We start from the raw sequence: 72,089 nt of genomic DNA, 5'->3' as shown, positions 1-72,089 counted from the left end.
CAGATACCAGACATGTGCATGTCTTTGACCAGTTTTTGAATTTATGCCTTTTATATTTAGGTCATGGTACCAACCCCATTTCGACCCCCAAGTTTGCTAATGTAGCCTGACATGATCAATGCCTACTAATCCATATTTTACTACTAAAAGGTGATCCACATTGTGGTGAAGTTGGTAATTATATTATGCCTTACTCACTGGTTCAATTGCCTTAAAGGCATTTAGTTTAAAGGTAAGTTGGGACTTTATCACAGGAAGCATATATAATCAATTTTCTGTGTGCCCCTCTGCTACCTCCACATTCAGGTAAGCAATAACTTTATGGGGGGGTATAATCACATACATAAGGTAAATGAGGTATACATGATATGGTACATAGGTGGGGTTTTAATACATGTTATTTTTAAAAACAATTATTTTAATATTTTATATAAATATATTATATAAATATATTGCAGAAGGTCTTGATGGTAAGGTATGTCTTTGTTGATGACACCAAGACTTGCAACCGCGTTGGTGTTCCTCGAAGGATAAGCCAAATGGCAAATGATTTAGGTAAACTTAAAAAAAGTCAGAGCTGTGGCAATTGACGTTTAATGTGGATAAGTGCAAGTTAATGTACCCGGGGAATAAAAAAACCCAAGGGCACAGTATAGAAAATGTTGATATGTCCCAACATTTGATACTTTTGGTAATTATTTCAGAGGACTTAATGGTAGGCAGACAATGCAGTAGAGCAGCAGGAATGCCAGCAGAATGCTTGGTTGTATAGGGAGAGGTATTAGCAGTAGGAAGAGGGAAGTGCTCATGCCGTTGTACAGATCACTGGTGAGACCGCACTTGGAGTATTGTGTACAGAACTGGAGACCGTATCTCCAGAAGCATATAGAAATGTTGGAGAAAGTTCAGAGAAGGGCTACTAAGATGGTTCATGGATTGCAGGATAAAACATTCCAGGAAAGGTTAAACGATCTTAACCTATATAGCCTGGAATAAAGATGTTTTAATGGTTTAATAAATGTCTCTTATTCTGTACTCCAAATATGGCAGCTTGTGAAATTGCGTGCATTTTTTAAATTAGAGCTCGACCAAAATCTTCACATCAAAACAGCACATGAGTAATTGTCCTCCTACCCTTTCTGACAGCACTTCAAACTGCCTCTGGTCCATCCTCCAAACTGCTATGTGGATCCAGAAGGGAAATTGGGTGAGATTAGACTCACACATCACTGAAATATTTTGATGTCTTGGCAAGACAGATATATCTGGGGTATGGATGGTGAATAAATCATATTAAACGTAATTATTTCTTTTACATATACTTTTGACCTAACAGTATGTCTTCCATGATGACATAAATATATGGGCAAATATTTGGTTGTCCCTAAAGAAAAAAATTAAGGTCAAAGGCAAAATAAATAAGACATTTTAATGTGACATATACAGTTTAAAAAATATATTTTTCACATAAATATATTCTATTATATATTCTATAAATATATTCCATCCATGAAATATAAGTAGATTAACACACAGCAAAACAGATTAAACAAATAAACATAAGACACACAACTGTGCACCTAATGCAAATTTTCTTTTTCTACAAGCAAAGGATTTCTTGTAATGTTCTCTGAATCCCTGGTCCTAACATCCATCTCCAAATTCTTGAAGCAGTCTGGTAGAAAACGATGTCGGTGCTTCAAAAGCATTACGGAATATATTTAACAGTTATTTATACATAATACTTGGTCCTTTTCACCTTACTACACCAACACAGAAAGCTCCTGGATTCTGGTTGGATTACAGCATGTTAACCTTGACCTCTTTGATCCAAAAATGTTTCTTGCATGTGCACATCTCCTATTCTTCAAAGGCAGCCACAGTCTTTTTCTACTTTGAACCAGAAGCCATATCATTTGTTCATTTTTTTAGAGGCTTATTTTTTTTCTCAACTTTTATTTTTCATGCAAATAAATTTATTGTACGGTCAGGGTCAGAGTGAACAAAAAGCCACACTATTTTCACATAGATATACTGATGTTCAGTCAAAAATCTATATGTGTCAGACGTTCAGAGAAAAAAGACAAAGGCAGTGAGTTAATTACCCATCATTTAGGGCTGCTGAGAAGAACAGATGGCAGCAACCAATATGTTAATGGCAAGGGGCAGCGATTATTTGAACTGTTTCTGATTTAATGTGGAAGTCAAAGGCAATTGTTTATTATATATATATATATAGATCATACATACATACAAACCCATGTGATAACATAAATACGTGTCAATCCGCTAGTACATTTGGAGATCCACAGAGATCTTCGAATTCTTATCGCTTATATCAAAATATTATTTCTAAACTGGAAGGTTAAAAGGTGCAACTGTTGTTTATCACTACTGTAATTATATTATATCAAGGGGAACAATATACTAAAATAGAAAATAAGGGATGCAGGCAACATTAAATTATAGAATTTATATAGAATGGATGGTAGACAACATTATTAAGTCCAAAATGAAATATCAGAAAATATAATTAAAAAAGATTTTATTTTATACATGTCAAATATTCATCCAAAACAACATTTTATTGTGTATAGTAAATAAGAAATAACATTGTAGGAAATGTGATGCTTCACTGAGGACACACATCAAGCTGCCAGTTGCCTCAAACAGGTATAATATATTTCAAGGTCAGAAACATTTGTTTTTCAGTGCGAAAAAGCCTGGCATAGCCAAATGCTGATGTTTTCCTGTAGGAATGCAAGGTAATGTATTTTCTTTAACATGAATAATTAACAGATACACGAGAGAAAGAAATGCTTTGGTATTTAAGAAAAAATCTAAAATGTCCACGGTATTAAAAAAAAATAACAATACGAAACAATAGCATTGTATATGTGGAGGAATCACACATATGAGGTTTTTCAGTTCGTATGGTGCAGATAAGAACTTTTAAGCTGGTCTTTCAAATCTTACGTTACAGTGCAAATGCACAACCATTAATTGCCAGCATGCATGAAACATGGCTTACTTTGCAGAGTCTAAGTCACTTGACTGCTTAGGCCCTAAACCACCTAAAGCACAAACCAAAGAAACACATGGAATATGACCCACCAGAAGAAGATAGAACAGCAGTATTGTGGGTTAGTAGTAGTACCATTTTACACAAATGCCAGCAAATACCCAAGGTTGAACAAACTACTAGCTACTGACTAGGTGCTCCTTAAGTCATTTTGGGTACCATCAGCCTCTGTCAAAACATTTCTTCAAGGAAAAGTTCAATCGTACAGAAAGGAGAAGGACCTGACCAGGAATTCCCACAGTGTGACTGCAGAAAATATAATACAAAGAAAGCAAAAGGAAGCAATATAGAATAGAAACAAAAAAAGATGCAAGTCTCACCCTTTATTTACACTAAGTACTATTTCCCTCCTGTACCACTAATTAGAGGCCCTAAAATTATCTGGTTACCTGGCGAGGTGCAGTCCTGCCGCCTACACATGAATTCAATGCCAGCTATGCTTCCTTATTGGTCCAGCTGGTATGTTTCTCCCCTGCTAGCCTTGGTTATTTAGACTACTACATACTACTTAAAGGGAACCACTTAATCATTTATATGCTCGAAGGACAATGCACAGAAAAACAGTATTTTTCAGCAGATAACAACCATTCAGCCCACCTGGTCGACTCATTTTTCTTGATTGAAAGACTCAGACCTTAATCAGTTTTTGGTCTTGTCTTACATTCAGATAGCTTTATGCCTATCTCATACATCTCAATATATTAGCCTCTACCACGTCTGATGGGAGGCTGCTCTGTATATCAAACACCCTCTCAGTAAACTAAAACATTCTCACATTACATCTAAGCCTCTGACCATCTAGTTTTAAATTATGACTCCATTGGTCGGATATGCCGATGATCTTCTGTTCACCATCACCCGCCCACGTCTGTCCTTGCCGGTCATCTTAAAGGAGATTTCTGAATGCGGGATGCTTTCTAATTTTAAAGTAAACATGGCTAAGTCAGAGATCCTCAATGTTAACTTACCCTTCACGGATGGTGGCCTGTTGGCAGCTTTCTTCCATTTTGCTTAGTGCCCTTCCAAGCTGAAATATTTAGGCATTTGGTTGACGGGCAACTTCTCCCGCCTTTTTGGTTTTAACTTCGCCCCATGTTGGCGTCGATTCAATCTAACCTGCTGAAGTGGTCGAGACTTAAGGTCTCCTGGTTGGGTAGGGTTAACAACATTAAGATGAACATGCCTCGTCTTTTATATCTGTTCCAAACCTTGCCAATCCTAGTCCCGCCCTCTTTCTTTTCCTCCGTCTGTTCCACCTTCCTGCCCGCGAACGTATTACAGGGCTTGTCACTGGCTGCGTATTGTGGAGTGGGCCTGTTCTGTCTTCTTACACGTTCACTCAGTGTGCAGTCTGACATTCAGTATAAACCATTCCTGTCTTCCAAATAAGAGGACTGTTCTTTGTAGTTTAACTTGTTTATTGGTGAACAGGTTGTTGAGTATATATGGCAAAACAGGATTACACACATGTAATGTGATGTGGTAATGTGATGTGGTAAAACTATAAGGATACAAATAACATGTATAAGTACAAGGCACATGAAATGCATGTATAATGACATTACATAACAGTTAAGTACATGGCAAAATGGCTGCCTATACATAGAATGACATGACTAGCTAACAGTCTAACAGTTAACTTTCCTGAGTAATAATACAAATAACTGAACAGCTCTGAATACTATAATGTCCCTGAAACAGAAGTAAATGTCTCACCAGATATGCTATTACACAGATGGTGGAGTTTTGGAAGGAGACATACAGAGACAGCTCTGATGATGAGTCCTGGTGACTGAAGACTGTAAAATGGAGGCTCCTCCCTCCCAGAATGCCTTGCAATCACCCACAATGCATTATTCTTTAACTAGAAAAACAAGGTGTAATACCACTTAACACCGCTAGATGGAGCTATAATTTACTAAAGAAGTCTAAGGTGGCAAAAAGGTGAACTGTAAAGATTCTCAAACCCTGCTGGGCAGAACACTCCCCGTCTGGCGTCAACTGACGCCACTACTAGGTATCTCAGGTGAAAACAATAAAACAAGTTCCGCTACCGGGCTGAGGAATAGCTTGCACTCGCCAAGCCTGCATACTTTGACCTCAGCCTTGCGTACATTCCTATCCTTGCTTGGGAATGTGTTGGTGATGAGTCCCAGTGGCCACTCATTCCGGTGCGACTGGCTGTCTTTCATGAGCACCACATCCCCAGGTCTGATGTTCGGCTTGCTAGTTTGCCACTTCCTTCTCGACTGTAGGGTAGAGATATACTGCTTCCTCCACCTGTCCCAGAAGGCATTAGAAAGACTTTGCACCTGCCTCCATTGTCGTCTGTAGAGGTCTTTATCGTTGAATTCTCCAAGAGGAGCACTCGGACTGCTGGTCTTCTGCGTGAGGCAGTCTATTTCTTCAGCATAACATTCACGTTGTATAGTGCAAATTATTATGTTCTTGGACTTTTCCAAATTAGGAGCGGTAAAGGCATGTTTGCAGTGGTGCCAACCTTTGCAGGGCTTCTGGCTCTCAGATAATGTTGACTTATAAGATTGAGCGATATGAACTAGACAGGCTATAGCACGAACAAGCGACATCCAGGTGGAGAACCTGACGAAACGATGAGATTTGAGTTGGTGATCCGAAGTCACCGTACATAGAACAGATACTTCAGGTCGGATTTCTTCGTCGGCATCTGAGTCTACCAATCCAAACGAGTCAGGTTCAATGTTGCAAGACGTTGAACGGTACGGGAATGCAGGACCCATAAACCATGTTGTGTCTTTAAGGTGACTTGCTGCGACAGATCTAGTCGCATGGTCCGCAGGATTATGGTGTGTGGACACATAGTGCCACTGTTTAGGACAAGTGGATCTCCTGATCCTTAGCACCCGATTGCTGATATAGACATAAAAGCGTCTCGTTTCGTTACAAATATATCCTAGGACTACCTTACTGTCCGTGTAAAATTCGACTTCCCCGATTTCCAGGTTCATTCCTGTTGTTATAAGTTCGGCCAACTCCACTGCAAGCACAGCACCACAGAGTTCCAGTCTGGGTATCGTATGCTCGCGGAGTGGCGCCAGTTTAGTCCGGCTCATAACAAAACCCACATGGCATTGTTCTTTGACATCTATGGTCTTCAAGTATGCTACGGCTGCAATCGTCTTGACTGAAGCGTCGCAGAAGATATAAAGTCTTTGCTTCTTGACTTCAGTTGATGGCACGGAAGCATACGGTTGTGCCACACGAAGGCTGGACAAAGCTTCGAGAAACTTCCTCCATCCTGTCCACAGGTCTTTTTTCTCCATGGGAAGCGGATCATCCCAATCAGCCGTCTCTGTGGTGAAGTCTCTTAACAACATTTTACCTTGAATGGTAACAGGCGTTACGAATCCCAGAGGATCATATAAGATGTTTATGGTAGACAGGACTCCTCTGCGTGTGAAGGCTTTTTCTTCCTTGCTGATTTGGAAGGTGAATGTGTCTGCCTTTAAATCCCAGAGCAAACCGAGGCTTTGCTGCATCAGAAGGGAGTCTGTGCTAAGATCCAAGTCTTTTAGATCACTTGAGTAGTCTTGGGTTTTAAACAGTAAAGGTGCGACCCAGCTTTTTGACTTGTCTTTTACTATTCCTCGATCCATGATATCCAAGAACAGCCTGTCTTCTATGGACATTGCGACCCTGTGGTCTTCTCTTGTCCTGTGGAAGACTGTGCACCCTAAGTGATCTTGCTCACCATCGCAGGCGTGGTCTTCACAGGAGGGATCCACGAAAGGACAAGGCACGGGAGCGCTATGTGGCAATTCTTTTATCAGGAAACTACTCTGACATGGCTGGAATAGAGAAGGACGTCTATTTTCAAGTGTGTTGGTGAGCATACTGTTGACTGAGGTCGGCTTGTGCACTCCTCCTAGACAGACGTCTCCTATGATGACCCATCCTAGGTCAAGTCTCTGGGCATATGGAGCGTTTTGGGGGCCGTTAATCTGTCCTCTAGCCTTGTGAACTCGTAATATGTCTCTTCCAAGGAGTAAGACTATTGGGGCTTCTGGGTCCAGTTCCGGTATCAAGTGAGCTATACGCCTCAGGTGGGGGTGGTATGCTGCCACTTCTGGTGTAGGTATCTCAGACCGGTTGTCAGGAATGTGATTGCACTCCAGTATGGTTGGCAGGGACAAGCAGGTATGACCATCTATGGACTCTACCCTGTACCCAGTTGCTTTCCTCCCCGCCGTCTCAACGGTACCTGCACATGTCTTTAAGGAGTAGGGAGAACCAGGCCCTACGATGTTGAAGATGTCGAAGAAGGTGGATTTAGCTAAAGACCTATTGCTTTGATCATCTAAGATTGCATATACCTTGATCGCCGTATCTCGGTGACCGACCGGATAAACTCTGACAAGGCAGATTTTTGAGCAGGACTTCCCTCCTGCAAGTCCTTTACAGATCTCTGTACACTGAGAAGTGACTGCTGGGGTGTCTATGTCAGTGTCTATCTGCTTTCTGTCATGCCCCTCTCCTTGGGATGATGTTTGAGAGGGTGGTCCAGGGTGTAAAGCCGTGTTGTGTTCTGTGCTACCGCATTCTGTGCATGTCACACTGACCTTACAGTTCCTGGCGTAGTGCGATGTTGTACTGCAGCATCTGAAGCAGATGTTGTTTTCTTTGAGGAATTCTTTGCGGTCCTCTAAGGACTTCTCTCTGAAGGCTCTGCATTTTAGTAGAGAATGTGGTTTCTTGTGCAGGGGGCATTGTCTGGTAAGATCTTCGAGTTTGTTCCCTTGAGAGGATTTAAACGACCTGTAAGGAGAACCTGTGGAGGCAACATTAGTTTTGTGGACTGCCACTGGTGTTTTATGAGATTTGACACCAGGGGTAGTGGGACATGACAATGTAAAGTCAAAACTGGGATCATTTCTGATCCTTGCTTGTTGAGCAACAAAGTCTACAAACACCCTGAAGGGGGGAAATGGTACATTATGAACCTGTTTATAATGAGAACCATGCGTGATCCATTTCTCCTGTAGGTTATAAGGGAGTTTTAGAACAATCGGATTAACACCTCGGGCGGTGTCCAGGAATGCTAGCCCTGGCAGATCTCCTTCTGCTTGAGCAACCTGTACCTCTATTAGTAAGTCACTGAGTTCCCTGAGCTTTTGGTAACCCTTACCCACTATTCTGGGAAAATTATCGACTCTCTTATATAAAGCATTTTCTATAGCTTCTATTGACCCATAACACTCATCAAGTCTTTCCCACACCATCTTTAGGCCTTTGCTTGGATAATTTATGTTAATGTCTCTGATTCTTCTGGCGTGTTCAGCAGACTCATTTCCAAGCCATTTTACCAAGAGATCTAACTCCTCACTGCAGGAAAGATCTAAGTCCCTAATGGCGTTCTGGAAGGAGGCTCGCCATGCCCTGTAGTTCTCGGGGCGATCTGTGAACTTTACAAGTCCCTTGGTAACCAGCTCCCGTTTAGCAAAGAACTTAGCGAAGTCCATGGCAGCCCGGTTAGCGTCAATACTACCCGGTGTGCTGTTGTTATGCTGAGTGTGTGGTGTATCACCATACCTTTTAGAGATTTCTGGCTTAGGGAAGTCTGTATAATACCGTTCTGACGCGAAGGGTGTCCCTTGAAGTCGAAGCGAAGGACGTTGCTTTTGTTCTTTAGGGCGGTAGTTGTGGTCAGCATCGCTTTGTCGCATATCGTCCTGCTCGAGGTACTGTGGTTCAAGGTAGGATCTTTGGCACTCTGTATAAGCTGGTTGATGTACTGGATCATAGTTGTCATCTGTCTTGGGATGCTGATGGACATATTCTGAGACGCGCTGTGCTGGATCTTGTTGATCTAGGTCTGGCCCGAGTACTTGTCTGTGTTTCTCAGATTCAGCGAACTCCATGGCTTCTAGGAACTCTGCTTTGGCTATTGCGGCTGCCGCTTCTTTCTCCGCTGCGAGTTTTTCCAGTGACGCCTGCAGACACGCTGTCTCTTTCTTTAGTTGCATCTCTTGTGCAGCAAAGGAAGACCTTACTTTTGCAGCCTCAGCTTCTGCACGGGCGAGAGCAGCCATTTCTTTTATTGATGACTTGCTAGAGCGGCTTGCTCGTGACCTTGTCCCGTATGTTGATGCCTTGCTAGTGGACATGGTGTGCCTGTTTGCTGGCTGCTTAATGTCTCTGTGCAGACTCAGTCTAGGTAGGACTAGGAACGGACTTCAACGTGGTTTGGATCATGTCGCGCTTGCTGGGGGCTGCACTCTCGCTTCTTGTGACTGTATGGCCGCCGCTGCAATCCTGTACATAGGACTACGTTGCTGATGGCGGCTCCGTACAGTCAGATCCACTATCGCTGGTGACTAGCAATCTGTTTTACTGTTCTGTCTTCTTACACGTTCACTCAGTGTGCAGTCTGACATTCAGTATAAACCATTCCTGTCTTCCAAATAAGAGGACTGTTCTTTGTAGTTTAACTTGTTTATTGGTGAACAGGTTGTTGAGTATATATGGCAAAACAGGATTACACACATGTAATGTGATGTGGTAATGTGATGTGGTAAAACTATAAGGATACAAATAACATGTATAAGTACAAGGCACATGAAATGCATGTATAATGACATTACATAACAGTTAAGTACATGGCAAAATGGCTGCCTATACATAGAATGACATGACTAGCTAACAGTCTAACAGTTAACTTTCCTGAGTAATAATACAAATAACTGAACAGCTCTGAATACTATAATGTCCCTGAAACAGAAGTAAATGTCTCACCAGATATGCTATTACACAGATGGTGGAGTTTTGGAAGGAGACATACAGAGACAGCTCTGATGATGAGTCCTGGTGACTGAAGACTGTAAAATGGAGGCTCCTCCCTCCCAGAATGCCTTGCAATCACCCACAATGCATTATTCTTTAACTAGAAAAACAAGGTGTAATACCACTTAACACCGCTAGATGGAGCTATAATTTACTAAAGAAGTCTAAGGTGGCAAAAAGGTGAACTGTAAAGATTCTCAAACCCTGCTGGGCAGAACAGGGCCAGTTCCTTACCTCACAAGCAATGGGTGGGAGTGGAGAGTGCCTTGCTTGGTCTCCTGATCTCCTCCCTTCCTTTGCTTGCTGTGGCTATGGCTCTGTGTCTGGCCTCATCTCACCCCTTTTTGCGTGCTATGTTGCAGGTCTGGCACTCCTTGATCTGTACCACGCAGCTTTCTACTGTTCCATTACCCACTTGCGTGACCTCTCCACTTTCGAGTCTCTGTGTGTAATGGACGCTCCCCTGACTCACAGCATCTCTAAATTGTATAGCCTTCTCCTGGCCGCCCTGATCCCTACGCCTCCGACGTTCATGGGGAAGTGGGAGATGGCTCTGCAGGTCGCCCTTACGGAGGAATAGTGGGGCAAGATATGCGTCTTAACTCATCGTTGTTCTCTCAGCGCTAAAGACCAGGAAATGTCATATAAACTATTGGCCCATTGGTATCGACCCCCGTCGGTACTGTCGCGCTACTGGCCTAAGACGAACGAGTGCAGGAGGTGTGGGGAATCACCGGGTTCTCTCCTTCATCGATGTTGGCATTGCCCTGTATAATTTCCTGGTACAAAAAATCAGTTGTCAGGCACCCGGTAATGGCAGCGAAGGCCCTCATACCTCTGCAATGGGGTGAGCCCTCCCCCCCCTTATTTAGGGAATGGTTCCTACGGGTGGAAAACAAGCATACATTGGAGGAGTTGGCCTCAAACGCAGTTGAGCGATATCAACAAACTTGGTACCATTGGCTAGTTTATGCCTTTGGCTCCCACGCCCATGCCCTTCTGTCTCAAGCGTCTGCTGATTAGCTTGTGATTACTATCCCACGTGCCCTTCTTTACAGTACTCTGCTCTGACCTGGACCCCATCCCCCCTTTCGTTTGTCTCGTTATGTGCCCTCCTCCCATCATGCACCGTTTTGTGTCCCTCGTGGCCTGCAATCGATATCCTTGGCCTGCCCCAATCTGCCCATTCACTTAAGTGGCCGAACAAATGGAGTCAGATAGCTACTGTATACATCCAACCCCTCACTTTGCAATGGTGTATATGTCAATTGCCATTCTGTTGCACTGGAGATGGTTGTTGAGTGGTGGGTGGGGGTGAGATCACCTGGATATGTATTAAGCCTGGTGCCGCACTTCCGTTGCTGTGTTTTGATTGGTCTCCCCCCTTTTGTTTTCCTTTATTTCCCTCATTTCTGTACCCATTAAATTTGAAAACTCAATAAACATTGATTTACCCTAAATTATGACTCCATGTTCTAACCTTCCCTCCTGTACTTTGTTAAATCCCTACCACATGTCCCCATTCCTCCAAGCTATACAAACTAAGACCCCTTAGTACATTATTGTAGAAATAAACTGTATAGCCCTCTGACCTATATATAGATTGATTACAAAAGCTTTTCTTTTTAGTAAAACAGTAAATGCACACACTAGTGTCTTTTTATATTTTTAATTCACATTGGAATCCATTTTGCTCGGACCCCTGTGCATCTTACGACATGCGAAGCAGTGCATACCTTATTTTTTTTTTATTATGATTAGAGGATGAGATTTTTAAAACAGTTTCTAAATTACATTACTCATTTAAACAAAATGTGGTATAATGTACATACGGTTTCTTTTAATAGGTTTCACATTTGTATATAAGTATACATTTTTTATATAATACATTTGGATTTTTATGTCACGTATATATTTACATATAATTCATATTTTTATTTTATGTTGTTATTTTTGTTTCATTTTTCATGTGCTTATAAGATTGTTTGTATAAGCCAAATCAACCCACTGGGTGACACGAAGCTACATATTTTATAACATTGTTGTCCAAGATAATTAGCTGATCTCTGTATCATACCCATTGACGTCAAGGTGACCTCATGCCACCTACACATGAATTCAGTGCCAGCTATGAAAACATGGCATTTACGTACATGCTATATTGTTAACATTTGGCATGTTGAAAAGTCAGTGGAAAGCGGTCCTTTCTAAAAAAAAAAAAAAAAAAAACCTCTTATAAACTTACGTCAGTGCTAATCATAAAGAAAATCATATTCATAAAAGCAACTACTTTAAAGTTTTTATTTGATGTCAGTGGTTAATTTGTTCTATGTAGAACTTAGCCAAGTTCATACTTTGTATGCTTTACTTTTTTCGCATAATTTTAATCTCTCTGATGTTATGTTTGGAGCTGAGCTTTATGGTCTTCCATGCCCATTTTCTGAACCAGTGGACCAAGGTATGACAACTGATATCTACTCCCAGGCTTAAAGCATGCATTCATTTTGGTATCAAATACATTGAATGCACATTACATTATCATACGACTTATCTGCTCTTAAACATAAATTCTCTGACTGATACATAGTTATACCCAGCTAAAGCAAATGACTAATGAAAGCCTTTTCAAAGAAGAACCATTGAAAACTGAAGCCAAAAAAGGGTAAAAACACAATACTAAATCTAAAACATAGAAACTCTTTCAAGTTAATGAAAGAGAATACATATATACTATACTATATACATGTTTATACTATAATATATATATATATATATATATATATATATATATATATATATATATATTTAGCATTTTAGAAAATGTGTTTTTAAAGTTTTAAAATACCTCAAACCTTGTTATTTCCTGTCCACCCATTGTACAGCGCTACGGAATTTGATGGCACTATATAAAACAATAAATAATAATAATAATGAAGACTTGATATGTTCAATTTTTGTTACACAGCCATCACTAAAATAATTACATTTTTCCTATTGAATAGCTATATAATGGAATATATTTCACCAACCTCCCAGACATACAACTCATCATCACATTACATATGTGCTATTTGTTTTAAAGTTGTACAAATTCTTAAACATATGTAAAATGTACAGTAGGACAACACATCAAAGCATTCACCTATAGAAATAGTTATACAAAACCCCTGCATTCATGTTCACTATATAATCAAATAGTACTCTGCAGGAAACTACTTAGAAGAATCAGATTTATTGTTTAAGTGGAATACTTTGCAGACATTCCATTTATTTGCATACTGGATAGGGAAGAAAGGAATGGCATGTTGAAGGACAACACTCAGGGGAGGGCTGGCAGCCTAAGGCCTGGGGGGCAAGTCAAGTGAAGTGGCTCCGCCCCCTCGCACTCACCTTTCACCCATCACTATGCGGCCATCAGACTGCTGGAAAACTTATCTAAACGGCCGCTGGGTGCTGATGCCACCGGCCGGAGCTACTTTAATCCTTTTTTTTATTCATTTAATATGCCGGATCGGCTTGCCATATTAAAAATAAATAAATAAAGTATTAAAGTAGCGCCGGCCGGCAGCATCAGCACCCAGCGGCCGTTTAGATTCGATTTCCAACAATCTGATGGCCGCATAGTGATGGGAGCAGCGTGAGGGGTGAAAGGTGAGTGTGAGGGGGCGGAGCTTTCACCCCTCACACTGCTCCCATCACTTGGCGGCCATCGCATACGGCCGCTGGGTGCTGATGCTGCCGGCCGGCGCTGCTTTAATACAATTTTTTTTTCATTAAATAGCCAATCCGGCTTGCCATATTAAATTTTAAAAAAAAGTATTAAAGTAGCGCCGGCCGGCGGCATCAGCACCCAGCGGCCGTTTAGATTAGATTTCGGGCGGCCTGGGGATAGGATTCCATGTAAGATGTTCTTACACTGAAGCAACCCTTGTAGTAATCACACTGAGTTGCTTTGTTGGGGAAAAAAAACATTTTAAGTAGAATGAACTCTGTGTTTCTCTGATATTTTTGTAATCTTTTAAATTGTTTGTAGAAGGCAAGCAGAATACTAACAAATACCCCCCCCAAAAAAAAAATTAAATAAAGAAATTGCTGTGTAAACACAATTAGGGCTGCAACAACTAATCGATAAAATCGATAATAATCGATAATGAAAATCGTTGCCAACGAATTTCATTATCGATTAGTTGAATCGATTTTTATCGATTATAAAATGAGGGTTTTTTCAGAGCAAACGCTCTGAAAAATACCCCTCATTATATAATCCATTTGAGTGACTCACAGCAGCAGCTCCTACTTACCAGTCCCTCCCTGTAATCACTGTGACAACTGGCCCCGCCCCATTCCTTCTCCCAGAAGGCCAGAACCACATGGCTGTGACACTCATCTAACTGTAAGTATAAAATTAATATTTGGGCTGCTGAAAGTTAGGGGAGGTGGGGGTTAATTTAGGGGCAGTTATGGTTAATGGGGTGTTTAGGGTTAATTTAGGAGCAGTTATGGTTAATGGGGTGTTTAGGGGCAGCTATGGTTAATGGGGTGTTTAGGGTTAATTTAGTGGCAGCTATGGTTGATGGGGTGTTTAGGGTTAATTTAGGGGCAGTTATGGTTAATAGGGTGTTTAGGGTTAATTTAGGGGCAGCTATGGTTAATGGGGTGTTTAGGGTTAATATAGGAGCACCTGTGGTTAATGGGGTGTTTGGGGTTAGTTTGAGGCAGTTGTGGTTAATGGGGTGTTTAGGGTTAATTTAGGGGCTGTTGTGGTTGATGGGGTTTTTAAGGTTAATTTAGGGGTAGTTATGGTTAATGGGGTGTTTAGGGTTAATTTAATGATGAGGACTGAGGGTTAATTTAATAAAGTTAACTTAAGGTGCAGTTAGAGGTAAAGGGGGGGCAGACTAAGGGGAATCTAAATCCTGGGGCAGTGAAGATTAACCAAGTACTTATTTATAAAAGTATGGTGTCAGTGTGATGCGAACGGGTCTGTGACTCTATGAGGGGACTATGAGATATCTGGGGGGTATAAGGCATATCTGGGGAGGATGGAGTGACATATCTGGGGGTATAAGGCATATACGGTATATAAGGCATATGTGGGGAGGGCAGCATGGCATGTCTGGGAGGCAGTGTGGCATGTCTGGGGAGCATAGAGTGGTGTATCAGGGGGTATTAGGCGTATCAGGCACAGTGGCATATGTGGGGGTAGAGTGTAGTGGTATATGTGGGAGGCAGCGTGGCATATGTGGGAGGCAGCGTGGAGTGGTATATGTGGGAGGCAGCGTGGAGTGGTATATGTGGGAGGCAGCGTGGTATATGTGGGAGGCAGCGTGGAGTGGTATATGTGGGAGGCAGCGTGGTATATGTGGGAGGCAGCGTGGAGTGGTATATGTGGGAGGCAGCGTGGAGTGGCATATGTGGGAGGCAGCGTGGCAAGCCTGGGGTCAAATGTGCATAAATTGGGGGAGCTGGTTGGGAAATAAAGACAAGAAATGCATTTTATCAAAGTTTTTTTTATTCTGCTGTTTGTATTTAACATCATTTGTTTATTAAATTATTTTAAATAAATGAAAAATGTACATTCATTTTTTTATCCGATTAATCGATTAATCGAAAAAATAATCGGCCAACTAATCGATTATGGAAATAATCGTTAGTTGCAGCCCTAAACACAATATACTGCATTGAAGTTAAACCGAAAGGCATGACTGACCTAAAATGTCCAGTCCTGGTTTGAAACTCCATCAGTATTACATTTTCTCATCTTTAGAATAAAACAGTTTCTTGAATAGATTTTATATTTAGCCTTATTACATTTGATATGTTTAAATTTGTTATAATTTGATGATTGGCACAAGAAAAGTTGAGCATCATTGATCCAAAATGTAACCTAAGAGTAAACATTAGCAATATGCATGTCTATGGTTTAAAGTTGAGAGTGTTACATTTAAAACAATTTAAAATGTTAGTGCTTAGATTTCTGCATAATATAATACATCAGACATATGCTATACCATGTTTATTACTACAGTTTGAGAGCAGAAACAATATTAAAAAAGGGAAGCCCTATCTTTATCGTTTGTCACATGAACTCAAATTGTTGGCTCATCTGGGCTGATAACATGATTTATTTCCCTTGTAGAAAGAGAGTATATTGACTGAATCCAGCATTCTTTGGGTTTCTGTGAAGCACAGCTGATCTTTTATCTGATACTTTTAGTCTCTTGGCATTAATTGATTTTGCTTTTACTTTAATGATAGTCATAATAAAAAGGTGAAAGTATAAAGTATGAGGTATGAGAATAACATTTACCTAGTACGTTGTTGATATTATAAAAAGTGTTGGTAAGATAATGAAATATATTTTGTGTAATAGTGTTAGACATCTGTGAAGAAAATACTCCCACTTGGTATAGTAAGTGTGAAGAATGCCCATCTGTGTACTTGGTTCTTCTAATTCACAGTTGGACACATAATGATTATTCTCTGCCGCAGTGAGCTCTTGGTGCTTAGTCAGACACAGCAAATAATCAAATGCTATGTCATTGGCTGTAAACATTCTGCAGATTCCCAATTTTTATAAAAAAAAAAAAACATTCTTAAAACATTAAACTTTTCTAAGCAGATTCATCATCACTCTAAAATAAACAATAAACACTGGTTTAAATAGCTGTGTAATTGTAAAAAAATCAATCAATACAGGTTACTTTTTTTTTAACCATGCGATTCAAAATGTTTGAAAGGAGATATATTTTATTACTTTATTTTAATAGAATATGTATTTTTGAAAAGTGGCTTTTTCTAAATCACCTCCCTGTGATATTTTTTTCCTGCCTTGCTTGTGAGCACATTTTTATTCTCTTTCACGGCCAATGCTCCATGGAAAAGGACCCAGAAGCTTTTGTTAATAATATACTTTCTAGCAGCATGCAATCTCGTGCAGCTGCTGCAAAAGCAAGTATGTTCATACACAGTCCTAAAAGAGGACCATACAGCATGAGTTCATAACATTGTTAAGTTCATAGAACTGTAAAAAGTTCTAAGATGGGCGACAAGCTAATTAAATGAACAAAAAATCTCATTTATGAAGGTATTCCATATTGAGCTGGTTGTTACTTGTTTTAAGGGACAAAGAGGTGTACATGGGGATAGGATTACCATGGACAAGCATGTTCAATTCAAAGGACAATACAAAGACTGGTCTGGAGATATTTACAGATAACACAGACAAACTCTCCAAGATTAGAGAAAAGAGATTTTTTTGTTAAGCAAAGGAAAGTTTTTTTTTGTTTTTGTTTTACAATCCAGCAATTAATACTTAAAAACATAAAAGAGTCAGTTAATATTGTCAAAAAAGTGAACACCAGTAGTGTTTTCTGGCCCAGGCAATAGGCCCAAAGGTATATCATAGCTTGATACATGTAGTGCCACTGATCACTGGGCTGGTTTTACAGCAAATCACTGAACACCCAATAACCAATCAATAACACTATGGAGCATTGTGCCATGGTTCATTTCTGCCTGGCACAGCACGTCTTACCTTAAAAGGCAGAATGTCAGGATATGACATCATATCCCAGCACTTGCCATAGCGCGGATATGGGGGCATTGCTCTGGCTTAGGCAGCGCCGAAGGTAACTATGAATTGGGAAAGATAGTCATTCAGGATTATAAACAGTGTCGCATTTTAACTGGACAGTCTCCTAGCAGTAACCCAGGGCCGCAGTCCAGCCACTCATAGCATAGCAGCTGCTGTTGAGTGTTGGTATATGAGGCAATGCCTGCTAAAGTTGCTATAGAGGTTTTACCAGCTAGGCTAGTTGTAAGGTCGATCTCTGATCTCCATCATTAGACCATTGAGCAGTGGTGTGACAGGTAGCCCAGCGGGTTAATATATTCCTAGGACTTAATGCATAAAATAGAGATTGCTTAGTGTAACTAATTCTTAAATCTGAACTTGGGTGATGAATATAGACCCAGTAGTTAATGTGAAGCATTTCTACATTATACTAAGTAGAATAACCATCTAAAACTGCTGGCCATTGTCATTGTATCTGTAGGATTATTTTTGCCCATTAGCTATTGTTTTTTTGGGATGTGTTTTTTACCAGATTGCCAGTATCGGACTGCTTATGAGGCAGTATTATTATTATGTGGTAAGTAAATAAAGGCCTAGATGTAACAATACCCCTAAGTGGAAATGAATATTACAGCATATGGATCAGTTTTCTGGATGGTTGCTACTTAAGTTTAAGTAGTAATACCGCCACATAGAAAATGATGTATCATTTAGTTTAAGGCCGAATGATCATATATTATTTAAGCAATAGAATTTGAAATAATGTTACATGGAAAGCAGGATAATATGTGAAATCTTTCTTTAATACCTCAACTTAAATGTCTACTTGTAGACATGAATTAGGAAGGCTGGGAATTTAGAGCAGTAATGACTAGGTTGGTATAAATAAAGGTCTGTTAAACGCAGTATTGGATTCAATGTCTTCTCTCTTCAATTTGACCATAAAAATGCAAGCATATTGTTAACATGACATTTGGGTACGGCAAGTGTGATATTTTAAAGAAATAAATACAGCAATCTAAAAAAGGATTGATTCAGTCTACATAATATCAAGAAAATCTTTTATTTTTAGCAAGAGTGTACCTTTCAATTTTCTCCGTTTTACATCTCTTTCAAATACCTTAGACTATCACCATTTGTATCAGGGCTATTTTTATAGATACAAAAAGATTACCTTAAGGATCTAAATTGTCATGCATGAATAAATTCAGCTGTGCAAAGACATCCTCCTAAACAAGAGCTCCCTCTATTGTTACACTATAGAATTGTCACTAACATTACAATGGTACATGTTGAAAAGGTATAATCTAGTACATAAGCCTCACAATCAGGGTAGACCTGAAAAATATCTTAAATTCAGCAATGTCTTAGTACCTTTGGTTGATCCATCTCTGTGTTTTTGTTGAATTTAATATCATAAAGAATATTAGGATTGTATTTTAAACACCTGCATTTACAATTAAACAGCCTAGCCTTAAATAGATTTATATACAAACGTTGACTCATTTGAGAGAAATAGAGCTCTAAGCAGAGCCTAGTGGGTGCACAATACTGTGAGGACCCTGTTCCACGCTATGCTTTTACCCTAATTTCAACAAAAGTCATCACCTGTTTTCTGAGTCCTATATAAGACCCCTTCCCATTATTCTTGTAGCCTTGTGTGGTCTGGCTGCTAGTAGCAGTGTCCCATTGTGCTGATCTGTTTTTGTCACCTGTTTAGCTGCATTGAAGTTCCTGACTTCTCCAATACTCCAAAAATGATTTTGAAATGTTTTTTGTTCGATTTGCCCTATTCATTTTCAGACAAGGAATTCCATTTCCTGGCCATTAATTTTGGACAAAAATCAGGGACATTTTAAATTCAGGAAACAAAATGTGTTGTCCTGTTCCCACATTTACTTTTACTCACTGTCATGTTCTCTCAATGTCTCTGTACCGCCTCTGCAGACGCATCATCTTGTCCTCCTTTCTCCTCTCTTCAATCTCTTTTCTCTCCTTTGTATCTCATCTTTCCTTGTCCGCATCTCCACGGGCATAACCTCCCAATCATGGGAGAGGACGTCACCGGAACCTCGGCCATTTTGACAAGGTTCTCATGAGGTTATCTTAGGGCAGAGCAGAGCTTTCTGTAACGTCCTCTCCCACAATCCTTCAATTCTTGTTGCTGTATTGTTATACCCTTTTTTCGGTTCAAGCTTTATAGTATTGTTTTATCTTGTTTATTATAATTAGATTTTTTTACATATATTGTGTCTATATGCAGTATATTACATACATATAGAATATATTAATTTATGCCACAAATCAATTTTTTGGGGGGAAAAATAAGAAAGCACAACAGGGCAACATTACTTATCAATGACATTTTAGGTCGCAGAGGTTAACAGGAGCGGAAATCCATAGATTTGCCGTCAGGAGTTAAAGGACCGTGCAAACGACTCTATTGGTCGCCTGCAGGGGCCTCCTCTGGCATTAACCTACGGATTGCATTGGTATTCCACAATAAAAATAAACTCTTCTTGGTCTGTTTCTCTCAATGTTGTGTATGAATTTTGTTCCTATAGGACCACTGCATTTTGCCCCTCTCAACACCTTTGATGACACAGTTATGACAAACATGAACAGACAGAAAAGGCAGAGGTTACTTATGGCTGCTGTGCTGTAAGTGTCTTGTTACTTACAATGCATCTGCTATATTCAGCCTTTCTGCTGGCAAAGGAGGAGATGTAATGGCACTTGGTGCAAGCACTGTTACATTGTGCCTATCATTAAGGATCCTTCTACTTCTAAAAAAACCAGCTAGTCAGGGTATCTAACCAGCAACTATCTTTAAAATAGCCCAGACATGTTTGCAGGGGCTTCATCAATTGTATGGGGAGCTCTGTCTAATATTTACATTTCTAATTTTGTACCCAATTGAGTACTTTACCCTACTTGCAGAATAAGCAGTATGTGTTGATGTCCAAATCCTCTGGATTTTCTCAGGTGTTCTTGTTAGCATTTGCAGTATGTGGGTATGAATTGATCGGATGTTCAGGTTTATATAGTGAACACTTTATTGGTACTCCAAATCCTGCATCCGCATGCTTGTTAGTTGGTTAGTGCTAGGACACGTTAATAAATTCAATATATACCGATACTTATACCTTTTTTAAATAGAGGTGTTGTATAAATGTACCTCATACACTCTTTTTTTGTCAGGTTAATAAAATTGGAGTTTATCTTAGTGTCAAAACAAAGCTATCTTCAAAAGGACACACTGAAATATTGTTAAATATGTTATCAACATGCTGAGCGGCATAGTCAATAGCAGATCATATCTGTATGAAATCTATGGCTTTTAATAAGGCGACTGAAGTTTATTAAAATAATTAATTTCTATATAAGAAGGATTACATTTGTGTTACTTCTTTCTCTACTACATTTATCAAATTCCAATTACTGGAAACATATGTATACCCTAAAATAACTCAAAGAATGAGGGCATGACGGAAACTGATTTCTCAGTGCTCAAATTTAAGCAGCGTAAAATCCTACGATATATTAAGATATCTTTCAAATTATATTTTGTTGTAGTAGCATTTTACTTACATAGCTCATAATAGATCCTGTAATATTATAAAGGTGTGTTGTACAATTGGAACCCATATGTAATAATTTGTTATTCTAGCAAGGGGAGGGGCACTGTTCACTAGAGCCTATAATCTAAAGAGACCTGGTAGGCAAGTAATGAATGATAGTGCTGCTAATGAGCATATACAGACAATAGAGATGAGTAAGTACCGTATTGGCCCGAATATAGGCCGCCCTCCCCCCACTTTAGGTCTTTAAAGTGGGGGTGTGGCCTATATTCAGGGTTTAGTGCAAGGATGCCCTGTTCGTATTGCCCGGCACCAGGGACATGCAGTTCCGGCGCAGGGCGGGTGTTTTTTTTTCATTTATCCGTGCTCCGGGTAAGCAGCAGGGTTAGGAAGAGAGCGCACAAGAGAGTGAGAGTGCAAGTAAGAGTGAGAGAGAGTGAATGGGAGTGTTAAAGAATGTGAATGAGAATGGGTGAGAGTGAAAGAATCAACGAACTTCAAATGTAAATTGTTATGTGTATGAAAAATAATAATTCTTTTTTATGATTAAATATACTAAATGCCATGTTTTTTGCCTTTAAAACATTACAGAGGATACCAAACATTTCAAATGCCACAGCATGATAGGCGAGAAGAAAGATGGAACCGTGAATTTCAAACCAAGAGAGTACACATGGAAAAAATGTCTACATACGATTTCACCATGGTCTCTCATTTGGTCTAGGAGATAATCTAGTTTACTTTGTTTTGTTTTGTTTTTTGTTTTGTTTCTTTTGCACTTATAAATACTTCATTACTGAAAAGGTAGACATGAGTTATGCTTTTTTAAGTCTGCTTGGGTTCAAACCAGATTTATAGCGAATGCCTACCCACCATCTTCTTTACAATTAGAAGAGTTTAAACTGGAACAATAATGTCTAAAATTCTTCCTCTCCTTCTAACTTTGGGTCCTGACATGTAAGGATCATGCATATCCAGTGGATGTATCTGCCCCACTTTGTATCCAGTCCCTGGTCAACCTTGCATCCTACAAAAGCTAAACCATCAACCTGTTTGCATTCTGGGAGCTTTTTTGAAAAATCTTTTTACAGCAGCACCCTGTCCCAAATCAGCTCAGAAAGTGTATAAAAGTTTATATGGATTATGTTTATATAAGTTTATATGGAAGTTTACATCACTTTATTTCTGAAGTGATATTTTATTATTTTAAATAAACATGGATATTTCCAAACTTTTTATTTTCACAATTAATTTTCAAAAAAAAGAAACAATTTGCTTTTCATTATCTGCGGGATATGGAATAAAGCTCAATGACTTTTTCGTGGCTGTGTGCTAGGTAGATTTCTATCGGGGGACGGGGGCATGACAAATATCCAGTAGTAAATATTGTTGTACCTTTTTTACATTTACATGCTGTTACAGGACATCTGCAGCCTATGCTCCAATCTGCTGCAGGCAGCTTTTTTCTTTCTTTCTTTTCTAATCACACAGGCCTTCTGCACCATTGTGAGACATTAATGAAGACAGGATGCCCTGTCAGACCTCCTCCACAGCCCTGTAAGAAGAGAATGAAATCACTTCTATTGACCCACTGGTATATTTATGTGACCGTTCCTTTCTCCTTGCACAGTACATATCACTTACCCATCTTAGTACTGTGTTTATTCAGCAGCAAACTAAATCACATCTGTGCTCAAGTGCAACATTAATCAGCGGATGGAAGCTACGCATAATGGGTGCCAAACGTATATAATTGCTGTATGTGTTGAGAAAACTCATTTTGGGCTAGACAGGATTGTCTAACTCTTCATTGAGATAATGCTATTGATATTGTAATTGTAGATTTCTCACTTGTGTTTGTCAAGTTGCAAAATTTATATGAGCACGGAACAGATTAAAACATTACGAATCTAATTATTTTTTTTTTGTGTAAACGGTAAGACAATGAGAACCAGTTTTTGAAAATGTGTTTCTGAGTCAACTTTTACATAATGTGCAGCGTTTGAGCGTCACTTTCTTTCAGACACATATTTGTTTTGAACAGGCGTGTTTATGAGCTGTCAAAACGCACAGTGCTGACTAAGGATTCGGCTGAGTTGAAATATTGCTTCCCAATTGCCGTGATGGAAGAATCAACACAAATGAGAGTTGCCAATTAAATTAGTGAAAGCTACTTCGCACGTGAACCTTTTTTGAGACATGTCTAGAGGGAACATGCCTCATCTTTAATTAGGAGACTTTTTTTTTTAAATGCGTTATGCAGCATAGCAAACATTTTAATGGAGTTTAGCAGTATGCCATTTCCATAAAAGGTGAAATTTAGTCCATTCAGTAACTAGAAAACAAGGTGCAAATGAGAAAATGTCTGCAAGCATTTATTTATACGGTCCGTTCAAGACAGACTTGAAACGGCCAATATGCTCTCAAACTCAACGTTCCTTCATATAATAAATGCATATTAAACAAAACAATGTTCTTTTTTGTATATGTATGTTTTATCTGTAGCTATGAAATATCTCCCTTGACCATCATAGGATCTGATGTAAATGCTCTTATGCAGGGCCATACTTACCATACCAGCAATCCATGCAAGGTGTGGAACATGAATGACACAGTTCACTTAGGACACTAGAAACTTTAGAACTGACTGCTCCTGGTTAACAATAATCACAATATTAGAAATGCATTAAAATCTTTTTAAATATATAACAGTATTTTTTTCTAGCATTATTCAAATTGAAAAAACCCTTTCCATGATGGTTCAAATCCGAGTCATAGAATGAAACGGATCCTTTGATGCAAACTTCCAAAGATCGATCAGGCATAAAGATCTATGAGTAGCACAGTAGGTAATTCCATATATAATGAGTCAGATGAAATTATTGATTTAGAGTTATGGGAAATTTACTTTTGAATGTTGGATGAGTTATCTTTCACAAAATTACAGTGTGATCCCCATGTAAAGCAGCATCTTTTATGTCTAACTTTAATGAGGAGTCCGTCCTAGTGATCCATAGGAACACATACTATATCATGAAGACAAGAATTGACAACAAAGAACCTCTTCATTTCAAGGACATAGAAAAAATGGTACGAAATAAACAAGGGAGCATACAGAGCATCAGTAACTCCAAATTTAAAAATAAGGCACTTCTGACATATCTCTTCTCATATTACAAAAGCAAAAAAACAGAATGTTGCAGAATCTTGTAATACCTTTTTTATTGGACTAACAGTATTTAAAATAATAGACGAGCTTTCGGGAGTCCTCCCTTTGTCAAGTCAAAAGCATTTCTGACCAAGCAAGTGAAAAACACAGTTTAAAACAGTTTAAAACTGACCAGTACATGTTCTGATACAGGGTTAAAACAGGGGTTAAAATAACAAGATAGAGAATTTGCAGACAAAAAACTAAGAGGGTCGTAAATAGTAAATAGTGGCATATACTGCACAGATAAGGCTTTTTTTTTTTTTTTTTTTTTTTTTTTTTTCCCTTCTCCCTCTCTCTCCTACATGCTCACCCCTGCTCCCCCCCCAGCCTTATCTGTGCAGTATATGCCACTATTTACTATTTACGACCCTCTTAGTTTTTTGTCTGCAAATTCTCTATCTTGTTATTTTAACCCCTGTTTTAACCCTGTATCAGAACATGTACTGGTCAGTTTTAAACTGTTTTAAACTGTGTTTTTCACTTGCTTGGTCAGAAATGCTTTTGACTTGACAAAGGGAGGACTCCCGAAAGCTCGTCTATTATTTTAAATACTGTTAGTCCAATAAAAAAGGTATTACAAGATTCTGCAACATTCTGTTTTTTTGCATTCGTATACACTGGACTAATACGGCTACCCCAAACTACATATTACAAAATAAACAGATCCAACGCAGCAAATTCAGCACATCATAAAGACTTCTGTCTCCCTGAAGTTCTCATCAGACCTCCTCTACTAAAACCAAGAAGCATTAGTATGTAAGCAACATAAGCAACATAAGGTGAAATCTGTGCTGGTGAACCTGCCAACTTTTAAGTACACTGGTAAGTGAAGAAATGTGTTTTGGGGAAAGTAAAGGTTTAGGGGAAAAAAGGGGAATTCTCAGGTTGTCTGCTTATTTAACTGTATTTAATTAAAGTTTCACAGTAAAGAGGGGGACCAAAATGCTATGAAGGCTATTGGAGGGGATTCAAGTAAACAGAGAGTAGAAATAAGATTCGCCATCTCCTGGGTGATCAGGTTTATCAGATTGTTGGAAGAGACGAGACTGTGGGTCAGAGTACACGTTGGACAAAGTAATGGCAGGTGGGGTGTTCGTAAAACAAACTTCAGGGCAGAAGGTGACAAACCTAGGGCAAGAACCTCCAAGCTAATGTATTCTGAAGTATCACATGTACCACGTGCTTCAACAAGAAGACATTTGGAAAATCAGTTGAATACTTGGCTGGCTAGTGGCTAATGACATCTCATACCTTTACTGGGGCTCATGCAGCAGACTCGGTCCATCAGTGTGCGGCTGCTGGCGAGATACACACGACCACACACATATAAGAGCACTGTGTGCGGTCACATGTATTAAGCATGTCTTTTTTGCTTTAAAGTAGACACCTCCCAGGATATGTTAGAAATGTACCATGTCTATAGCATATGGACTTCAAAGTCTCCCATGAAAAAATGTAAATCCTTCAGTCAACATTTTTTGGGCCTACAGGTGATATTATTTTAATTAGTTACAGCTCTCATAGGTTCTATGCACAGTGTTTACAGAGTGTATGAATATGCATATACACACTCTCCATCTATTTCTCGCACTTTTTCCTTCTCTTCCTTTTCCTCTTTTTGTCTTCCCCTCTCCCTCACTACCCCTTTTCCTTTTGCAACAGAGCTCCCCCTCTCTTGTACGCAGCACATTTATCTTTAGTGCAGCTTGGACACTCTCCACAAAAAAATGCTTCCCTGCACACGATACACCGCAGATTTTGCCTCATCTGTGTTCCAGTATGACTGATCAGTTTGGGGATTACTTGCATTAAATATGAATAAGATATTTAATGTGTCCTAAATTATAATATTTATTTCCCCAACAACTTCACCTGATATTAGTATAAAAAAAACAGCAGACAGGAAACATATCTATATCAACAAAAGGCTTCTGGTAAAATTACAAAAGAAAAAGCCATTATTGTAAATGAGTTTACTAGTGGACCCCAGAGATTTTTCTCTCTTCACAAGAACTGTAGTTTATTTTGTTTACAAATAGCATCATATAGATTTAACGTGCATTGTTTTAGCTGATTAGTTTTCCAGTCTGCTTCAGATGCCAGAATTAAATTACTATGAAGAAAGCAAGTAAAGACAATTTGTTTATGAGATATTTTAGAATGGCATTTTAATTCAATTAATAGGAAAATCATAGGATAATCATAATCTCTATTAATGGCAAATTATTTTGCATGCGGGCACATTTTATTTTATAAATACTGTTTGATATATATAATCAATTCAAAAAATGGGTAACAAAGAATTTCGTCTAGAATTTTGTGTAGAATAATAATTTCTGATTTTAATTCAACTTTTACAGACAAAATATAGTGCTAATTATTGTATTTCTGGGAGGTTTCAAGTAATTTGTTAAATCTCCTCTCTGTCCATTACCTGCATCTTCTTGTGGCTAATTCCTGGTGGACATCAATGGTAGTTGTGAATGCTGTTTACCCTACGCAGAGGAAACATTCACAGACCTGCTTTAATTTATTTTTTAAACCAACCGAAAATAAAAATGAATGCAAGACAATAAGGCAAATGGAGGTTGGAGAGAAAGACCGAACATATAGAATCCAGTATATGTGCAGAACTGGGTGTACAATTTACCTGACATGTAAAGTACCCATTACTTTAGTAAACTAGTTTTTACAGTGGTGTATTCTGGTCCAACTTGATTGGCTTATGGTGGCAGTTCTGGGGCAATCAGACTCCCTGACGCTCTGCCTTTCCAAGGGACATCTCCCTAACCAGCCTATTTACACCAGCCAGCACCAATATATCAAGATATTTAACAATGTAAAAAAGGGTATCACATTTTTCAGAACAGGTTGTGGATCCACGTAATTGTTTTACAGTACTAGGAGGTGTTGGCACAGTGGGACTGCAAACCGAGTGTAAGTTAATAGAATAGTGAATAGACTGTATGAGGTTGACAAGTGAAGTTATATTCTAAAATAAAAAGTTGCTTTGTGCAGAAATGTCAACTTGCAAGAATAACCAAGTTAAAACTTTTATTCATCGATGATAAAAGTTATGTCTGAGCAAATCTAAAAACAAATCGGCCAAGGGCCTTATTGTTGTTGATAATAGATGGTCTTGGTCAGTTATGCTGAATACACATGGAGGATAGCTTAATGTTCAACTGGCAGAAGCACACACACTATGATAAATAACCTGTCCACAACTATGGTCCTACATATTCACACCAATCGGGATAGAGGACATCCCCACAAGCACCACCATGTCACCCTCCATTCAAGTTCCATTCAAAATTATAAAAAATTTCTCAGAGAGCAAAAATCTTGTCCATCTTTTTTTTTTTATATAATACAAGCTCAGTGGCTAACAGTTTCTGTGGCCTGACAGACATACTCATAACTAAATCTTTCTCTCCTATTGCAATTATTATATTGTTTCTCAAGTGCTGTGTACTTCTAATAATTACCTATTAGGTAACAGTCTGTGGGGCCTGCCTTGACGTTAGAGATGCAATGGAATCAGCTTCGTCCAACTATATAGTGGTAGCATACAGTATACATAATGGTAGTAAAAGCACCAACTGGCAGTCATGTATATGTTATGGAACCAGAATATATCAGCAAGAAACGCTTATTGTTTTAATGAATATAAGCTGGCCTCGACCAATATAAAGGGTCACACCTCACGCAGATACGTGAGAGACGCAAGTAGCAGTGTATTCAATTATCTATGTTTTACTAACCGCAAGCGCCATCCGGCTATATCTAGTTGCAGGAAAGTACCTAACATTTGCTTCTAAACGGTTTTCTGCCTATTTCCGCATAGTTTCAGGATTAACCAATTAATAAGCTTTACGTAACCTGACGTCCCTCTTTCCGGACACTATATAACCTATAATATAAACAAAATAAAGCAGAGTGATTTTGGACCTGACCCAGAGTGTGTCGTGTGTCTTATTTCTCTCTCCGTGCACGTACATTTATATTCATATAATTTGGAGCAGTTCAACAATTGAAGAAAGGCTTTATTGGAAAGCATCCAAAACATATATACACAGCATTGTAGAATAGGAAGGAGCTAGATCCTGCTTCTTCACCCTGAGACCCAGAGATTGGGGCAATAACCCTGAGAGTCCCCTGGTATGGTCATCATCCAGCCTCAGGTTTCATTCCAGTGGTTGACAGAACACAGTAAAGCACTACTTGCTTCAATATCTAGGCACAGAGGAATTCAAAAATAACGTTCATATAAAATTCTTCACCTCCTTTCATTGCATGTTATGGCCTAGATTTAGTCAAGATTTAGGGTAAGCATGTGCCAAGTTTACAATCCAACAAATAATTCATCTTTATGTTACAAGGCTTGCATTATTATACATCTGAAGACCGATAGTCAGTTTCTTGTTCATTTAATAGTAATTATTTAATTTGTAATATTTTCTTATACTTTTGTTGACTTGCAGAGACTACGATGATTAAAATGTGAAGCGACACTGGGACTATGAAAGTTGCAGCGAGAGGAGGAAAAGGGTTATGGGCATTGTACCAAACACTAAAGAGAGATGTTATGTTGACCTGAATTTGTACATAAAAATAACAAAGTCTGGTATAAAGCATTTGTCATATTCCCAGAACACTTTCTCAAACACCTAATGTTTAATTTATTAGAGCACAGCTTAAAGTGGCTTTCCCTTGGTCTCCGCCTAAGACTGTGTCAAACATGTCTTTTACAGCCACGATAATATATATCATTATTGATTTACTTTCCCAGTTTGACTTTACTCTTTTGTAGGACACAGTGACTATGGAGGTGTTAGGCCTTACTGAGTGAGGGGAAATACGTCTGGACCATTGTGTGCATTAAAAGTCCAAAAAAGGCAATTCCAAGTTACAGAAGATTTCCAAGGACTTCATCACTAAAAAACATGATACAAGTTTCTTTAAAAACAACTGTGAAAATCCTTACCAATGTTCTTCTAAATTTGTGGAAACACTTTTAATAAAGATAATAACAATAATTAATAACTCTACAGCTCCTTTCCTCTACCATCCTAAAAGGGAAGTGCGAGATCTGTTCATACAGACATCTGCTTCAGTGCAGGGATATGACATCATCCCTAAATTTTGAAAACACACTCAATGTTTCACCTTGAGGAAATGTAGGAAATAATAAAATTCATTGTTCATGATTAGTATGCTGCTAGAAAAATAACATTTAAAGAATAGCTTCCAATAATTACTATTTTCAACACCGAGATAATGACCAGGCTGCCCAGTATACTGCTTGCCATTAATCTCTTTGTTACAGCAATCTTGTTAAACTGTCATTTCCCCCTTACTATGACAACGAGCTGTCCCATGCTCTGCTTCTTATCTGATTACAAGGCAAGTCATCGCCAAGTGAAGCTCTGCTTGTGGAGAGCGAACCAAGGTGTGGTATAAGGTATATCTTTGTGCTGACAAGTCTTGTCAACCAGCCGTGGCAAGCTCATGATAAACAATACAAGAGCTGTCAGATACAAAAAGAGACGAACAAGAGATATTCAACCGTACAACATAACTGTGATCCAAAATCATTACTTGTCATAATTGAAACAAATATAGTGTGTGTATATATATATATATATATATATATATATATATATATATATATATATATATATATATATATATATATCCCACCTCCCTTAAATCTCACCGCTCTTGCAGCTTCCTCTCTGGCCGCTCACACAGTGTACGAGCAGCCTTGGTTTCACCCCGGGGTCATGTGATGTGACCCTGATACGCTCCTGTCTCTCCGTGCCGGTTCAAAATAGTGTAGAAAGGGCCCTTCTGACCCGGATCGGTGCAGTTATTTTCAGGCATTGATAGGTCTAGGCCAGAATTTTGGGGATTAAGAAGAAAAGGAACTAGAAAACACATTGTGTCAGTGGGCTGTGTTTTGAGCATTGTTTATATCCTACTTCAGAACAGACAGCACTAACAAAATGATTGAAACTGACAAAAATCACATCTTCAACCAAGGATATACAGAATTCCTAATCTGCTTCTTTAAGCTAGAGGGAACCATTAACAATGTCAACATCACATTACAGGGTTGCAAGTAGCTGGTGCCTAGGTGGGTGCACCCGGGCGCTCTGAATAGCAGGGGTGCATTGGGTAGGGATCACAGCATGGGGGGGGAGTCTGTGCCCGCTGAATCAACGTAGACTTCATGTTCTGCCCCCTCAAATTTGCTGCCTTCAAACATGTCACTGACAAGCTGTTTGGGCACTGACAAGCTGGAGGCAAAAAGATGGTGCTGAAGAGCTGTTTGGGCAAAGATCGCAGTGATGAGTTGTTTGGGAACACAGGATGCTCTGACAAGCTGTTTTGGTCTAAGATGGCACTGACAAGCTATTTGAGGCAAAGATGGCACTAACAAGCTGTTTGAAGATAAAGGTGGCTGTCAGGCCTCTGAAGGTTCCCTAGCTCTTGCTGATCCATCCGTCCATGGATCTCGCGTTCAGGTCACACCGTGATCAGCTGGGCCGTCGCGGAACAGGCTGCATCCCCAGCCTCAAGTAAAAGATGCACCGCGTCCAGTGACACAGAGATGGTGTAGGCTGCATCCATGACCTAGAGTTCATTAATCTCCACTTGGATTGAATAGGCTGCAACTGAAGAGGGGTTTGTCCAACCGGCCCAAGGAGCATTCTCATTGGTGGATAGTTTAGATCGACATACCAGACCTGTAACAGTCAATCAACTCTAATGACTGGAAGAAGCCAGGTACCTGCAGCCTTATTTAAACCCTGCTAACCATCACTACTTTGCTTGTGTACTGCCAAACTGTGGTACCAGTCCATGTGCAGTTATCAGCTCCCTGTTCTTGCTACAGCTCGTTACCCCACTTGATGTTGTTTCAGCTTCCGGCTTTAATATCTTTTTCTTGTTATACTCTTATCCTGATTATATCTTGGTCCACAACCTCGGCTTGTTTACCCTTTATTATCCTGTGCTATCTGCCTTTGATCATCTGGACCGATTGACTTTTGCTTTTGGACTATCTGCTTCTGGGTGTCTACACTTTCTGTCTGAAAGCTCCCAACCCAGTCCTGACAGTGGCACAGACAGGCTGTTTGGGTGCAAATGTGGCACAGACAAGCTGTTTGGATGCAAATGTGGCACAAGCTGTTTGGGGACAAGAATGGCACTGGTATGTTTGGGGGCAATGATTGCACTGAAGCCGTTTGGGGGCAAAGCTGGCAATGTGTGAAGTGGGTGACATGTTGGTTAAAATGGGTGTGGTTAGAAGCGTTATATTTGTTAAGGGGAGGAGTTAGCAATATAGCCACACCTATCTGAGTGAACCAAAATTATTTGTTCATTTTATTGTGTCTGTTCAACCTAGTAATAAATAATAGCACAAGGTGCAACTTAAACCTATAGAGACAAATAATGAACTTAAATAAGATGCAACTCAGATACTGCAAATTTGTGATGTGAGCATTTTCTTTCACCTACAGCATGAGCATATAAATACTGTATGTTTCTTAATTTACTAAATATTGAATTATTCACGATACAAAGCTTAGCATCAAGATCTAGGAGATATTTATAGCATTACTATAATTTTTCAGAGGTATTCAACATTACGTTGTGTTTTCGTTATAAACAGAAAGACAGTGGCATCTAATGGTAGATGTGTATATTACATCAAGTGACAGCTTTTTAAAACTTTAATGTGACGAGGCATTTTAGCATTGGCATTTAGGGCCTTTTGTTTCCGTTTGTCCAAAGTTTGTATTACATTTGGTGAAAGAAAAATAGAAAAGATCAATTGCATATGTAATACTAGGCAAAGAAAAAAAAAAAGAAAGGGAAGGAGTAAAAGTTTTGCACAGAAAATGGATTTTACAATATCTCCTTGTAAACTATTGTAAATGGATCTATCAACCTAATATAAATATAAATTGACATACTAAAACTAAATGTAGCAATATACTATACAGAGGGTAATCCAGTAGATCCTTAAGTAGATCTTGTAGACCGTCCTTATCAGGAATCGATTGAGTAGGACAAAACAAGGTGGTTGCTCGGGCTTCGTGTTACTGCTTGTTCTGCTCCCAGCCACCTCAGTAACAGAGGAGCCCGGGGGAGTCACATAATAGACAAGATACTTTGTATGTTTGTGTCTATGGAAATCTATGGTAATGCAAATCTTAATATTAAAAACACAATATTTCAGAATCCATTATATTCTTTATTGTTCATTTTAGAATTTGCCGGTCTTAGATTTTAGAACAATCATATAAAGTCATATCAAAAGGATGTCCACCAGTTTGAGGTCCCAAGGAGGAAGAGATCATCAAAAATCTGGAGAACAATTTCCAACCAAAAGGTTCTTGAGCCAAAGACCGGTCTAATAGCAGAAATCAGGACTTAATAGAAGATGGTCTGAGACCTCGCTGAAAGCCTGTTAAAAGTTGTAAAATGTGAGGAACTGAAGCTTGCAGAAATACCCAAAGGTGAACACCATCCGGAAAACGCATTCCAAATCCTGTCATAAATGATGGAAGGAGTCAACTTAGACTGCATAAGAACTTTTATGAGATCAAGTTAAAAACCTGTGACTTTAAGATGCTCCAATTCAGCATCTTGTTCCTAATTGTACTGTTAAATAGGCTACTAGTGTAGTATTGCCTGAAAGGGCCTGCACAGGTTGGCCTTGACAAACAGACTGAAAAGCACTAGGTTCATACACATTGCTTTCAGCTCCAGAAAATTTTAAAACTGTCTGATTTTTGAGCCCCATGGTCCTTTTGTTATTCGGCCAGGCACACTTACCTAGCAAAAATAAACATTTAAAATGTTTAAAAAGCAAGCCCTTTTTATGTGGATATTTCCATTCTAATTGCATAGTCTCATAAAAAAATGAATGTAAAGGAAAAAGAGGTGCTCTGTGATGGTGTGTAGTCACGGTTTGAACAGCCCTGATCAATTTGGGTGTATCCGCTACAGAAAAAAAAAACAATGTCACCTTCTTCTGAGAATGATATGTAACTTCCTCTTTGAAAACTGGTAAATTCCTCAATTTACATTTTACAGGCAGGCACTAAGTTGAGGGATTGGAAGAGACTGGCACATTTCTTTAAACACTTGCTGTAAATTAGCCTTAATACAAGCCGCACAGGGTTTTCTCTTATAGCCATCAGACAAGGGCTGATCACCATTGTACAGCGCTATGGAATTTAATGGTGCTATATACAACAATAAATAATACTAATTATATTAACAGGAGGAACAAACCAAATGCTTTGATTGAGGAAAAGGTTCATTACAGGCTGACATCCACAAATAATTTCAAAAAGCCCTAATAAAATACACTAGACCTAGTATATAAATAGTCCAGAATATGATATAATACAGGGTACTGGTTAGCTTTAAGGCTCTCCACCAAAGCACAATGGCAGGGAGCATTCAATTCTTGGATGAATTGAGTGCTCCCTGCCATTGTGTTTTGGTAGAGCGCCTCAAAGCTAACCGGTACATAGAATTTATTTCCGTTTTTGCTCCGTTTTCTGTCCTGGCCAAAGGAGCAAGGATAAACACCATAATCTCTTTCTCCAGTAATGTTCATCGTTGTTTGATGAGTAGTGTGTTCTACAATACTAAAGTTCACAGTAATGTACACACAAACAAAAGAAAAAGTGTGAAAAATATAGTATTAAATGCATTACTCTTCTCAGTAAAATAAATAGCTGCTGTATCCACAGGTCACTACAGATACAGAAAGTTTTAGTAAAGCCCTGCCCTTAGCCATACATCTATCCACACCACCCAAACCTAATATCTGTCATCCAAAATCATTTCGGATGAATTTTTCATTTTGTTTTTACTAAACCATTTTCAGGTTTCTGTTCATAAGAAATTCTTTTAATTAAAAGCTTTTTTAATTTCTTATTTCCACTGATTTCTTCATGACAGAGTGAGTGGAGGGGGCGGGGGCCAGTATGCGAGACAGTGTCCTGCTGCAAAGAGGAAAAAGTGGAGGGATGCATAATGCGTGCACACATTGCCGGTAATAGAAGCTGCTCTAAATTATAATATAATCCTTCCTTGTCTGTAAAGGAAAATTAATGCCCTGCTTTCTTTACAGACATTGAATTGGTTGACATTTCCTTATTGGCTGTTATACTCCTGCTGAGATTTTTACTTTAATTTAATGTAATAATGTTTTACTTCATGCAAGACTTACTTTATCTAAGGAGATTTGTAGCGTAATGTACTAAAGTCCTAATGTAAGGAAGATTTACTTTACTGTGGGTGTGGCTGATATGTGGAACAGCCTCCCAGCAGAACTTGAGGTCCACAAAACCTTATCTATTTCTCACTCTTGCACCTCTTAAATATAACTTGGTGCGCTGGTTGAGATTTTTAATTTTAAAATGATCTGATATGATTTTTTTTAATATATACAGTATCTCAAAAAAGTGAGTACACCCCTCACATTTTTGTAAATGTTTTATTATACCTTTTCATGTGACTGAAGAAATGACACTCTGCTACAATGTAAAGTAGTGAGTGTACAGCCTGTATAACAGTGTGAATTTGGTTTTCCCATCAAAATAACTCAACACACAGCCACTAATGTCTAAACCTTGGCCACAAAAGTGAGCACATCCCTAAGTGGAAATGTACAAATTGGGCCCAAAGTATCAATATTTTGCGTGGCCAACGTTTTTTTTTCCAGCACTGCCTTAACCCTCTTGGGCATGGAGTTCACCAGAGCTTCACAGGTTGCCACTGGAGCCCTCTTCCACTCCTCCTTGACGCCATCACGGAGGTGGTCAATATTAGAGACCTTGCGCTCCCCCACCTTCCGTTTGAGGATGCCCCACAGATTCTCAATAGGGTTTAGGTCAGGAGACATGCTTGGCCAGTCCATCAACTTTACCCTCAGCTTCTTTAGCAAGGCAGTGGTCGTCTTGGAGGTGGGTTTGGGGTCGTTATGTTGGAATACTGCCCTGCGGCCCAGTCTCCGAAGGGAGGGGCTCATGCTCTGCCCATATATTCTGCTTTGCTATACTAAAAACCCGGGATTTTTTACCATGTTTGTTAAACCATGATTCCCAGTTTCCATATTTGATGAACCAGCACGAGTTAAACATTGATTTGTTGAGTAGATTCATATAAATAAAATCATACATACACTTGGAACCGAGCTTACTACAGATATCTTAGTTAGTCTTTAATATCTTAAGCATCTTCATGTGGTGTATTAAAGCACATTAACTCTATAGACCATTAGTTTTAAATAAAGAAGCCATATTGAAAGGGGATGGCCTCTTCCAGAGCTTTTAGTTTACGATGATTCATTTATCACAGCTATCTAGTGTTTCTACTTCTAGAGTTTGAGCAATTGCGTTGGAAGACCGTAATTCAGATAGCGTAACCTGAGTGCCTGCTGCTCACACAAGTTAAACTGCCACTGTTTGCAAAGAACGCTGCAGCGAGTGTACAGGGAATATACTTAACTATACTTCCTGTTTTCAGTACCAGAAGGAGGAGTAAAGCCTAAAAAAATCCTATTTTCTAACCACAGTAACAAAATAAAACATGCTGATAATCTACATTTGATTTGAGTACTGGAACCCTTGCAAGATGGACTTCAGTGTGCACTAGTAGCAGGGCTGGAGTATTCCTTTGAGGGCAAGGAATAATTGTGCGGTTCCTAAGAATATGAAAATGGTCGCTTTAATGATTACATAGGTTTATTATTTAGTGTTTTGTCAATGCCAACATACATTTCTGTATAGATACCGTTTTCTATGCTTGAGGGGCTTTGCAGTTGGATGCAGCGCAGTTTGCTCATGGGAGAAGCTTCAGGCATCTCTTGCAAGACTAGCCCAAGACCTTTGCAGTACTGTTGCATTGTGCCACACTGCCTTAACAGCTGGGGAGCCAGGACTGTATGTTGTGCCTGAGCAGTCAGGGCGATGAAGACATGAAACAAAAGGAAAACTGCATTGTGTAGTAGTGCTGCTGGGGGTGCTGCTCTGGGTCATGCCTGGGGCAGCTCACCTATTAAATACTTAATTCAACATGACAATTGTTCCACTCTTACAAAATGTAAAATCATCTATTAATTGAAAGAACAATGGATCAAGTTAGGCTTAAGTAACATTTTATTAACACAAGAAAGTATATTTCATAGCATATAGTTCAAAATGTTATACATAAAGCTCAACCCCTATTTCTATGGCATTTTAACACATTTCATAGGCTTTATTCTTACTACTACTCTAGAAGGTTTTTAATTAACATATTACATAATTGTTTTGGGAGTTGTATAGACCTTAGTCCACCATGTGATTGATTATAACAAAATAAACTTCTGTTACGTACTCCTCAGATGATACCGATCTTTGTCAAACATCTATATTTTTATTTATAAACTTACATTCTCTTCAAAGTATCACCTAATTAATTTGAATGACCTTTCACGAGAGCACCTTGTAAGTTAAGACGCACAAAAATGGGCACACGCCTGTACTTCACTTTCCCCATATAAATTCAAAGCCTCCACACCCTGGAGAATAGCAGCTTTTACATTTACAAAATGTCTAGGACAAAAGAAAGGAATTTTCAAGGATGTCATGGAAGTAAATAGAGAAGAAAGCTGTGTTGATGAGAAACAATGGTACTTACCAACATACTTACTTGGAAAAAAGGCACGCTGGACGGTACAAATGACATTGGAAAAAGAAAGACATACATTTTGCTTAAAGTTTTTTTTTCCCTCAAAAAATATCCTACCTTATGTTTTTTTTTTTTTAGATTTTTTTGATTTTTGTCTAGTGAAATTAAAAATTTATGGGCATCAATAAAAGCAAAAGTTCACCTATTTAGTGAACCTAGAAGAATTGAGAATACAAAAATCGAAGTTTATTCGACTGGGGACTAGTAAAATTACATATTATAGGGGTACTCTAGCCATCGTATGGACTTCAAGGCATTTGATGGCTGGGTGTCACCTTTGTGTAAGGGCCATTAGCAGCAGAGGGGAAAACTCACCTCCAGGGTTTAATTTCTGGTGAACAAAAAATCTCTAACGTGCAAAACGAATTGACTACATTACCACACTCTTATTCTACTTTTCTAAATCTCTGACATACATAAGAGTATAATGGTGAAATTACAGTCTAAAGGGATACATAAGAAAAAATATACTTTATGGAAATGGGCAAACTGACTCAAGATGATTTTTTCTTTGACCAATTCATTCACTACTGGAGAGTATTAACCTTATTTTATTCATCAGTATACACCCACCACATACTCTGCCTTCCAATTACATGTGTGTACCATTTGTTTATTCTATTACTATTGATAAACATACCACCTGTGTCTCATGTGACATCCTTATACCCACAACCTGAATAGTGAAAAAGCCGTTTTCTCTAACTGAGATTTCCAAATGACCCTCGCTTCAATCAAATAGTCACAAAAGCAGTCCTTCACCTTCTTCCTCGTCTAGCCTTAACCCTCTTCTATGCCTACAACAACACACCTTAACATGTGAATATTACCTTTGTATTGTGTTTTAATGTTAGTTTTCACTTAACTTTTGTAACAGCAATACAGAAGCAGCTAGCCTTTTATAAATAAAATGTAATATTAAGTCACGTTATTGTATAATCGTTTCAAATATTAGACAGTACTATGAATGTTAAAACACAAAAATCACTGGTTTATTTGCAAGAGACTGAGGATATGTACTGTAATATGTATCTTCAATACAGATGAAAAAAGGACTTGGTAAAACATTCAAATTTTGCATGAACACCTTTGGAGTACTGTCTATTAAACATTAAAAGGGGAAACTGATCAAAAGTTAGGGGATAGTTTAAAAATGTTAACACCTGTTGGCACAGTGGCCTGGCAAACATTATCTAATCACCTTCTTGTTCTGACATTATCTGTCTATTATCTCCATCCTTACAAACACTATCTGAACCAATCAACAGTAATCAGCAACATAATAGGGCGGAGGGAAAAAAAATTTGAAAATATTTAACAAGGAGTACATAGAGATTTCTTGTTTTTAAGCATGTCCTGAGAAAATAGTGTTAAGATACCTTTCCCTATGGGTTACACACAAGGTGTGTTAATTAGATTCAAAATAAGCAAGGAACGTGCAACACAATTACATATGTTGGTTTTGGGGGGAAAAGCCAAGTGGAAAATGTTACCTACCTGTATTTTTAGCATATGGATATATATCTATACATACATATTCACACAGTGGTGTGTGAAAAAAAGTACACTCTGAATTCTATGATTTTACATATCAGGACACAATCATCCGTTTCTTAGCAAATTGGGTAAATACAACCTCAGATGAACACATGATATATTATACCGTGTCATTTATTCAACAAAAAAACCCCTAATTTTTAGACCTAAGGAACAGGTGATTGTTATGTCCTGTGTAAAATCATAGAATGGGTGTACTTTCACACAACTGTAAATAGTAAATACATAACGCGAACACGTTGGCCTTTCCATTTTAGCTATGGCTCTATGACAGAGTTGTGTAACAGTAATAAAAAATGCAATTTAATGCTACTATGGGATGTTACCTAGTATTCCACAAGGTGCATGACAGACGGCAATGTTTCTCTACCGCATAAAGATGTTAATGATTGCTGGGGGTCAAGCCAGATATACTTTAGAGGGATTTGCAGTGACAAGAAAATTCCATACTTTCACACCAAGGCTTTAAGGAAACGGAGTGAAGACAGGGGAAAAGGCCACTGTGAGAAAACATGGCCTTTAATAAGATATGCAGATTATAATAAAGTAAATGACAAAACCTTTACTTTTCCTCTCAATGATTTCTGGGCCTAGAAAGTTTTGTGACTACAAATTCAGGATAATTAAAATTGAAATAGTTCTATTTATTCTAGGGATGCACCAAAATGAAAATTCTGGACCAAAACATTCACGGTTCACTTAGCCAAAACCGAAAACGACCCCCCACCGTTAAAAATAATACAAACTCACATTTTTAATAAAAGTAGGTAACCACACAATTGGACAAAAAAAAAAAATTAGCAATATGACTTGGCATGATAGCAATCACACTCCTATCATACCCAGGCAACCAGTAAATGCTGGTACCTAGGCATGATGGGACTGTGATTGCTGTTAGCAATCACACTCCTATCATGCCAAGTCAGCCAGTACATGCTGGTATAGGGTGGCTTTAAGTGATGTGCAGCATCAATACACAAAGGGGGCAGTTAACCAGGTTTCAGCATGTACTGGCGGACTTGGCATGATAGGAGTGTGATTGCTAACAGCAATCACAGTCCCATCATGCCTAGGTTCCAGCACTTACACATCCATGCTATCACACACACACACACACATTCATTCATTCATATACTCATTCATTCACAGATTCATTCCCTCAATCACGCATACTCAAACACCCTCCCCACCCCTTACCTGCACTGCAGCTCTTCGATGCCGCTCACAGACTTCAGCAGGGGGAGCGGCCTCCCTCTGCGGTCTCTGGTACTGCACAGAGAAAGCAGGACTGGAGCAGAGTCATGTGATGTCACGTGAACTCTGCTGGGTTCCGCTTCCTCTATGCAGTACAAAAGACTCCCCCACAGGTAAGTAGCAGGGCTCGAGGTGCGGCCCGCGTAAGATCGGTTGCCCTGACTGCTGATCTTACGCAGGCCGCACCTCGAGGTCTCGCGGGCCGCATTTGGCCCGCATGTTGGACCCCCCTGGAATAAATGGTGTGGCTTTTCATCACTAACTCAAAATTTATTAAAATTTACAGGTTGTCACAAAAAGGGCTTTCAATTTCAATATTTATTTTAGGTACGCTTCAGCGTGGTCTGGAGGTGGAATAAAACACAGAATGGTGTTACGGGTATTAAATAGTTTTTATCTTGTTATACTGTATGTAGTCTGACACAATTGTCATAACAAACCAGAAACCACAATTCAAAATAAACTGCAATTATTGAATTGTAACTTTTATTTTGCAGCTTGTAAGGACTGCTTTACTCTGCTGTATAGTACAGTATATGGGATATCTAACTTTTTTAATCGCATACATAAAATTCATTTATACAAGACTAGTTCACCACAGTTCTCACAAGAGGCATAGTGATGCAGAGGCACAAATGTGTAATACAACTGGATTTTTACCTGTTATTAGATATTTAGAGTTACAATATAGAGTTACAGAGCTAAATAACCAATTTTCAGTCACGTGCAGGGCAATATCCAACTGTATTCTGGGTGCAAAAGATAAAATGTAACTTTGTAAGATATGATTTCCCTTTAAAAACAGCAACAAGTTCTGTTTCATAAAACACAGCTTTACTACACATCTATACATAGGACATATTCAAATTGAATTTATTCCAGAAGCCAGTTACTTCATATATATTTATGAATATATTTATATATAGGTATATAATAAACAGTTTTATACAACCTGACCGAGTCTCAATAGAAAGATTTATTAAAATTGTTAACCTGTATCACGTTTTTGTGTTTTGGATGGATAATATGGCCAATGAGTTAAAGATGACCGTTACAAAAAGGGTGTTGAAAGGCAAATATAGAGCCTCAGGAAAAGGTAAACAGCTGCTTCGTAATACTGGCAGTGCTTGGGGACCTATTGATATCTTATCACCGAAGGGTTAAAATGAAATTAACTCAAGAACCTACCACCACCTCCCCCACCCCTGAAAAATTCCCACGCTCGTTTCAAAATGGAAACCATAAAATAAATATCCTACGTGGAGAGTCTGAGAACCTGCCTCCGGCATGGAACAGCAGTGACGTGATCTGTCATCAGACAGGTGGCTTGCCGGTTACAGCAACAGTTGCACGAATCCCTGAGTGAGCAAGGTTTAATGGTGTTGGATTGTGCTCCGATGCAAACAGCGAACAATAACATGGCCAAGTGGAAAGAATCAGAATGTTTTCCAATGGACCAAGATTAGTGAAACATGCAAACCAAGCATGCAAACCATTACATGATCGGATACAATTGCCTTCCATACACCCAACACCACCTTAAAGTAAACCTGCCCCTTCACAAAATATTTGTGTCTTCAGATTATAAATCTGCTGTCTAAAATTAAAATGCTAAAAGCTGTGACAGGTCCAATTTAATGGCTAGTGTTGGAAGTTGACTAAGTAGGATAAACACTGCTTCTAAAAAGACAGATTCAATTTTAAGTTGCAATTGTATGAGACTAGTTGTTAATGAATAAATACTGCTGATGTTAAAATGTCAAAAAAAGAATCCCTTAATATTATCAGACTCATCTGCTTCTATTCTGAATATAAAGATTGAGATTGCACTGAGCAGACCAGAACAGGAATATCAAAACTGCATTCGTGGCTGGAAATGTAATTCTAGTATTAGAGGAACCTTTTCATTACCCCATCCGCCCTTCACTTCAAGTACAAAGTCTCTGCGTTACAAACTTAGAATTTCATTGTACAGGTGTGTCATATTTTAAAGGATTATGGTGAAGAAAAAAAGGGTCAAGGGTAAAGATAAATGTGCATATATCTTTTAGAAATACTTTTTAGGTATTTTAGGTAACTTCAGCCTCTCCTTACCATTTCAATTGTCAGTCGATCTGGCTCAAAGTCATTATTTCTCCACCCTTTCAATGCCATAATTCCTTTAAAATAACTCAGAGGCGATTTTCTTGTAATTTAAATGTTAATTTTAAAGATAAAAAAATAGATTTGAACAGGATGTAATGGATTGTTCCTAAACAAATTACATCCATAAGACCGGGTTCCTACTTTAATAGGGGACATATATATTTCCATAAACTACCGTAAAGAAAACTTTTCAATGTCAGGGTTTAAGAAGTTTGGATACAGATATGTTCAATTTGTATTCAGAAATCAGTATACGGTTGAAGTGACAGTAAAATAACACAATCTTTAGGATTTATGACCATACACGCTTATTCAATAACAATTCTACTGCATGAAGACTCAATTTTTTTGCACTACAATTGGCTAAGCTAGAAAGCAGCTTTGAGAAAATGCACAAATTACTGCCATTTTAGTGAGGCTAATATACTTTACATTAATACATTTCTCCGCAATACATTAAAAAGAATTCAAATAACTTCTACAAACTAAAAATATAAAAGGAAACAGGCACTTAAAAATTAATCAAACAAGTAACTGGGCTGAGAACGTGATTCTGTCCATTGTTATTGGAGCTTTTCAATAGGAAGAGTCAAAAGAAGAAAAGAAAAAAGTGCCATATACACGTGGGTTATATTCTTGATACTAATGTAAAAATTCTACGTGTTAACTTCTCAAACATCCAAGCAACGCAATTTTATGCACTTAACATAAATATGTCATTTGGACTAATTGTTTACTCAACACTGACATTTGTGACACTGTGTGGAACTAAACAATAATTCTTGTCTGTCCCCCTTCTGTTGCCAAAATCCAGGAAAGCTATTTTTTGACAGCAAAATGATTAAATATGATTACAGAAATATAATAAATGTGCATTAAAACTTGGTGGCCACAAAGCTGCATTTTAATATTTTCTTACACCAAACAGTTGGAACAAATGTCTCTACAGGCTTGTAGACATCAGCTTAATTTAGCTAAACTGCATTTTAAACCTCAGCTTTGATCTTACTACAGCGATATTTGATAGACAGTTGAAATTTACCGGTTGAACATGTCGCATTTTTACTTTCATCAACAGCTGATCAAATGGACACAATATAAAGAAAATGGATACAAACAGTGAATCTCACATCATCTAGCCACATTTCTAATGGTTGTTAGTATAACAAAATTCAGAGCTAAAGAATCCTTGCATTCAGTGGGTCTCCCGCGTCTTTGCTAGGATGCATGATTACAAGACAGCAGATACCAGTAAAAGCTTCAGGACAGAAAGTGCTTGACGAAGGTAAAGTTCTCAATTGTGTTTGGTGAAGAAGGAAAAAAAAAAGGGGGGGGGCTGATGTATTGATGAAAACAATAAGAAAAAGTCAATTTGTGTTAAAGTGTTCAAAGATGTCACCTTAAGCAGAAATAAAAAGCATCAATTATGTCATCAACAAAGTAGGCAATTCCAGAGTCTGCATCATTATTAGTGTTGTGATTATGGCAGGACACCTCCATACAGTTATTGTTTGTTTCTATTTCTCTCCTAAAAAAATAAATAAGAAATAGAAAGTTTAGCCAAACAAAAGCAAAGAACCACAGAGAGCTATAACAATATGAATACTATGGGATCATAATTTTAAGCAGACTTGTCACAAGGATAAACATAAACCAAGTGGTATATATTACATAAAATATAATATTCCCTGTGCTGATTGATAAATTGCAAGTTTGTTCTCAAAAAATATTTAAAAAAAAAAATCCCCATTTCTTTAGCAAGATCTTTAGAAAGTACCAAGCAATGTGCACTTTGCCATCTCTCACAGTCTTGTATCTCTAAACACTTAAACAATAAAGCACATCCCATCATGCAAATAAATTATTTAAATAGTAAATTTGAAATTGTAACAAAAAATAAAGCGTGCCTTGAAAAGAATGAATTGTTTATTTAGATTTCCATTCACATCAAACGGAAGCAGCGCTACTTTTTTTTCTTTGTTTACAAAATTATGAATCTAGACAATGCATTAATCCAGGGCTTGACAAATTTGTTGTGAATCTAGGCGCCAGGTAAAAAAGTTAGGAGCCAGGATTTTTTTTAACCAACAGTTGGTCAGGAGTGATCTGATCATCACCGGCCCACTTACTAAACTCACAGCGTTTGACCTGGAAGCACCCTGGACTTTTTTTTTTATTTTTTTATAAATGCTGGAGCACAGCATTGACTGATATTTAGTCCCCGCAAGTTTGTGGGGACAAATGTCAAATGTTAACCCCTGCAATGCCACGAATGTGTCATACACAATTGTGGCATTGAAGGGGTTAACACTGCACTGTCGCTCTCAGGGAGCGATCAGGCAGCAGGGGGTGTTGGGGCTGGTCTCCACACTCATGTGGAGACCGAAGAACCCTCTCCCCTGTCCCTGAAGCTGCCTCTGGCAGCTGGGACTCAATTGCTGGTCTATAGACCAGCCATTGCAGGGGAGAGTCTCTTTGATGACTGCTGTAGGCTTCCATGAAAACGCATGCGTGTCTGATAGCATGGCATAGGGAGCCTCTAATCAATTCTAGCATGTACAGGCTGTCTGGGCATGATATGAGTGTGATTGCTGTTAGCGATCATGTATAAATTTTATATATATATATATATATATATATTTATATATATATATATATATATATATATATATATATATATATATATATATATGTTATTGATTTTTTTGTCCAATTTTGGCGTGTTACTTACTTTTAATGAAAGTATGGTTAACATACCAAAATTGGACAGAAAAATTCAATATATATATATTAAACACCAATCACAGTCCTATCATGCTAAACTTCCCACAGTAGAAACTTGCTGGGGTTGGGCCTTACACAGAAACATAGAATTTTGTTTAACATATTTTCGTCTGCCCATCTGATGTAGAGAATTTGCCTTGGTCTTGTCTTAAATTCAGGATAAAGTTATGGCTATCACATGCAAGTTTTAATTTCCTAACTGTTTTAACCTCTGCTGCTTATACTGGGTGGTTGTTTCTACTACCCTCTCGGCAAGGGAAAACTAAACCTCAGGTCCCCAGAACTGTACACAATACTCTCTGCAAAGTCTGACCACAGATCTATTAGGTGATTCTGCCACTTTTCTTCCTGCTACCAACGCTCTTCACTATACAACCCAGCACTTTTACATTGCCATATTATATAGTGAAGCCAAGGAGCTGAAACACCACTTACATTTAATAAGCCCCAATATCACCTTTTCTTTTACCATCTGGGACAGAGGTAAGCCAATGAGAAATATAAAACATGAGAATAAAAAATACACAGTAAATAACAAAAAGGCATTCTTTTAGACACTGCAGAAAGTGTTTCGGGGGCAAGACAAAGTTTAAGGGAAGAATAATGCCTAATTTCTCATTTTTTGGGATGACATTCTTGCTATTATATGCACATGATAGCTGAATGTTACTTTCAAATTAACTTTTTTCACCAATTCATAAAGAAATTAATGGAATGCCATATACATGTGCTTTTCTCCCTGTGTCCCAGTTGTCCGCATTGCAGGATATGCGTTTGGGGGAAAGCATCTCATATGTGCTTGCCGCCAGCTAATTCTGGCTCACACAAGATTCCAGAGTTCTAATAAGAACCCCCTACCCATGCATGCGCTTTACAAAGTAAAGTACACTAGACTCCCCCATTACAAATTAAATCCAGCAACAAACAAATAAGACAGAGTTGGTTTATTGCAGGTGGCTAGCTTTTTGTGCCATTGTATATGTCCCTCTTCTAAATGCTACACGGGATTTTTCCAGCACTTTACATAACATTAAATGGTCTAGTAATTAAAAGACAGAATTCACATCTGTTGAATTCCATTTTCCTAGACATGACCTCCCTGAATGGTGTCTTTTTAAGCTGTTAATTTCTGTATATTATAGGCATGAAATGTATATTACTTATGTCTTAAGAAAAAAAGAGCTTGAATAAGTTAGTGAAAGCTTACCCTACGCATGGCTTCCTCCTCTTCTTGACGCTTTTCATAATGTGCAAAGTCATCAAAAATAGAGGTTGTAGGCTTGAAAGTAGCAATTATTTTTAGAACTTGCTTGGCTTTTTCTAGGGGTACTTCTTGAGTGTCCCTTGAATTGGTAACAGGCTTATTATCATTGTTTTCTAAGCGAATGTGTCGCAGCTGGTTATTGGGAACGTCCTTAACAAAGACCCATTTAACATCAAACTTTCCCTTCCACTTGTCTTGGGACCACACTCCAGCATAAGCGTTATAGTCTACAACAGACTTCATCTCAGCTACGCCACAGAAATGTCCACTTCCATTTACACTAAAGAGTAAATATAGTGGGCCCTTTGCATTTAAAGATCGATAAGCAGCATCCAAACGCTTATTGCCATGTTCAGTACTGCACCAGATAGAGTACTTAATAGAACGGTGAATATCGTCCTCCGAGTAGCTTTTGATTATAAACACACGTCCATTTTTCAGACTCCAGTCAAAGTCTTTGGGATTGTAGTTATTTATGGCCTTCAGTTTCTCCAGTACTGGGTGTACCTCAACACCAGAAGGTGAGGAGCTAATAGGCACAACACCTAAACCAAAGTTATCGTTGCCTGATATATTGTTCTGATTGAAGCCCATTGCCCTGTTTCTCGGTGCTACCCAGCGATTTTGAAGCTGCTGCTGCACCTGATGTTGCTGGACCTGTTGATGAGGTCCCTGTGGCTGCTGCGGTTGCTGAAGCTGCTGTTGAGGCAGTTGGTTTTGCACCATGGGTAGAGGCTGAGTTAATGGCTGAGGATGCTGTAGTACAGGCTGAGGAGGCAGAACTGGTTGAGTGGGAGGGGACTTTACCATAGCCCCTTTATCATCCCAAGTTCCAATATTGATGTTGTGTTTTATAGGTGGAGGAGGTACAGCAGTACTACCGATGCCCACATTACCCTTAGGTTTAAGCTTAGGTTGAGGCTTTGCAGGCTTTCGAGCAATGGCAGCCCATGAGGTTGGCTTAGGTGCTGAACTACTAACCGGGGGAACACTGTTTGCTGCTATGCTTGTCATACCAGCACTAGTCAAAGCTGACCCTACAGTTTTAGTTACAGCAGCTGTCATGTCCCCGCCAATTTTCAGCCCCGTCATTCCTTGCTCAAGGCTGTTAATACCCGGAACTTTGCTTAAAGTGTCATTGCCAAAGCCAGCTTGCCCATCAGCTATGGCTCTACCAAGGGAACTATGTGGGTAACCGTAGCTACTGCTATATGCAGAACTTTGTGTTGATTGTCCCTGAGATCCACTTGTCCCCCATGTGGAGAAATCTGCATTGCCAGGAAAAAAGTTAAACCCATGCTGGCTTAAGAAGGGGGGCGTGTTCCCCAAAGCTCCAGGCTGACCGAATACTCCATCCGGGATGTAATGATGTTCCCCATTACTCATCTGTCCATATGTTGTCAAATATGGCATTGGTGGATCACCTGCAGTGGACCACGCTGCTTCACCAAGGGAGTAAGGAAATCCAATGGATGGAGCATAATAACTAGGCATGTACGGGTCTGACATTGGTGGATAGCTATTACTCTGCAATAAAAAGAGGTCACAATTAGAATCATTGTTGCATAGTAACAGATGTTTTATGAGAATGATTTTCACATAAACTTAAATAGAAATGCAACAACAATGTTTTTCAACTCGACCAATGCAAAACAAAGCATTATATTCTTACAAATTGACCAAATGTTACCTAGACGGTAATATTCTCATTTCTGAAGGTCTTGAAGCCGAGATAAAGCTATCAATGGGATGCCTGGCCAAAAACAAAGAGGCAAGCAAGTTTTGGTACTTGTAGGTTTTATTCACTAAGTAGCGAGTTGCTGATTTAATATTCTCAATTAACTATTCATTATGAAGGGCCAACACTTGCAGGTGTCTAAATGGCTGAGCTGGCCCTGTGTAATGCATAATACAGTAGGCGAGACTGAAGATATCACACTGACTTAACTACACATTATTCAAGGCCAGTAGCAGCAAGTAGCTCACTGGAGTTTGTCTTTTATAAACGGTAAAGCAAAGTCAAAGTGTTGGGACTCGCCTGTCACTTTAGTAAACAGATCCTTCTGTGACTGGCCAAACAAAAGCTCGAAGAAATTTAGAGTTGAATGTAATCACTATAATCAATATGCTAAGTAATTGCCACTGAAAGTCCCAAAACTGTCAAAGTTAACACAAGTGATCACTGTTAAGTTTAATTCCTCAAGTGAAGTTCTAGGGTATATGTTAAATAATCTTCTTGTCTCCTTTAGGAGTGTTACCACCATACAGACATGAGTTATAAAACTAAAACAGCCCAACAAATTACTCAGACGCCAAGGAAACAAGTGTGAAAGTATGCCGATTCCATGACACAAAGCAGTTAGTAGTCTGTAGTATTCTATTTCAGAACGTAAACAAAACAAGGAATGGGAAAGAAATGTGTAAGTATTTAAAAGTGGGATGCAGACGTATAGTCCTTTAGGGGGGATATCCAAGCTTGAGCACAAGCATTTTAACTACAAATCCATTACAGTAAGTGTTTTCAGGTAAGGATACACACAATTCTGGATTTGTTTGTGGCCCTTAAATACTGGTTACTACTGTGAACTTATGAGACAACAATGATAGTATTGCCCATATCTGGTCCACACATAGCAGAGGTTTAGCAATACATCAAAACGTAGACAACTTAAGTTCTAAGGGATGAGACATTTCATCATACAGCATTAGATATGCAATACATAAAGCATCAAAGTTGCTCTTTTCAGAAGAGAAATCCTCCAGCACTCACTGAAGCTCTAGCAATAAATATTGCATGGTTTGCATAACTCAAAGAAAAGTTACAGCATCTAGGTTGAAATACCCTGTTAAGTTTCTCTTTTAAGCAAGACCTATTAAGACTTGTGACTACTGAACGAAATAAAGACTAATAGCTCAACCAGCTAACTGGTATACTAAAGGAAAGCACTATTGACTTCAACAATTGGATGTAAAGTGATTGTTAAAGAGATATTGCTTACATCATATGCATTTGAAAGCATATTATAGCACTTTATATGCGCAGAAAGCGCGTTTCTGCTTCAAGCTGCCATTTAGTGGCGAGAATTGGTGGACAACAGAAGGGGTAACTGCAGCTTTGTTTTATTTTTTCCCCATTTTGGAAAAAAAAAGCATCTTAAAGTACTCAGAAATACTCTGTTAAATGGGCACAAAATCCCAGACATTCTACAAGGTTTCGGAGTAAGTCTTCACAAAAGAGCAAAGGGTGTTGTATCTGTAAGAAGAGGGGGGTGCGGCTTCGTATTAATTTCCATCCTTTAGGACGCGGACTTCTACAAGCTATATAGGTGTGATGGTCAGGTGTCTACATACACACAGTCATATAATGTATGTACTGCATGCTTTGTGGCTTGCAGGAAATTGAGAGGTGCCACAAATTCATTAGCAGACATTTGGAGGCAGCATACATTAGGATAGAGATATTTGTCCCATGGAGATTACATCCTAGGGCAGCTCTTCCTTTACCATGCTTGCAAGTCAATAGGATTTGTCTCCTATTCACTAATTGTGCAGAGTACAGTGATTTTATATAGACATATCTACTACACAAACATAGCACATGTTCTGTATTGCAGGTATATGAAATGAAAGCAATATAATTATGGGCCAGTTTGTTAGTAGAATGACACGCAAATGAGTTGACAATAAAGCAGGCTTGTTTTTTGTTACCATGTTTCTTTGTTGAATTTAAGGCTTTTCCTATAGGAAGATCAGGTAGGAAATAGTGATTTAGAGCACCACCAGCCAATAGACAGCCTTTCTGAAGCCATAAGCTATTCACAAATCAGCTAAGGGGCAGGGTGTATTTGAATTGTAAAACAGGTGAGAGACAAAAACTATTTACTACCAGACACGACTGTTGTAGACTAAAAGTGGGGAAGGCCACATGGGCTTGAGCCCAACACCTAGCTTTTGAGTGAGGAATTCAGTACATAAATGAAGATGCGCATCTACCACTATATGGGTGTGTGATCTAACTGAATGGATAGCAATGACGTAACAGATCTAAAAGTTTTAGATAACACTCAAAAAGTTCCATACAGCAGTCCATGGGGAATTCTCAGTTTGGATAATACTGGTTTCAAAGTCCATCATTAAAATACTATCACCACAATATGATAATTCATTATGATTATGTATTTTGTAGATTATGACATACACAAAAAGAAGCATGAAGAAATTCAATCTGTCTCCAAAATCTTGACCTACCTGATTAGTCTGGCTGCTTAGATATGGCTCAAAATCGTCATCATTTACTGCATCCTTTTGATGCATCGAACCGTTCTGTACTGCAACTGCGGGAAAGAAAATGTACATGACGGGTTTCAACATTTGCACCAAACTTTAACACTGGTCTCTAGCATTGATAACAAGTTTACTAAAATCTGTGGCAATAATAAAACATAAACACATGAAAACATTACATTTGGCAAATTAATGAACAGGTATTTGTTATGATTGAGGCCTCATAATATTCTAAGCAGACCATCAGCAGATGTGCTTATTTATAGGACCTTTATCATTTTGTTCTTAATCGCATCTTAAATGTTCATCTAAACATCGACAAGGTTGATCTACATAATAATTTTGCATAGACTTGAGCATCATATACTGAGTCCATATTATATATTTGAGATCTACCATTCACTCACACTCTCGTTCACCCTCTCACTCTCTAAATATTTCCCTACAACTTCCGTATCTTCTATCTTTTTCCTTCAATCTTTCTTTGTCCACATTTCTGCTGACACAAATTAGCAACTTCCGCCAAAATGGGGCCACTATGGCGACGTCCTATCCGATCCTCTAATCGGAAGAGAGGACGGCAGTGCAAGAAGATGCAGAAGCGGTAGGGAAAAATTTAGAGAGCATGAGTAAGACAGTGAGTGTGAATGTGGGCAACGAGCAATGCATTTCATTCCCTAATTAAAAATGCCCTCAAATTTTTGGCCAAGCCAAATGGACCGAGAAAGAGAATTGTTGCCGAAAACGAATGGACCAAAAACAAAAAAAAAAAAAAGGGCCAAAGATATTTCAAACCTATTTGCACGTCTAATATACATCACCGTGAAGTTATCAAGCAGATCACAGCATTAGTGCTACTAAAAACAACTTATCCTCAGAGACAGATTGCCTGAAAGCAAAGTTATCCTTGTATGGTTTATCTCATTCCAAAAGCTTGGGCATTACTTTGAAGTTGGCTCCTCTACTGCAGCTGTAACAGCCTTGAGTTCATTGGGAAGGCTTTCCACAAGACTTTGGAGTGTGTCTGTGGGAATTTGTGAGGACAGGCACGGTCACTGGACGAGAAGAGGCCTGGCTACCATTGGTGTTTCTATTCAGCCAAAAGGGGCTCAATGGGGTTAAAGTCTAAGTCAGGCATCTGTGCAGGCCACTTGAGTTCCACCACACCAAACTCCAATCATGTCTTATAGACCCTTGATTTGTGCACATGGGTAAAGTCAACAGGAAAGGGCCTTCACCAAACATGTGCCACGAAGTTGGAAGCATACAATTGCCTTAAATGTCTTTGTATGCTGTAGCATTAACATTACCCTTCACTAGAACTAAGGGGCCTAGCCCAAACCCTGTAGTCAAATGTTACAGCAGGTAACTGGTAGGCAGTGTCCTCTTGGCATCTGCCAAACCTAGATTTTTCCATCAGACTTCCAGTAAAGTGCGATTCAACACTCAAGCGAACACGTTGCCAAAGCTCCAGTGGTGGTGGTCTTTACACTACTCCAGCTGACGCTTGGCATTGCGCACAGTTGTATTTGGCTTGTGTGCATCTGGTCAGCTGTGAAAAACAGTTTCCTGAAGCTCTTGATGCACAGTGCTTTGCTGATGTTAAATCCATCTCTCTGTAGTGAGTGATACTACAGATGTTTTTTATATGCTATGCACTTCAGCAGCCCTGTTCTTCGAGTCTATGTGGTCTATTGATTTGTGGCTGAGCTGTTGCCCCTAGATGCTTCACAACAATAGCAACCACAGTGGACTGCAGCAGATCTAGTAGGGCAGAAATTCCATGAACAGACTTGTGACAAAGGTGGCTTCTTATGACAGTGCCATATTTAATGTCTTTGAGCTCTTCAGTTCGACCCATTCTACTGCCTATGTGCTTGATTTTATACACCTGTTAGCAAAGGGTGTGGCTGAAACACTTAAACTTATTAGGAGGGGTATCCAAATAATTGCGGCTATATAGTGTATGCGTACACCCATAACGCATTCTACCATCCCCACTGCAGTCTGTCACAAAGTAATTAAGCTTGAGATGCATACAAGTGCCACATGTATTGGTCCACTTAACAGTTGTCTTTTCTGTGTGGATACAAAATATTATGTAGCCTTAAGAATGAGCTGCTATATTTTAATTCTGAATTTAGTTTAACCTGCTGACATGCAACATCTGAGACATTGTTCGGATAATTGCTTTATGGCAGCGCTAACAGGTCCTTGGAAAAAAAAAAAAAATACTTTTCACCAATAGGCCTTCGTTAGATTGTTTGCAAATGAAGAACTATTACACTATTTCTGACGGTGAAAAGTCTAGTTTCACCAAGCTAACATTGATGGGACTAAAAACCATCCCTTCTACAAGTAATAATGGGACCTCTAGACTTCCACTTGCAAACTCAATCACTTGAAAGTGTTCAAACAAGATGTTTTTATAAATATAACTGAAATTTAAGTGCACCTTAAACTACCATATTGTAGTGAAAAGTCAATAAAGATGCAAGAAATCATAGTATTTCTTATATTGCTAGTCAGTAGTTAAATACTTGAAGTAGCTGCGTATTGCGGTTTAAGTCAAATTTCTTTCTAAAGTAAGCAAGACAACATGGAATATATCCTCAAGTTGCCTTTTCTTCTCAGACTTCATCGAGAAACAAGTCACACTACTCTTAGGGGATAATCATCACAGGTGAACTCTCAAAACCAATAGTCTGCTAAATAATATATTATATACTCGTATTTGCATTATTGCATTACATTTACATTGTACACAATAGCTTTGCCACTCAGGTATTAGTTTGTGTGTTCAGCAATCACAGTTAACAGCCGAGTGGTTAAACAATTAACTAAAGCCTGGAATTACGTATATAACAAAATCATGACTGTGTAGCAACTATGAAATAAAGCACTGTTAAACAGGGAGTGACAACTTATATAAAAGTAAGAGAAGGGAGATTTTTAAAGGAGGAAATCCCAAGCTTTAACACTAGTATCACAGAAAGTGCCATCTGTTTTAAAACGGCTTTCAATTGCTATTCTGTATGAGGTTCTGCATTGTCAGACTTTTAAAATACAAAAAATGGAAAGATGTTACAAATGCGGCAAATTTGCACACCCTGTAAAAAGTTACTGTTGGGAACACAATGACTGTGCTCAAGCCGTATGTTTATAATTGGTTATGTGGCAAGTTCATATGTTCCACAATCACATGGTCCGTGTAGGAAGTTGTCTACATGAACACATTACTCTATCCGCTGGTTTGCTTCATAATAAAATATAAGACTCCATTGGTGTTGAAATGTATAACAGTAACACTGCTTCAGTTATTTTTATTGTAAATCAGACAGGATAAGATTTATTACCAAAGACATACATAGCATATCTAAGCTTTGTTCTTCTGTGTGCACCTTAGGTAAATAAGGTTTACAATTACAGATTTGCTTTAGAACATGAATCAACAAGATACTCTGAAATCAGAGCTTGGCGGGAAAGAAAGAGTGAAGAGACCCTGTTTTACCAGCTAAATGCATGGCAACAATGGATCTAGGGAAACCGCCTCCTTGAATGCATTATCTGTGTTGGAAAATATGACCCAACAAACAGCAGTGGAATCCCTCTTCCCCTTTGATTTTGACTTCACTTACATTTTCCATGCGACTGATAAGGCAAAGGGGAAATAGATAGCACTATCAGAGCCTCCACACCACCAGCAGCAATAGCACAGCTTTGTCATACACAACAAAAAAAACCAGGAACCGCAAAGCTATTTAGCGATGTTCGGTACATGAATCATATTAATGCTCTACAGCTATCTATCCCATTCTTTGCAAAGTTGCCATGAGTGGGAAAGGACCAGGCACAAGCCAACACCAGGGAACGATCGGGTCTCAGACAATGCCACGACACACTCAAGAGCAAACAGTGCTAAACAGATATTTAAATTACAAAAAAGTTATACAGCAAATTTTAAGGTGCTGACTAATGTATTTAGGAACATATTTAATTCTGCATGTCTAGTTAAAGAAAAAAAGTACAGCTTAAATGTCAATGGGAAACAGGTTTAGTCACTAAACCGTTAATTTGTGGGTCAGACGATGAAATTAAATCATAGAACTCCACATGCACTACAATGGGCTACAATCTGGGGGATTCTCCATTATGTATTATAGACACACAACTTGTGGAAGAGTTAATTGCATTGTGCATAAAACAATTTGCTAAAATATTTTCATTGAGTAGTAAATGTAACACTTTAAAGAAAACAAAAAACACTCAACTCGGTAAACATTAGCTGTAACAAAATAAAAAGCCTTCCATGAAAACATTGCACTGTATACAAATATTTTAAAAATGACTGCATTATGGTCATCAAGGAACTTAAACATACCTTTATTTCCCTGTCCTTTAGGTCTCTGCAACAACGTGGAAAAAGAAAGAAAAAGATCACTGGAATTAAATATAGAAAATTCTTTAGAAGGTATAATAAGACAATTTTTAGCACACACTTTCCGCCCAACATAATCTAATCTACAACATATAACATAATCACAATTTTGTATTTAACCTAAATTACATTAATACAGCAACCCAGAGTAGCACAGGAGTACTTACTTTTAAAAAGTAATAAAACACTTTCAGGAACTAAGTTTCCCTGTTATCAGGTAGAATTTAAACAGCCAAAACTGTTAAATCAGATTTTTAAGCACACTGCTTCCTTAGCCATTGCATCCGTATGTGTAAGGATACTTTGGTTTGTTAAGCACCTATTTATATTGTACAAACTGATAAAGTGTAGTGGACATACCACCGGTCAGGATGATACTACTTATGTCCTGTCTACCCATTGTACAACGCTACGGAATTTGATGGTGCTATATAAAACAAATAATGTCTGCATGCAGATCAGGATAAATCCATGAGCAGCTATTGTTTGTAAATCCTATACCCTGTCTCCAGTGAAATTCTATGTAGAAGGATCAATTGAGACTGCAGGCAGAAAACAACCAGTCTGCCTAGTAGCCTGACAAATTTTCCTGAATCTCATCTTAGATTTAGGATAGCCCTTTCCTTACTCCCTCACTGTTTTGGCCTCCATCACTTCCAATGGGAGGCTGTTCCACTCATCTACCACTCTCGGTAAAAACGCAAAGCAGAACACAAACTACATTACAAGAGTTCCAATGAGATTAATACGGTATTATAGGAGAACTGCTCAGTCCAATGCTGCACATGGCAGCAGGACCATGCTATCAACACCCGGACTGTTACCTGATCCACGCTGGTCGCAGACATTCTCCTGTGGAGCCAGAGATGGTGAAGATGCCTCCTTTGGTCGCTCAGAATACCACCTGGCTAGATCAGAATATAAAAAAAAGCCTGAGGCCCAGAAAAAAAAGTCCGCCTTTGGAGTATTCCGGGTACCCGTGGGCCCTTTATACAAGCCGATCGAGCAGTACTGCTGTATCCGCGCTTACAGACCGGAGGTGCTGCGGCCGGATATCCCTCCTAGGGCTGTAAGGACAATATATACAGTTGGCCTAATAACGTTATAAGGACTACATACACATTCGGTATAAGGGCGTCAGTGCATATTCACTATAACAACGTGTGACGCACTGAATATCTATATACTGCCTTCAATTCTACGGAAAATGTATTTAGATAATAGATATATAGTGTTCGCTTTACACCTACACGATTTAAGTGGCACGGTGTGTATGTTCCTATATATACGAGCGCCGTGAGTGTTTTAGTACAGAGATGGCGTTATAGATCCGGTGGGGGGCCGCGGCGGCCTCCTCGCTATTGCTCTCCTCGTCCCCCGGTTTTCACTCTCGCTCTGGACGGGCTCTTTTCTCCACAATGGCGGACGAGGCCTCGCACTCTCACTTCCTTTCCGAGGCGCCCTGACCTTCCGTTCGTGACGTCAGCACCACTTCCTTGACACCTGATCTACCCGGAGGGAGTGACTTCCTAGAAACCGAGATGTCATGTGACTGGGGAAATCACGCTCATGGTTGCTCTTTGCATTAGCAGAGTGGTTACCTGCAGGCTTTGCCGTCTGTGTACATGGATTTTTGCGCCATCATTTTAATTCATACAGAGGATGACGTGGGCATGCTGTCCTCGGTGTTTCCTACCAGCACCAATTATTTCTGTTGTAATTGTGACATCATTAGCGGTTCGTGATTCGTTTTAGTTGACTATAACATTCAGAGAATTAGATGCAGTCACATATATGGACACTCCAGCAATCGTTTGAATTTGAATGCGTTTGAGTGATCCCTTTAATCCTAGGGTGTGGGCTACGTACCTCTATATCTGTACAGCATCCACATCTGTGCCTGCTTCCAAGATTTCCATTAAACCCTATGTTGTATATATAAAAAAACAGAAAGCTGCAGATCAGTCAAAGAATGATCAGCAGCTTCTCCTACGTTTACATTATACATTTATATAGTGCCAATTCCGTAGCACAGTGAAATAAAATCGCACACGATAACAAAATGGTACAAAAGGAGAAAAGGGTAGTGAAGTGGCATCTCCAGCTTTGATATTTAGGGGGGCACGTATACACTATATACATATATAAATATATATATATAAATATATATACCGTATATATATATATATATATATATATATATATACCGTATTGGCTCGAATATAGGCTGCACTTTTTTCCCCCACTTTAAGTCTTTAAAGTGGGGGTGCGGCCTATATTTGGGGTCTAGCGCCCGACGCCCCGGGCATGCAGTCCCGGGCCCCGGGCAGGCAGTGGGGTTAGGATACAGATCCCCCGCAGCGGTGCAGGGGACCTGCATCCTACTCCCCGATACGCTCAGACAGCCTCCCCTGCCAGCACTTCCCACGTTGTATTGCGTAGATGTCCCCCGCCGGCCCCGCAAGACACCTGGGAGTCTGCTCCGGTAAGTCGGGGGGGGGGCAGAGGAGGACAGTGGTAGCATATATCGGGGAGGGAGGACAGTGGTAGCATATCTCAGGGAGGGAGGACAGTGGTAGCATATCTCGGGGAGGGAGGACAGTGGCAGCATATCTCGGGGGGGGGGGGGCAGAGTGGCAGCATGTTTTTTTGATGCTTTTTTATAGAAAAAAACTTTTTCTTTAAAAAAGCACCAAACTTTTAGGGTGCGGCATATATATATATAGGGGGGCGGCCTATATCCGAGCCAATACGGTATATATGCGTTCGACATGCATTTTTAACTATATAATATATGCTAATCTCTTTGAAGTAAAGACTTGATTGAAATATGATTTAAAAATAACAGATGGACTGGCAGTTATTTTTCATTCTTTAATAGTAGACCCTGCTGCCGATATATAAATATTAGACCCTGCTGCCGATATATAAATATTAGACCCTGCTGCCAATATATATAAATATTAGACCCTGCTGCTGATATATGTTAATATTAGACCCTGCTGCCGATATATATAAACCTGCTTCTCTGGGTCAACACCCGAATCCTCCAGGTCGCCGGAGCGGGGTCTTTACAGGCCTTTCTCCTTTAAATGGCAATGTTTCCCCCGACGGCAGCGAGAACCCCCGCTTACTGCAAGGGTAGGCTCCGAGTAGCCGGAACCCAGAAGTTTCCAGGTATGGTCATGAGAGGAATGAAGAGGGCGGTTAAGGGTGTATTTGGATAGGAGAGTAGAGATATAGGGGGGTGCAGGGTTGTTAAGGGCTCTGTAGCTCAGAAGTTGGGGAGCCAATTGAGTGATTGGCAGAGTGTAGCAGCAGATGAGGAGTGGTGACAGAGAAAGATTAATCTAGCTGCAGTGTTGAGGATGGATTAGAGCGCTGAAAGTCAGGAGAGGGGGAAACCAGTTAGTATGGAGTTGCAATAATACTGACGGGATATCACAAGGGAGTAGATTGATATTTTGGTTGTTTCTTGTGTGAGAAAAGGGTCAATTCGGGAAATGTTTTTCAGGTGAATGCGGAAGGATTTGTTGAGGGACTGGATGAGAGGCATGAAGAAGAGAGCAGAGTCAAGTTTGACTTGGTCTGTTGGTTGGATGGTGGAGTTCTCAACAGTAATAGAGATGTCTGGAAGTGTGGACAGAGGGGATGGTTGGATAACCATAATAGAGAGTGGAGGGTACCAGAGATAACACATTCTCATTTTTTACTGACATTATTGTTTGTTACCAAATGAATTAAATAGAATGTTGCAATGCACATGTAAGATCACTAGGTGGTGCTACATTTAGCAACACTAACAAACAGAATTTTAAGGCTATCAATAGATTTGTGAATTTGTATTTGGGAAATACACAAATTTTGCACAACACAAAGAATCTTCGTTTCTTTATGTTCGTCTTCTTAAATATCTCCTAACTAATCCTTACCCCATACAAGTCACTGTCTCTAGCCTTATATCTTCCGTAGTATAGCAGGGGTTAATACGGGAATCCACAGGATCGCACCAGGATTTACAGGTCCGTAAGAGCGACTCTTATTGGTCGCCATTTGGTCTCCACCAGGCCAACCGCTCTGAGCAACTTGGAATGGGAGGAACGGGGATTTTAGTCCCCCTGGCAAAGGGCAGGGCGAGGTACACTTCGGAGCAACATGGCTTTGGGAGACCATTGGCTTTGGTGCCAGGATTTAAACTTTAAAGGTCCGTAACAGTGTCAATATTGGTGGAAGGCACTGTTTATTTTTTAAAACTAAGCACCTGTGGGTATTTCAAATGATGGTATTTTAACACTTTCCATGCACTTGTGATATTTATTTGTTTATTTATTTTATTTTTTTTTTACATTTTTTCTATATTTCATTGCCTTGACCCTCTTTCAACATTTTCACTTGAAAGGACTCCGGTGAGCAATCACACGATGGCCCTGATTTTTTTTATGTTGCTGAATGCCTTGATATCGAGGCATATCAGCAACACTAGCTGAGCAAAGAAGCAATCGATTGCTTCCTAAGCTTTTTTTAGGAGCTGCCATATTCAATATGGCAAATATGATTGTATGGAAAGTGATCACATGGCACCCCTGCATATTTTTTGGTGTTGCTGAATGTCTCAATTGTCTTCAACACTGGCATGTGATTGCTCCTTAACTGTATGTTTTTCTGTGATGTGCCTGGCACGTCATTGGTCCTTAAGTAACCACCCCAGATTGTGACCCACCACAAGCACAGCATTAACCCAAAAGAGCAACGTGGTAGGGCAACTGACGTCCATAGCGTCCGCTACACAGTTCATTGGGCATTGGCGCGGTTCATATCTGCGGCAGTTTTGCGGCTAGGTCCCTGTCAGGTGCATGAAGCATTTCCAGCCATGTAGAACTCCCATAGCCGTCTAGTCCATGGAAGTCTGGTAAGGGCAGACCAGACTGGGTTTTTGGTCACCCCGTGTCCCCATTGAGCACTTAGATATAAAAGGGGACTGGGGAGGCAGACAAGGCCCCCATCTCAAACTCAAACCTACTCCCATGTGTGCTCAGCCTGAGGGGGTTAACGTGACAAGAACATATGCTGTAAACATGTATGTGCGTGGTGTGAATGTGTCTGCTTATGGTGTTAAAATGTGTGAATGTAAGTGTACAGTGTTAGCATGAGTGTGTGTAAGTATTTGGTGCTGGCCTGCTTGTATGGTATTAGACGTAAAGTATATTTATTTTGCATTATATACAAGTATACTTTGTTAAACACATATATTTAAAAAAAAACATTCCTGAATCCACTCATTTGGCTTGAGTTTGATCCCTAAAGTCATAAGCTTACAAACCGTTACAATGCAATGCGTTATTTTTGTCTCTCTAAAAATATTCTCCCAAAATATGCTTCATCAGAAACTCTACCCATAACCAAATGCAAACACGAATGACATTAAAGAAACACTTTCTCTTTCAAATGTCTGTGTGACTCACATAGAGTTAATGCAGAAACTACTACTTACTGCAGTTATTTAACTAAACCTCTTTATATTCTCACATCAGACTTTGAATAATATCACCCTGCGTTGAGATTACACAATAAATCAAATAGCCTGCGTTTCCCACAGCTTTCCTTTTAAAAGGGGGCGTCGTGTCCCTTTAAGTGCCTGTCATACACGTGTTGCAGAGGCTGTCTCATTGCCAAGAGACTGTTACCTCCTCACAGCAACCACAGTGAGTAGGAGGGCCGAGGTGAGACTCCCAGAACTTCGCTAGAGTGCAGGAATATGTCGGAGGATCGAGCGGACTTTCACAGGGAGAACCCCGAGCTGAATGAGCTGTCCGACCAGTCCCCTGTAGTGCAAAAGGCCATCGAGATCTTAAGGCAGAAAGCCCAAGCTGAGACTGGTCACTGGCCCCTCGGCTTATCTGATGACTTCTTACTGAGATTCCTTAGGGCGAGGGATTTCTGCATAGAGCTGGCGTTTAAGGTATGAGTGAGCTATATGTGTCACCTTTATACCCCAGATACAGAGTTTATGGGTGGGAAGTTGTGTGTTTTGTTACCCCCTGTCTGATAGTTGGCTTCACCCCATATCAGACTTCACAACTCATTGTTAAGTCCTTAGCAGGATTCTGGTCTTCAGGGCTTGTCTGACTACTTCTGTGAAAGTGTAATGCTCTGAAAATGCACACAACATGAAGCTCTGTCTGCATTATAGATGTGAAATGGATATTGCATCAGATCACCCTTGATGTAGAGGTATTACAGAAATACTCACACCTGAGGATGTTTTAGAAGAGATTAGCTGATATACTATATATATATTCTAATATAAAGAACACACATTTGTTCTTTATCTGGTTTATATTCTGAGATGTCAGGGATCATGCATTATTTTTATTAAATCGGGGCTTCTCTTTCTTTGGCTGACCATATTGTAGCGTCGGTGAAAAGGTTAATTCTGGAAATGATTGTCTTTAATTCATCCAGCGATACAAAATTTTACTAAATGTCATTCAAAACAAAAGAAGGCAACCTCTGGAACAGTCCCGTAATAGCGGAATTAGTTTCCATTTTCCAGGTTATATCCCAAAACCAAGGAATGTCAGGGTATAATAACCTTTTTAGTATGACCTGTGGTGCATTCCCCCATTGTGTGTATTTAACAGTGGGCATGGATAGGCTGAAAGCTGCCCTAAAACACTTTGGACTTTGTTAACTTTAGATTTTTTTTTTGTTGGTTCCTGGTAAATAATCATCCTATCCTATTGCAATATGTGAGATTTGGGGGGATTTTGCAAAATTTTACTCTCTGGTGCTCAAGGGGTTAAGGGCAAATAAATGTGATTTTTTTTTTTGCATACATGTTTCTTGTTCACATAAGATATGATTTATTTATTTGCATGTATAACCCTCGTTGTGCACTTTTCAGATTAAAAAAAAATCTTGGCTTCCTTACAACATTAATGGTTTCATTTTTTTTTTTTTTTTTTTTTTTTTTTTTTAGCCCTGAAGAAGTCAATAGAATATAGGGCGGAGGAGGAAACTCTCTTCTGCACACAAAACTATATTGGAGCTTTGTGTTGTAATAATATGGAATACTGAATTTATATATTGTGTTCAACTTTATCTTGCAATGCAACATAGTCAGGTTACTCAATCTCCAGAGTGGAGTAGATTTGTGTTGTTTTTGTTTCTTTATAAAAGCACACAGTGGTATTTCATTTGAGAAAACCTCTCAAGAGCATTGCATCCTGACTAGGGTCGATTCAAGGATCTGGTGGGCCCTGGGCAAACAATATAATAGTGGGCCCCCTCCTGTCCTGTAGTGGGGCATACAGGTGCTGTAGGTGGGGGGACAGAGCTTGTAGTGGGAGGACAGATAGGGGCTTGTAGTGGGGGGGGGCAGGGGGCTTGTAGTGAAGGGCCCATTAGCCCTGTTCCCCCACTACTAGCCTCTATTCCCCCCACTACAGCCACTGCCCCCCATTCATTCACGCAATTCATCCACACATTAATTCATTCATTATCTTCCTCATTCACACAATTCGTACAGACATTAATTCATTTATTATCTCACGCTTTCACATAATTCATCTACACATTAATTCATTTATTCTCTCACACATTCACAAAATTCATCCACTCATTAATTCTTACTTATTCTCACTCTTTCTTTCAAGATTCTTACAACCTCCCTTTCTCACAATCTCCTCCCCCTTCTCACTATCTACCCCCTCTCTCCCTTCTCACAATGTACCCCCTCTCCTTACCATCTACCCCCCCCTTTGCAGTTCACTTACCCTGGTGAAGTCCTGTGGTGGGAGCGCAAGGCCTCAGTCTCTCTGTAATGCCGCGGCACGCGCAGCTTCTCTGCTGAGCGTCGGAATATGATCCAAGGAAGAAAAAGCTGTAAACTGGCGACAGGGTCATGGGCGACCAGGGCTCATTGATGCATGTGGGTGGCGAAGGCTGGTCCATATGGTGACATAAAACAGACAAGCTACAGTAGCTCAAATTGCCAAAAAAGTGAATGGTGGTTCTGATAGAAAGGTGTCAGTACACACAGTGGACCGCAGTTTGTTGCAAATGGGGCTGGGTAGCCAAAGACCAGTCATGGTGCCCATACTGACCCCTGCCCACTGCTGAAAGTGCCTACAATGGAAACGTGAGCATAAGAACTGGACCACGGAGCAATGGAAGAAGGTGGCCTGGTCTAATGAATCACGTTTTCTTTTCCATCACATGGATGGCCGTGTTGCTTACCTGAAGAACACATGGCACCAGGAAGCTTCCATGGAGGCCCCACCTAGTACCTTACAGGACTACTGCTAACGTCTTGGTGCCGGATACCACAGCACACCTTCAGAGGTCTTCTGGAATCCAGTCCTCGACGGGTTGGGGCTGTTTTGCAGGCAAAAGGGGGACCTACACAATATTAAGCAGGTGGTGATGTTATGGCTTATCGGTGTGTATATTATTTATATATATGTATATAAATAATATACATATATATATATATATATATATATATATATAATTACACTGTGCTCTCTGCAAATATTGGCACCTTTGGAAAATATGAGTTAACTGGAACATCTTAGTTATTGCCTTGATGATGGAAATGGGCATTGTCAATGCTTTTGCTATTTTCTTATAGCCACTTCCCATTTTGTGAAGCCCAGCAACCTCTAGCTGCACATCACAGCTATATTCCTTGGTCTTACCCATTGTGATGAATGACTAAGGGAATTTGGCCTATGTTTTACCTAATAATTATACCCACGTGAAACAGGAAGTCATGGTTGAACAATTTCCTCTTCCTAGTCTCTCAGGTGTGCTAAAAAATTTAAAATCTCACCGGGAATATTCATCAAATATATGAATATGATTTTTCTTATATGTATTCATAGGGGTGCCAATAATTGTGCACAACATACAATTAAGACATATTTACCAAGGGTGCCGATAATTGTAGAGGACACTGTGTGTGTGTGTATATATATATATATAACATATTATATATATATCTGGATTTCCCCATGTATAAGATGCATCTTTTTTAGAAAAAATTGGGGTCGAAAAACTGGGTGCATTTTATACAGTGGTGGTAGATTTATTTTTTTTTATTTTTTTTTACATTTTTGCCGGAAAGGGACCTGCTGCTTACCTCTTTGTTGCTCAGCAGCGTCTCTTGATCCGTCGAGGTGACACAGGAACCCAGTGGAGTCACATGAATGTACATCAAAAGAGGGAAACAGCGCCCCCCACGGAAGTCTGCGAGCGGAACCTTGCAGTTCATATGTGATAGCATGGATCCGTGTGTAGGGGGCACAGGAAGGCTGAAAGTGATGTGCATGTACTGGCTGCCTGAACATGATAGGAGTGTGATTGCTAACAGCTAACATCAATCACACTCATATCATGCCCAGGCAGCCAGTACAATAACTTTATGTAATTAATATATTTTTTGGGGGTATTTTTTTTTATCGTTTTTTGTTTCATAGCTATATAAAACTACAGCTATATCTAATATATATATATATAACCATTGTACCTTGATGAATGGCTCCTCCCCTGACCTCATCCACTTATAGGGGGACTGCCCCCTTCCTCTTGCTAAACACACCAACATAGGGGTTACCTTTTGGACACCTGAAATTTTGGGGGTATATGATGGGAATCAATACATGGTAATAATAAAAATGAAGAGCAGATACTTCTTTTTACAATAAAATCTGTAACCTTTTTTTTACAATAAAACGGTAACCTTTTTTGTAAGTAACTCATATGAATGGTATGAAATGTGTAAAGCAAGGATTGGCATAGTTAACAAATAACAAAACAGCCGCATGCTGATCTTTGAACCATTCTATAAAAAAAAAAGGAACTGCAACGTAGATTGCACTTATATCAAGCGTCTTGGCCGTTATCACTGTGAATGAGTTATAAATAAGCCTCACTTGGGTCAATAAATTTATAAAACGTAAAACTATATGGCCCATGTAGTCTGTCACTACATTAAACATAACTGTGTGCCTATTCCATGCATGTTTAAATTCACTCACTGTAATAACTTCTGCCACTCGTGCTTTAATTCTTCCTTACATTACATCTAAGCCTCTGACATCCTAGTTTTAGATTGTGGCCTATTGTCTTAACATTTATTTTCCTTTTAAAATACAATTCCCAGTAGTACTTTGTTGAAACCACTTATATTGGAATGTTTCTTTCATATTCCTTGTTTCTCTTCTTTCCTCCAGACTGCACATGTTGAGATCCCTTAGTAGTTTTTATCCTGCAAAGGATTTACCAATTTCAAAGTCTGTCTCCTGTTTGTATGTATATATATAATGTATGTCTTATATACACTATATGGAGAAAAGTATTGGGACACACCTCTTTATTATGGAATTCAGTTGTTTCAATTAGACCCAAAACTGTAAGGGTAAGCTTATAGGAACAGCAGCACGAAACCGAAGACCACGTATAATCAGAACAGGGGTCGCCGAGTGCTGAGGTGTGCGGTGGTGTATGAGGCTCTGCTGATTCCATAGCTGAAGAGTTCCAGGCTTCCACTGACACTAATATCAGCACAAAAACTGGGCAGTAGGAGCTTCATGAAATGGGTTTCAATGGCCGAGCAGCTGCATTCAAGCCTCACATCACCAAGTACAATGCCAAGCGTTTGGTTTTGGCAGATGCCAGGAGAACAGTAACTACCTGACTGCATTGCGCCAACTGTAAAGTTTGGTGGAGGAGGGATAATGGTATGGGGCTGTTTTTTTGGGGTTGGGCTGAACCATTATCCCTCCTCCTCCTCCACCACCAAACTTTACATTTGGCACAATGCAGGTAACGTTCTTCTCTGTGCTCCTTCAAGTCTGGGTTTGGCTGATGCCAGGAGAACAATAGGAGGTGTATAAGGCAGTCTTATGGGAAGATCATGAGGCTGGGTGATAGGTGGAACATGGACGGAGCAATGGGTAGTATAATGGGTTGGGCTTAGGGACCAGATCTCAAGTTTGTACTCTGCCTCAAAATTTCTGATGGCGGCCCTTTCCCCATTGCTGTTTTATGTAACAAGGTGTGTAGGTTAGTTATGTGTGCACTCTTAATGTCAGAAAGAATGCTTGTAGAAACGGTGATCTGATTTAACAGTTATGCATTTATACTTCTACCTAGAGTAGCTCAGCTAAAAATGTGAAACCTTTTCATGCTGTGAACAATTAATATTAACTTGTAAGTCTCATGTTAAATGGTCTTCTAGCTCCTGAAAAACTATCACAAATGGAGAAAAGAATGCCCTGAAATTACTGCAGATTTGCAACCTTCCTCTCTACTTAATCTTTTCCGTTCTGGCTACCATGGAGTCTTAAAGTCAAGGGATGCTTACGGCAGCAGAGTTCTCATTTACAGGATTGGTAAGAATATGTAACATATGGAAACTTGGTAACCCAGTTTCTTTTTTTTCTTGAACTATTACAATTAGCAGATTCTCATTTTACACAGAAAAAAAGAGAATTTTGATTCAAACAAACAAAATGTGTTGTCGCTCACTCACACTCTTTCACTCATACACTTTCACAAACTCTCACACAATCTCTTAATGTTTCCCTACCTTCTTTGATAAGTGGTTCTGTGTCTCCACTTCTTTGTCTCCTTCTCTGCAGTTCCACTTCTTGTTCTTCTATTTCTTCTTGCAGCTCTGCTCTGCATTATCCTGTCCTCTTCTGTGTACTCCCACAATAGGGCGCACACTCTCTCTCCGGATTGGAAGAATGGAGGAAAGGCACTGGGGTTTCACCCTGTTGAGAATGGAAGTACTACACCAGGCCAGAATAATGCAGACGTATCCACAGGGAAAGTGTAAAAACTGCATTATTCTGGTGTATTGCCACTGTAACAGAGTGGAGCCTCTTCCTCATTCCTCCAATTGAGGGAGAATGCCAGAATAATGCAAAAGGAACCGTAGAGAAAGAAGTGTAGAAACTTTGTTTCTCCACGGAGCCACTTGCATTATTCAATCCCTTGATCACACATCAACATGTACAGGCTCACAATGCATTGTTTTAATGGGTTTAAGGACAACCCATTGTTCTTAAGGGGTTACAATATCAAAATGTGACAATATAACCACAGTGAACCAATTGTTTTCCAGAACAATGGGACCCTAAAGAGTTCAGTGCCTATGAAGTGTTTCGGGTGAGCCTTATAACCTCTGAACTCTTAGTAAAGGATGCTGAGACACAGAGGAATGGTATTAAGGCTATATTTGATCTTCAGGGTTGGAGACTTGCACATGCATTTCAAATCACCCCAACCATTGCCAAAAGGATCGCTGCTGTTATGACAGTAGGTTAAAAAGGTTTTTATACGTACTTTTTTTTTGTCTTGGTTATTTTTACTTTATTTAGGGCAGTCCAAACATAGCCTTCAAAAGCTGTAGACACAATCGATATTCTGAGTCAGTGATGCCCTTGAGGCCTAGGTTAACCACTACAAACCAAACAATATATGCTTAACCGCTTTAGTCCCCTATGGATATACCGGTAGTCCATAAAACGCATCTCAAGAAACCCCTATGGATGTACTGGTACGTCCTGACCTTCTTGCAGCGGCAGGGACACATCCCTGCCGCTACACGGGAGATCAGGCTGTCAAGCTCCCCTCTGTCAGCAGAAGCCGGCATCGGAAAACAGTTTTAAATGCCCGATCACGCATTCCCTTCCAGGTCGCGTCACTGCTGACATCGCCCGGAAGGTCATTGGAGGGCAGGATATACCCTCAAACCCGTTATGCCAAAAGTATAAAAAATACTACCCTATAGAGTTCTATATATTTCATAACCAGGGGATGCAGCTGAACAATTTTGTCTGGGTTTCTCTGCCGTAACACATACCCTGTGCAAAAAAATCTAAGCAACACAGAAGTGAAAAAAAGCGCAGGAAATAATTTCTGCGGCCACCTTTGACAGTGATTGGTGGCCAAATAACTGCATGAAGAGTGCCTAAACACCCCTTATAAGATAAGTTGTCTGCTTTACAGAAATATATACTTTAGTGGGTATTTTTGGTTTATTTTAATGTAAAAACTCTATGGCTTTGTAAAGAATAATGTACACCTTATAGTATGTTCCCTATAAGTGCTGTGGAAGTATGGAAATTCTATATAAATTAGGTATTTGTGTAATCAAGACACCCGAATTGATAAACCGTGGAGGAGATTTTCTGTCACTTTACCTAATTTTGTGAGGATTCAGAGGAGAAAATATATAAAAAATAGTTTTTTTTCTAATTTTCGCTAGCTTTTACTAAATGTCTCATCCTAAATTTTCAGCGAATTATCTAACTATGGTATCAAAAGAAAGCCCTCTCTCTCCTTTGAAAAAAAAACAATATATAGGTTACATGGGTACACTATTTGCAGGAATGGAGAATAATCGCTCTGGGACTTGAGGTACCAAAAACCCTTGGGACTGAAGGAGTTAAACTCTTAAATGTTACCGATGACACATGGAAACATAGAATTTGACACCAGATAACCATTTGGCTCATCTAGTCTGTTATTTTTTTTCCCGCTGTAAAGACTCAAACCTTAATCAGTCCTTGGTCTCATTCTTCTCTTTATCTCATGGTAATATAAAAGAAAAAATGTTACGAAAGCTGTACATAACAAAATAGTTTAACTTTGAAGAAAAGTTGATACACTTTCTTTATCTGCAGATCTGGAAGCTGCTGTTTTAGGCAATTTCTGTATTTAGGTGGCTTTTTCTGGTTTCAATCCCACACTGACTTGGCTGATTATTTCCTCCATGAACTTCCATTTGTCAGAGGGTCCCTCATGGTTATTAATACCCAAGACATTCTGTAGTTTAACATAAATCAGTATGATAAATGGGCTAAGGTAACAGTGCTAGAACACATACACAAGACGTAAGCATGCAGAGGAATAGCACACAAGATGGTGGATGTTTAAGTATATGTTGCTGATAACTTATTTTAAACACCATTACATAGCTCTTCTTCATTTACAGTGACATATCTGATTAATGGCGTGAGTATGCATTACATAATCTGTGATAAGACAAGCCATGTCATAATGCCTTTATGGTTCTTTTTAGGATTCTTTCCCTCTGAAGGTCCGTGGAATACACCTTATAAATGAACCCTTGTTCTTCTATCCTGTCTTTGCATTGATTAAGCCATTTCTGCCTGAAAAAATAAAACAACGGGTGAGTGAGCAGAAAGAAATGTACAGTGCTATGGCGTAACCAGTTATTAGGGTTAGGGACAATTACTTTTTTACATGCATGATGTAGGTTTTGGTTTACTCTTTACCTTTTAAATGTGGTTAAGCAAAAATAGAATAAGAAATTGGGAGGGGGCAAATACTTTTTCACATCCCTGTACAAAATAAGTGTAAAATGCTATTACAAACCCTTTCTTCGATTTGTTCTTTTGTAAAAATCGGTTATACTACACACATTGGCATCCTATTACATTCCCTTTTCTCTGCAGCTTATGTCTATAGCACAAACCAGGTTTTATTTCACTTCTGACCTAGATAATAATTACAGAAAGTAAGATGATCAGTTTCTCTTTATTGCATGATAAAGAATTAGCCGAAAGCACTGTGATCATATTACAATACTTTGTGAATTTCCTTAGCAATGTTGTAGAGTGAAATGCATTTCAAATCAACAAAACTATTGTCAAAAGATGAAGCAACAATTACTTAGACCTGTGTTATGCGAAAAATGGTGTGCTTTAATGCTATTCCTGCAATAAGTCTGTGTTTGTAAAATGGGAATTAGTTAACCCCTTCAGTCCCAGAGCTTTGATACCTCGAGTCCTGTTGCTTTTTTGCCTTTTTTAACATGTGTGGGTTTAATTAAGATTCCCCTTTTCTATGTTTGATGCAGCTACACAAATAACCCATTTTTTTTCTACAGGGCCGAATCCATCCCTTACATAGTACCCTATAGTAGTATTTTTAATAGTTATGGCTTAACTGGTTTGGGGGTAGTGAACAGGGGTGGGGTTATACTTCTTACACATAGAGCTAGGGCAATAGGATGTAAGGGCTTTTGTAATTTTTTTTATATATAGATATTACTTTTTGCACGGCTATTCGTGCAATATGGATAGAGATCCATCTAGTGACTTCTCAAACATGTTCTTATGCCAGTAATTTTGTTTTTTCTTTTACACTTTTTCCACCTATTGGAAGAGGGAGAAACATTATTTCTCACTCTCTTCCATGAGAACCTCCTGCACTCCATAGACTTGCAGCGGGGATTGCTATGTGTGTGATCGGCCACTATGAAGAGCAATTGGACTCTAAGGGGATATCCTGCCCTCCAATGACATTCTGGTTGACGTCAGCAGTGGTACAAGATCCTGTGATCGGGGCATTCCTCATGTACCAGCTGACGATCAGCACCTGGTACATGCAGGAAGCCAGCGATTCATGACGGGGGAAGCACAGCCTTTCAAAAGACAGTCTGATCTAACATGTAGTGGCAGGGAGATGTCCCTGCTGCTACAAAAAAAGTCAGGACGTACATGTGTGTTCTAAATGGCTTTATTGTGTGCCTTTTTAGGACGTACATGTACGTCTACAGGAGACTGAAGGTGGTTAATGTTAATACTATTCCAGTTTATAAAGACTGTAGAAGCAATTATATCACCTCACTCTCCTCCACTTTTTCCATTGTACCTGTCTTCTTACGAATCTTAATTTTCCCATCATTTAGTAATACAAATTTAAAATGGCTTTTTTAGTAAATATAACTGTAATAATTACAGAATGGCATACATTTTCTGACCGTAAAGAAAATGTGGTGTATATCCTCTTGCGTATATTTTGATCAGCCATATCTTATTACTCCTGACTACACACATATTACAGTGCAAAAATAACCTCCACATCATGCACCTGTGACTTCTTTATAACTAAAACTGTTTTTCAAATATTGAGTTTTTACAAGTTTTATTAAATGTTATTTTTTTAATAAATTAAAAAAAAAACATTTCATGCATGTGTAATACTTTCTTATAAAAATTTCTTTCAGGTCCACTTGCATGGATGTAACTATTTGTCGTCCCTTCACAATCATTTTTCTGGGAATATTCTTCCCCCAGAATATGGAGGGACAGGTCCACCAATGGCTGAACTTAGTGAGGAATGGGCGGATTACATCATGAGCTCTGAAAACTATCTTCTCAGTATATCTGAGACAATATAGCCCCAAGACATGGATTATCTACAATTGATAATGGGAATCTGTGGAAAAAATATATTTTTACAATTTTATGAAGAAACCCTTGAAATTACAAGGCGTGTTGGAAATTCAGCATGTGATCTATATTATATAGCAGCTGAGGTACTCAATCATTCCTTAAGTGTCTCTAGTTTCTTATGAAGGAATGTTGCTGGAGAACTCAAGTAACCATGGGTGCTATTCTATAAAGAATGGTTTACGTTTTTTAAAGCAATACATAATACCACTTTTCAAGATAATTAACCCGTTTGCACCACTGTGCCAAGATGTACTGTTTTACGTGCTGACTTTGTAGCAGCGGCAGGAGATCAGACTCTATTGAGCAGCGGTACACTGTTATACAAGGAATGTCCGAACATCCGAACGTGAGATCTGATGCCCACCGAAAGTTCACTGGAGCACAGGAGAGACTCAACAAGGTCTTTCTAGACCCTGCAGAGATTTCCAATTGCTCCCCCTTCTGGCTAATATTGCACACACTTCAGATCAGGAGAAGGGAAAAAAAAATATGAAAAAATGAAATAAAAATTATTGGGAGCCCAGTGATGTCTGAGCCAAACTGCACTAGGAACAAACAAGAGTTTTTTTTTTAAATGTCACTTAACCCTGCCACTACAAGTAAAAAAAATAAATAAATAAAAAAAAAACACTACCTCCAAAGCCCATTGTATTAATTGTATTAATTAATAGTATTAAAAAATGTAATATGTAAAGGATGGATGTGTGGTATGACTGTAATTAGGAGATACATTAGGTCACTGTTCAGCTGTGGCACCTACAGTATACAAGATTTGTTTTTCTTACTGTAGTATAGTTTTTTTAATCTGGCTTCACTAATAGTGATTTATGTATTTTTATGATTTTAAAAGAAGGCTCTACCTCTCCTGAACAAATTGATGTATAATTTGTGCAGGTTCATCAAATATTGAAAATCATGGTTTAACAGACATATGGTAAAAATGACAAAACTCTTAACTATAATTTTTTAACAAAAGTAGAAATACTTTTAAGCTGTGGCATGCATAAACATGACTATACAAATACCACTAACATTTGTTGTTTTTTTTTTTT

The 72,089-nt window shown here is 39.1% G+C and overlaps 2 protein-coding genes and 2 long non-coding RNA genes across 7 annotated transcripts; 1 reads left to right on the top strand and 3 right to left on the bottom strand.

The window, feature by feature from the left end:
- Nucleotides 1-4,479: 4,479 nt before the first annotated feature.
- LOC128497391 (uncharacterized) lies at nucleotides 4,480-4,925 on the bottom strand. Its single transcript, XR_008354310.1, has 2 exons — nucleotides 4,799-4,925; nucleotides 4,480-4,583 (listed from the first exon to the last, which is right to left on the bottom strand). It is a non-coding gene; the product is annotated as an uncharacterized LOC128497391 (long non-coding RNA).
- Nucleotides 4,926-9,534: 4,609 nt separating this feature from the next.
- Nucleotides 9,535-9,980, bottom strand: LOC128497350 (uncharacterized). Its single transcript, XR_008354306.1, has 2 exons — nucleotides 9,854-9,980; nucleotides 9,535-9,638 (listed from the first exon to the last, which is right to left on the bottom strand). It is a non-coding gene; the product is annotated as an uncharacterized LOC128497350 (long non-coding RNA).
- A 32,139-nt stretch (nucleotides 9,981-42,119) lies between these two features.
- On the bottom strand, nucleotides 42,120-56,249 carry YTHDF3 (YTH N6-methyladenosine RNA binding protein F3). Of its 3 annotated transcripts, none has more exons than XM_053466132.1 (6): nucleotides 56,011-56,249; nucleotides 55,585-55,827; nucleotides 54,704-54,728; nucleotides 50,287-50,372; nucleotides 45,982-47,565; nucleotides 42,120-43,518 (listed from the first exon to the last, which is right to left on the bottom strand). In XM_053466132.1, the coding sequence occupies exons 2-6, from the start codon at nucleotides 55,606-55,608 to the stop codon at nucleotides 43,495-43,497; spliced, it is 1,743 nt and encodes a 580-aa protein (XP_053322107.1). In that variant the 5' UTR covers nucleotides 55,609-55,827; nucleotides 56,011-56,249; the 3' UTR covers nucleotides 42,120-43,494. The 3 variants fall into 3 exon arrangements, with proteins under 3 accessions (XP_053322107.1, XP_053322108.1, XP_053322109.1); XM_053466133.1 differs by having other exon boundaries at nucleotides 55,585-55,668; XM_053466134.1 differs by having other exon boundaries at nucleotides 54,704-54,762; nucleotides 55,585-56,249.
- Nucleotides 56,250-60,428: 4,179 nt separating this feature from the next.
- On the top strand, nucleotides 60,429-71,659 carry TTPA (alpha tocopherol transfer protein). 2 transcript variants are annotated; one of them, XM_053466135.1, is made up of 5 exons: nucleotides 60,434-60,719; nucleotides 66,003-66,156; nucleotides 66,894-67,087; nucleotides 68,856-68,966; nucleotides 70,809-71,659. In XM_053466135.1, exons 1-5 carry the CDS (start codon nucleotides 60,516-60,518, stop codon nucleotides 70,980-70,982), a joined length of 837 nt encoding a protein of 278 aa, XP_053322110.1. In that variant the 5' UTR covers nucleotides 60,434-60,515; the 3' UTR covers nucleotides 70,983-71,659. The 2 variants fall into 2 exon arrangements, with proteins under 2 accessions (XP_053322111.1, XP_053322110.1); XM_053466136.1 differs by lacking the exons at nucleotides 66,003-66,156; nucleotides 66,894-67,087 and having other exon boundaries at nucleotides 60,429-60,719.
- The last annotated feature ends 430 nt before the right edge of the window (nucleotides 71,660-72,089 follow it).

Source organism: Spea bombifrons, chromosome 5 (genome assembly GCF_027358695.1).
Source record: "Spea bombifrons isolate aSpeBom1 chromosome 5, aSpeBom1.2.pri, whole genome shotgun sequence".
Classification (NCBI taxonomy): domain Eukaryota; kingdom Metazoa; phylum Chordata; class Amphibia; order Anura; family Pelobatidae; genus Spea; species Spea bombifrons.
Note: the sequence above shows the minus strand (reverse complement) of the source record. Positions and strands in the feature narration are given on the sequence as shown.

Coding starts and splice junctions, on each gene's coding strand:
- YTHDF3 (XM_053466132.1), bottom strand. CDS start 55,608: ATGTCTGCGACCAGCGTGGATCAG. Junction 50,373..54,703: donor TAAAGGACAGGGAAATAAAG/GTATGTTTAAGT, acceptor TCTTTCCCGCAG/TTGCAGTACAGAACGGTTCG. Junction 47,566..50,286: donor TAAGCAGCCAGACTAATCAG/GTAGGTCAAGAT, acceptor TTTTTATTGCAG/AGTAATAGCTATCCACCAAT.
- TTPA (XM_053466135.1), top strand. CDS start 60,516: ATGTCGGAGGATCGAGCGGACTTTCACAGGGAGAACCCCGAGCTGAAT. Junction 60,720..66,002: donor GCATAGAGCTGGCGTTTAAG/GTATGAGTGAGC, acceptor ATGGTCTTCTAG/CTCCTGAAAAACTATCACAA. Junction 68,967..70,808: donor CTGAAAAAATAAAACAACGG/GTGAGTGAGCAG, acceptor AATTTCTTTCAG/GTCCACTTGCATGGATGTAA.